Source organism: Coptis chinensis, chromosome 2 (genome assembly GCF_015680905.1).
Source record: "Coptis chinensis isolate HL-2020 chromosome 2, ASM1568090v1, whole genome shotgun sequence".
NCBI lineage: Eukaryota > Viridiplantae > Streptophyta > Magnoliopsida > Ranunculales > Ranunculaceae > Coptis > Coptis chinensis.
The window spans coordinates 97,105,154-97,170,401 of NC_141457.1; the positions used below are offsets into that span (position 1 = coordinate 97,105,154).

Here is a 65,248-nt window from a genome sequence, read left to right on the forward strand (position 1 = left end):
AGGTGTGAATGTCCGCGGATCCGGGAGATCAAAACCCGTGGGACACCCCTTGACGGTAACCCAAAAATGGTCGCCATTAAAGCTCCCATTGCGGTAAAATTTCATCACCAAATCCTTGGAATAAAGCCCGCCATTAGCATATAACAAGTACTCCCATCCTCTAGAGTGAATTTCATTATCAAAGAATGGAGCAAACATCCCATTTTTGAATAAATTTCCAAAATTTTTCTCCACACAAATTCACCTATTTCCGGCCATTACTGCTCTGAGGGAGAGGCTGGCTATTGATTTATGATGAGGGGGAGAAATGGGACTTGCTGACGGAAGGGAATTGGAATCGGAGTTGTAGGAGTCGCGTCGCGAGACCTGGATATAACGTGGGCCTGTCTCGTGCGAGATTTAATTGAGAGGGGACAAGATCCGGATATTGGGGAAGACGAAGTGTGTGATGGTGACGCGTGCGGTCGGGTTTGTTGGGTTTAAATGGCCCGAGATTTGGTTGGGCCAAAAAAAATTTCCAAGCCCAAATCAAGCCTAAAGCTCGATTTAAGCCTAAAAAATCTAAACGCTCACCCACGACTCGTTTGGACTCCGAATTGGATGAACGAGATATCAAAATGATCGGCACGAAAAATGTTATCCAATTATATGAGTCATTCTCAAAGGTCACAAGAGTTTTGAAAAGAAAGTAGGGTGTTTTATTTATAAACAAATGTTTTATTTATATACAAGGGAGATTACGTGAAACACATTAGATGTCCAGAAGAGTCAACATCTAAATTCATAGGCAACTGCCATGTCGGCTCTGGAGTGAACCTAATCCAGCCAGACTATGGCTTTACCTTTATGTATTATGGGGTTAGGGGCAGGACGGTACCATCCTGGATCGTGCGCGCTACGGTCTAATAATATTGCCCTTATTACATACGACTATCCTCAAACCGCCCCAAAAGGAACTCAAAGTAACCAATTCTAGGGGTTGGTCTAGTGGAACCATTGCCCATTTGTGTTCCAAGTATGCAACATCAGAGGTTGAACACGAATCTCTATGTGTACAACTTAAAGCACGGGGAATTTGTTTATAAAAGGCAACAATATACACATATCTACAAGGTGAGTCTTTTAACGTCAGATCCTTAAGACGAATCAAGTCTTTTATTATCAGATTCTCAAGACGTTTGTGAGTTTTTTAACATCAGATTCTCAAGACGATTCCCAACCCGTGGGAGAAACGGCGCGGGGGCGAAGATTATCTTGCACAGCTGGTGTCAGACAAAAGTATACCTTAAACTGGCTAATACCAGATAGGAAGTCAGGACCTGGACAAAAGGGTGTTTGGCAATGCATACACCATCCCATCTTTCACGCACGTCGTTTACGAGCAAAAGTACTACGACCATTCCCTATTCGTGATGAGTGAGACTTACACCAAATGATTAGCTGAAGTTCGCGAGGCAGAGAATAGAAAAGGGAAGAGAAGGAAGGAAGTGAAATTTTAGGTACCCATCGTTTACCAACAGGCACATTTGCTCGTGTTGCAGAAGACATTTATACTCAGTTCTGAAATAGAGTTTCCGTGGACTAAGGTTCCGGTGCTTGCAACCACATACTTCAAAGAACTTTTGAGATCATAAAATAGAAGATGGTCCGGCTACCAAAATGGCGTACCTTCTATAGAAACAAGATTGAGTACACCAAACAAAACATCTAGTCTATGTAGACCGGATCCTGAAGAAGAGTCTGTTCAACATCTGGGGAGCGTAATTCGTGGTAATGTTTTAGGCGCTATCCATTGACTTGAAATTCGCTGTTATCTTGTGAATTAAGCAAAGAGATTGCCCCATAATGTGTCACAGCTGACACAATGAAAAAACCAGACCATCGTGTTTTCAATTTACTAGGAAAAATGTGTAATCTGGAGTTATACAGTAAAACCTTTTGGCCAATTTTAAAATCCTTACGCAAAATGTGCTTGTCGTGCACTCTTTTCATATTAGCTTTGTAGGATTTCGATAGATCATAAGCATCACTCCGAATCTCCTCAAGCTCATTTACTTGCAGTTTTCGCTTCTCGCCTGCCTCGTTGATATTGTAATTGAGGCATTTGATGGCCCAAAGGGCACGATGCTCAAGTTCAACTGGCAGATGACAAGGTTTTCCAAAAACAATGCGGTAAGGATACATCCCTATAGGTGTCTTAAATGTTGTTCGGTATGCCCACAAGGCATCCGATAAGTGGAGAGACCAGTCCTTTCTTGATGGATTGACAGTTTTCTCCATAATGGACTTAATCTATCTGTTGGAGACTTCCACTTGGCCACTCGTTTGTTGGTGATATGGAGTAGCAACTTTGTGAGTAACTCCATATTTCTTCATTAAAAACCCAAAAAATTTATTACAAAAATGTGTACCCCCATCACTGATGATAGCTTTGGGGACACCAAAACGAGAGAAAATATTTTCTTTTACAAAATTCACGACAGTCTTATGGTCATTTGAGCGACATGCGAGTGCCTCAATCCATTTGGACACATAGTCTACAACGACTAGAATGTAGAGAAAACTTTGAGAAATTGGGAAGGGTCTCATAAAATCAATGCCCCAAACATAAAAAATTTCCACAATTAAGATAGGATTTAGGGGCATCATATTGCATTTTGTAATTCGACCTAGGTGCTGACAACGAATGCAGGCTATGCAATGTTTGTGTGCATCGCGAAAAATGGTAGGCCAGTAAAAACCACATTGTAACACCTTAGCCGCAGTTTTCTTTCCACTAAAATGACCTCCGCAAGATTGTTCATGGCAAAAGGATAATACGTCGGTGTGCTCCCAGTCGGGAATGCAACGTTGAATGAGTTGGTCTGAACAATACTTAAAAAGGTAGGGGTCATCCCAGAAATAATATTTTACAGTGGATAAAAACTTTTTACGATCGGGACGTGACCAAGAGGAAGGAACTTCCTCAGTAATTGGCTAGTTAACAATATCCGCGTACCATGGAGATGAGAAAATAGAGTACAAATATTCATTTGGGAAGGAATCACATATGGCTTCAGAATCACTATAAATGTCACCAACTAGCCTTGATAAATGGTCGGCCACGACATTTTCGGTTCCTTTCTTGTTTTGATTTCCAGGGTGAATTCTTGCAAGAGAAGGATCCAACAGAACAATCGCTGTTTCGCGTCATTTTTCGCGAGTAAGCATCAAAGTGCGGCATGTTCAGTATATACGATGGTGGATGATCCCACTAGGTAAGGGTGAAACTTATCCAAAGCATAGACAATAGTTAGGAACTCTTTCTCAGTTGTTGTGTAATTGTGTTGAGCGTCATTAAGAGTTTTACTAGCGTAGTAAATGACAATGGGTTTGTCATCACGTCGTTGGCCTAGTATGGCGCCAATAGCAAAGTCGTTAGCATCACACATCAGTTCGAATGGTTGAGACCAATCAGGGGGTTGAATAATAGGAGCGGTAGTCAGGGCGGTTTTTAGAGTTTCAAAAGCTTGTTTGCAATTGTAATTGAAGTCGAATACTGCATCCTTAAGCAAGAGATTGGTTAAAGGTCGAGCAACTTTAGAAAAATCCTGAATGAATCACCTGTAAAACCCAGCGTGGCCTAAAAAGGCACGGATATCATGAACTGTATGTGGGAAAGGTAGCAAAGCAATTTTAACAATTTTAGCTTTATCAACCTCTATCCCGTCTTTCGAAACAATATGACCTAGAACAAGTCCCTTGGTAACCATGAAATGGCACTTCTCCCAATTAAGTACCAGATTTTTCTTTTCGCAACGCGTTAACACTTTAGAAAGGTTGGATATGCAGTCGTCAAAGGAATTTCCGTAAATGAAAAAATCGTCCATGAAGACTTCCATATAACATTCCACCATATCACTGAAAATGTGAAGCATGCAGCATTGGAAGGTGCCTGGGGCATTGCAAAGACCAAAAGGCATTCGTCTGTATGCAAAGGTTCCAAAGGGGCATGTGAAAGTTGTCTTTTCTTGATCGGCGGGATCGATGACAATTTGGAAATAGTCGGAATAGCCATCAAGAAAATAGTAGTAAGCATGACCGGCTAAACGTTCTAGCATCTGGTCAATGAATGGGAGAGGGAAGTGATCTTTATGTGTTCTGGCATTAAGTTTGCGATAGTCAATGCAAATTCTCCATTTTAATAGAATGCGAGTGGAGATGCATTCACCATTTTCATTATGTACAATTTGAATGCCGGACTTTTTAGGAACAACGCGTGGCAGGACTAATCCAATCACTATCAGAGATAGGGTATATGATACCTACATTAAGTAAATGTAAAACTTCCTCTCTCACCACCTCTTTCATGGCGGGGTTAAGGCGACGTTGTGGTTCTCGCGATATCTTTGAGCCGTCATCGAGATGTATACGATGCGTGCATACGTTAGGGTCTATTCCCTTGATATCATCTAAGGACCAACCGATAGCGGAGTGGTGTTCACGAATGACACGAACAAAACGTACTTTTTCGTCGGTAGTTAAGTGAGCAGAAATTATTATAGGGTGACTACCATCGGGATCGAGATGCACGTACTTCAAATCAGAGGGTAGAAATTTTAAATCTGGAGTTGGATGATTGGGGATTAAGGATTTGTGAGCAACCGTCTCTTCAATGGAAAAGATCGAGTCTGGTTCTTCTGAATCAGTTGTCACCGCAGTAGTAGGATCAAATAGTGGTACTAACTCTAATAATGCATGGACATTCTTGATGTATGTTTCGACCCCCACCTACGTGGCAAACGTTCATTGGTAGGAGTCTCCACTTTATTCATTTAATCGACAGGGCTAAAGCCCAATTCGCAATATCATGGATCAATGTACAGGCCCATTAACTCATGTGTCTAAGGCTGAACCTTAGCCACATGACTTGCCACTAATGTACGTTGATTTATGTCCAGATTCGTTTCTTATCAAAGAGATAATTATCAGTTGAGAGTTATATTCTATCACAATTACTCAAGCTACAAGAATACTTGAGCTACAAGGATTCTCTACTCTACCTATATAAATACCAAACTATTTTTCATACAGAACTACGTTCTTGGGACTTGATCCCATCGATAATTTGGGTACGTAGGCAACCGAAAGGTACAGTCTCATCATTCTCTCAATCACCATCACTTTCCTCACTACTATTCTACGTTATTCGCCTCTTTCTTCATCAGTTAGTGTTTTGATCATATTTGGTCGAAACATAATTGGCGCCGTCTGCGGTTCTTATTCAAAACCGACGATCACGTTCTACAAAAATTATGATGAATACTCGACGAGCCTAAGTTCTCGATGCACTTACTGACGATCATCGCGAATGTGAGGTTCAAAGTCAACCTGGCGGTATAGGACTACTCCCTCCCATTCCTTTTCAACACTCGATTGCATGCGACCCGACTACCGTTGCGGCACAAAATTATTGCCTCTGACGATTCTTCGTCATGTGTTGCGGATAATGTCCGTCATATGTCTCGAGAAACACTTCTTCAAAAGTGCACGAGTGTACGCCAAACATAACAACTACTACAAACGTCATCTAAAACAAACCATTCCTCTCAAAGATGATGTTGTATTTGTCACACCACAATGTAACACACGCCAATGACATCATAGCATGTGAGATCGTTTACGTGGTGAGGATGAAATTCCTATTGTTCCCAACGTACGTCATCCATGAGTTCTCACAAATGCTATTGTATCTGTCACACCACAACGTAACACACGCCAACAACATAGTTGCATGTGGGATCGTTTACATGGTGGTGATTAGATTCTCGCTGTTCACAATGGTTACCCACGAGTTCAAGACGATACATACAAACTTTGCAATGGTTACTTTTTATGAATCTCAGCAAAACATATCCAATTCATATTTGTCCATTGCCGTTTCATAGTGCCGATAGTCGTCTCATATTCTTTGTTAGCAAGACTCTTATATCAACTGAATCGAGGCATTCTTGCATTGAGAAAATTGCATTGGCCTTGTTTCAAGCTTCCAGACGTCTTAAGCTTATTTCCAGGAAGGCATAGTTGAAGTTTATACTCAATATCCGTTGCGCAAGTTTTTTTGCAATATCTACGAATTGAGTCGTAGAATGGAAAAGTTACTTTAGCGCTTATAACATTATCTCTGACACTCGTACAATTAAACAGAGACAAACTTTGATTTCGCTAATGACTGATTTTCTTATTGACGATATTCCTATGTCGAACGCATTACTCGATGAGGAAAACGTCAATCCCTAATTGACATTACCTCCCGGGGGCGATGACTTGAAATATTTATCGGATATATCTGCTGATTGTTAGATTTACACCGATAGTTCGCATAATGAGTCCGCCTCCGGTCTTGTTTTTGTCATCTTGAAGCTGAATGAAGACATAATTGCGAGGTCTCTACGTTTGAGTTTTTAACGCTTCACATTATATGGCCGAGTACGAAACTGTCATTTGCGGTATACGCACAACTCTTCAGTTGGGGGAGACTAAGTTACGATTAATTATTCTAAATTAGTCGCTAGCAACTTTGAATGATAATATGCGGCTCGCAATGATAGAATGGGCGTTTATTTGGACTTCGTTCAACGAATTGCATGAAATTTTACATCTATCAGTATTGTACAGTATCCGCGATTATGATGTAAGGCATCCTGATTCTATCGCATACTTATCCGTAAAAAATCAAGTCATCACTGTAACGACAACACTGGATTAACCACTTATGCTGTCAGATGATTCCAACGAGCTTGGCACTGATAATGTCTCGGTATTTACCGACGATGATCATGCAGCTGATGATGCTCAGGAATTCCCGGGGGTGAAGTCTCGCTCACATAGCAATGACCCAATGGTATTGGTGGCCATACATGCCAAAGGATGTTAAGCGTTTGTCCGAGAAGTGGGTGCCTTGTCAAACACATGATATATGATATGGGTCAACTTCTCGCGATGAAGCGTCATCCAATCTATAAACCTTGGTCATTTGCGAAATGGGGCCTTGACATTTTTGGTTTATTTCCAACAGCCCCTGACAGTGTTCATTTCTTGCTCATCGCAACAAATTATTTTACTAAGTGAGCGGACAAAATTAACAAGTAGAACGAAACACCGACAAAAATTTGTTAGTCTGTTTCCAGTTCAATTGTTTCTTTTCTATTATTATCTTTGCACTTTTCAAGATTTGGTTATCAATAAAGTCTTTCTTTCACTTCAGTTATAATGGTATAATTATGTTTCCATCGCAACATTATTATCGCTACGACATAATCTGACGAAGTTACCGCGTTTAGCTTCATCAGTCTAAGTTGAACGCTGTTACGCTCGCTTAGTTCGTTACTATCGCTACGACAAAATCTTACGAAGTTACCGCGTTTAGCTTCGTCAGTCTAAGTTGAACGCTATTACGCTCGCTTAGTTCGTTACTATCGCTACGACAAAATCTGACAAAATTACCACGTTTAATTTCGTCAATCTAAGTTGAACGTTATTACGCTCGCTTAGTTGTTACTATCGCTACGACAAAATCTGACGAAATTACCACGTTTAATTTGGTCAGTCTAAGTTGAACGCTTTTACGCTCTCTTAGTCGTTACTATTGCTACGACAAAATCGTGAAATTACGCGTTTAATTTAATTTCGGTCTAAGTTGAAGCCGATTTAAACCGCTAGTCGTTACTATCGCTACGACAAAATCTGACGAAATTACCACGTTTAATTTCGTCAGTCTAAGTTGAACATTTTTACGCTCGCTTAGTCGTTATTATCGCAACGATAAAATCTGACGAAGTTACCGCGTTTAGCTTTGTTAGTCTAAGTTTGAACGCTTTTACGCTCGCTTAGTTCGTTACTATCGCTACGACATAATCTGACGAAGTTACCGCGTTTAGCTTCGTCAGTCTAAGTTGAACGTTGTTACGCTCGCTTAGTTCGTTACTATCGCTACGACAAAATCTGACGAAATTACCACGTTTAATTTCGTCAGTCTAAGTTGAACGCTTTTACGCTCGCTTAGTCGTTACTATCGCTACGACAAAATCTGAGGAAGTTATTACGTTTAACTTCGCCAGTCTAAGTTTGAACGCTTTTACTCTCGCTTAGTCCATTACTATTGTTCCGACAAAATCTGACGAGATTACCACGTTTAGTTTCGTCAGCCTAAGTTTGAACGCTTTTATGCTCGCTTAGCCTAATTTTGCAAAGTTAAGTACGCATTGGGGTTTTTTTCACGATGACGCCTCGTTCTATTTCATTTCAACTACATAAATCTATAACATTGTCAGTTTTCCGCAGGTATGTTATCTGACGCAACAACAATATTCAATAGCAAACCCATCTTTATTTTTATTTTTCATCAAAAGAAGTTTTAGCTCTCTGGTATTACATTCACACAATTACCTAATCAATTGTCTCGTCAATTGTCTTATGGTTGTTCGATTAAATCTTCATTTTTTCTTCAAAATCTGCATTAATTCATTTTAGCGCTTCAGTTAACTATTTTTCCATCATTCATTCTTTTTTTTCTAAGGCATTGTGCGATCTTTTCTCTGAAAAATTTTCCGGCGAAAATTTTCAAATTCATCATTATTTTATCTAGGCATTGTGCGATCTTTTTTTCTGAAAAATTTTTCGGCGAAAAAATTTTCATTGTGCCAATTTTTCTCGAAAAATTTTTTTTTTTTTTTTAAGGCATTGTGCCGATTTTTCTCGAAAAATTTTCCGTTTAAAATTTTCTTCGGCTTCATTTTTTTTCTAAGGCCAATTGATCGATCTTTTTGAAAAATTTTCCGGCGAAAATTTTCCGAAAAAAATTTTTATTATTTTTTCTAAGGCATTGTGTCGATCTTTCTATGAAAAATTTTCCGAGCGAAAATTTTCGTCAGCTTCATTATTTTTTCTAATGCATTCTGCCAATCTTTCTACGAGAAATTTACAAAGTGAAATTTTTTGACAGCTTCATTATTTTTTCTAAGGCATTAAGCCAAGCTTTCTGAGCAAAACTTTCCGAGGCTCGTACAACTGTCGGTTCTCCGTGCGGCAAAAATTCGCATTACGTTATCTTTCTAAGCGAAAACTTTATTCAGCTTCTTTATTGTTATTATTATTTTTTTTTTTTTTTTCTATGACATTGTGATCTTTCCGTTCGAAACTTTTCGTCAATATCTTTTGCTCGTAATTCCACTGTTTCAACCTACGACGCAAATACAAATATTTTCGTTAGTTTTTCAGACTTAACCAAAATTTGAAGCTAACTGATAAAAAAGTACTGACATACCTGTTTCATGCTGTCGAATTCTCTTTGACACCGCTTTTTTCATATTCTCCGAACTTTTCTCATTCTTCTTCGGCAGCCCAAATTCAATTTTGATCGAAACCCAACAATTTGAATTTAATATCCTAACAGATCCAATTTGAACCTGATCAATCCTGACCGAGATTATGTCTGTCATCTGAGCGAGTATCTGTCATATATCCTAACATCACCAGCAGTTTCCTAAGCAATGATACTAGCCGCGGCGACCAGGATGCGCTCGAATTTCTTCAACATCTCGTCCAGCCAGACACAAGCTTCCAAGTCAAGATGATTTGTAGGTTCATCAAGGAGAAGTATGGTCGGATTCATGAACAAGGCACGTGCCAATGCAATTCTCATTCATCATCCACCAGAATAATCCCGAGTTTTCTTAGCTTGCATCTTCTTGTCGAACTCAAGTTCAAACAAAATCTCTGCCGCCCGTTTCTCAGCAGTCGCTATATCCAATGCATCTAAACACTCTTAATTACGATCCAAGGCATCTCCACCACCACCATCCTCTGCTGCCAGCGTTTCTGCTTCTTGCACATAGTTACAAGAAGACCTCAATGATAATTCGTTTGGATTTACACCCTGTCTTATGGAAAATATCAGTTTCAATGGTTTCTTATTCTTTCGAGAGTTAAGGTTGAAGTACTTGAACTCGTCCTTGGATTGTTTAACAGTTTCTAAGATAATATCTTCTTTGTCTTCTTCTTCTGGATGTTGATGTGAACTTGCTATGTTCAGACTTCCCACTTCCCACCACTTGCCTTATAACAAAACAAATCCGAGTTTGTACGTTTTTCTTAATGCCAGCCTATATTAGTTTTACAATTTTTCCCAAGATATTCTCGCTTCTTACCTTTTTGGTCTTCTTGAGTTCACTTGTTTGAGATCTGCGACATCCGATTTGAAACTTGAATTCTCTTCAACAGTAGCAATATATACCCCACTTGCCACAAATTTTTGCGTCCACTTATCCCACTTATTGCCCCAAAATAGAAAAGCCAAAAATAGAGGAGCCGACGACCCTTTTTCGAGAGAGAGAGAGTTCTGGTTTTCGTTTTTTATTTTCCTTTGAAGATATGTTGTAGGCAATTCTCATTAAGTTAAAATATTATTCCAAGTCCATCACAAGTCTTGTTTTTGAAATAGGATTCTATATACTAAAGCTAGTTCACGCACACGTGCAGTTGTATACAATTCCAATTCCTATTTTAACTATTACCCTCTTGTTATTACTCTTTTGCCCCTCCCTTTAATTCACATGCGTGTTTTCTCACACAAACAATCCGTCTATGTTTCCATCCATATTAAGAGTTTCTCCTTTACTTCCTACTGTTATTACGTTACTGCCACTCTCTTGAATCACGTTTCTAACCATAAATTAACTTTCTCATATTTATCTTTCTCATGCATATTTATCGTTAATTTTCTCATTAATTTTCTTATCTTATTTAGTCTGAATTCTTATTTACTCCATATTCTTATCTCATCCGAACACTTTGAGTCCGATTAATGTTTAACTTCCTTTTATTACTATTATTACTAAACTGTCCCTACGTTTAATTTCAACGATCTAATCCTCATATCGCTATTCCGCTGGCACACGTCGTCGATATCAACTTTAGTATTGTTACGTGATGCGTTCGGTACATTTTTCGGCAATCAAATTCTTTTGCAATTTTATTTATGTGCATATTTTATTTTTATTTTTATTTTTTTTCTGTGCATTTTTCGGCCATCTTTTATTTAATTACATTGCGTTCCATATATGTTGATTGACATTTTTTCGTTCCCGATCATTCACGATTTTTTCGACAGTCAATTTTCCTATCATTTCCTTTCGCACGACACTTTGTTATACATTCCGCTTAGTTTTCTTTCTTCTTTGCCATATGAACTTTGTTCGCATGCCAAAGAGGGGGCGGTGTTTCGACCCCCACCTACGTGGCAAACGTTCATTGGTAGGAGTCTCCACTTTATTCATTTAATCGATGGGCTAAAGCCCAATCGCGCAATATCATGGATCAATGTATTGGGCCATTAACTCATGTAATGTCTAAGGTCAACCTTAGCCACATGACTTGCCACTAATGTACGTTGATTTATGTCCAGATTCGTTTCTTATCAAAGAGATAATTATCAGTTGAGAGTTATATTCTATCACAATTACTCAAGCTACAAGAATACTTGAGCTACAAGGATTCTCTACTCTACCTATATAAATACCAAACTATTTTTCATACAGAACTACGTTCTTGGGACTTGATCCCATCGATAATTTGGGTACGTAGGCAACCGAAAGGTACAGTCTCATCATTCTCTCAATCTCACTTTCCTCACTACTCTTCTATGTTATTCGCCTCTTTCGTCATCACTTAGTGTTTTAATCATATTTGGTCGAAACAATGTACGAGTCATCATCGAACTCAGGATTATCAAAAGAAAGAAATTGGTGTACCTCATCTTCGAGAAAAGAGTTTGTGAAATAATCGTGTGCCAGGCTATCAACCAAGCTAATCTCACCCTCCATTATAGGATCGGGAAATTGTTTCATTAATTTGAACACGTTGAGTTCGACAGAAAGGTTCCCGAAAATCAACACCATTGAACCGTCCCGACAATTTATGAGAGGGTTAGCAGTTGCAAGAAATGGCCGTCCCAAGATGATAGAAATGGAGTCACGTGCCACTTCGGTATCTAGAATGACAAAATCAACGGGGTAGTAAAAATCTTGGACCTTGACTATGGCGTTTTTACTATGCCCTTTGGGTACTTGATGGAGCGATCCAGCGAAGTTGCAGAGTCATATTGGTAGGTTTTAATTCATGAAGACCTAACTGCATAAATAAGTAGTAGTAGGAAGTAGGTTAACACCGGGCGCCTAGGTCTAAAAGTCGCGGTAGTAGCGGTATACTTGTCGCCTCCAACGTGCATGGTAGTACTGGGTTAATTCGGTCTTTGTATTTAACCACACCATTGGTAGTAGTGATTGAGGGAAACTGCTCAGTGAGGAATGCTTGTTGAGGAACATTTGTACGTCGTTTGGTGGTGCACATGTCCTTTAAAAACTTTGCATGCTTGGGCAAATGCTTAAGCGCATCTAGAAAAGGTAAGTTTATGGTCAATTTTTTGAAAGTTTCACAGATCTCATCGAAATGTTCGTCACGTTTGTTCTTTGCCAAATGGGCAGGGAACGGAGCTTTTAGGGGGAATCGCGCATAAGGATCAGTGGCGTCTTTCCTAGGGACGTGGGTGTAGATTTGGAAGGAACAACTTCGTCTGTTATAGGTTGCGAGGTAGAAGTTGGAAGGACGTCAGTCGTGGCTTCCATCGATTCTTCGTCTGGCATATGTATGTTATTGTTGATGGTTCGGCTAGAACGAAGAGTGGTAATGGCATTTACCTCACCCTAGCTTAGATTACTAGATCCTGGTGCATTGTTGAGTTCAATGGCAGTGTTTGTAGGCTTAGGGTTTGGAATTGCTTGGCCAGGGAACACGCCCTTTTGACTTTTATCTTGTGCTAACAACTGAAGAGACTGTTGGATAGATGCTAAGATTTGATTCTATTAATTCATGTAAGTCAGAAAAGTTTAATTTGTTTTATCAAATGGATTGTACCGATGAAAGAGTAGGAACAAGTTTACGGTTATTGTTTACAGGTTGATTTTGGTAGCCATATCCTTGATTAACGGGAACAAGGTTGCGGTTGTTTTGGTACCCTATATTTGCATTGTTGGGAAAATTATTTTGCCCTTGCTGAAATTGTGGAGGATTTCCTTGACGGTAGGAATTGTAGTTCGCGGGTTGTCGAGCAAAAGCTTTGTTAACACCTGGAAGAGTTTGTTGTTGGGCAAGGGGTGCCCAAGCCAAATTCGGATGTTGTCGCCAAGGTGCATTAAGGATGTTAAAAGCACAAGCCTCTTCAGAAGATTGGGGAGGGCACTCGTATACCAAAGGACAATAAGAATCGGCGTGCTCAGGACTTAAGCAAAGAGGACATGGGGAAGCGTTGGCAGCCATAACCTGTTTCGGTTTCTGATCATTTACTTGAACCGAAAGAGCATCGACCTTTTTGTTTAGGGACTCGATCAGGGTTTTTAATTCCGGATCGGGTTTGACCTCAAACATAGACGTAGCTTTGGTAGGAGTGTCTTTAGAAGATCTGGAAGAATCAGTGTTTCCCCAATAGGTGCTTCGTGAAGCCTGTTTCTCAAGGAAAGTGTATGCTTCAGTAGCACCTTTGTCCATGAAATAACCGCCGTTCATAATATCTAATGTTTCCTTTTGATGGTCAGAGAGACCATTAAAGAATGAACGGACTAATATAGCGGTGTCGAGTTGATGATGGGGACATTCGAGAAGCAGATCAGTAAATCTACTCCATGCTTCTGAAAAGGATTCCTAGGGGTGTTAGCGAAAGAATTGAATCTTCTGAAGCATTTCTGTAATTTTTTCTGAGTATAAAATTTTATCATGAATGCTTGTACGAGTTTGGTCCATGTGTCAATGGATTGCGGCGTTTGTCTAGCTAGCCAAACTGAAGCTTTATCAGCTAAGGTGAAGGGGAACAACCTAAGCAAGACTTGTTCGTTGGTAACGGTTGGATGACGGAAAGTGGTGACTACTTGTTGCATATGACGAAGATTATTGTACGGTTTTTCATGGTCTAAACCATGGTAAACAGGTAACAAACCGAAAATGTTTGGCAGAATGCGAAAATCACCTACAATCGTGATTGAGTTTAATGCGGGGAAGCGTGTCTTTCCTCCCCGTAAAGGCGGTATAGAAATCCGAAAGGGGTTTCTCGATTGTGGGATTTTCCTGGGCCATAATTAAGGGAGATAATGGCAACGGAGATGTTTGACAAGGTTGGTTTACGGAGAAGGAACTATGTCTAGGAGATAGCATAAGCAGTTGTTTATTGTATTTCCGACGACGATATGTAAGTTCTAATTCCTTATGTTTACCAGACCGTAGTCTCATACAAATACAAATTTTAATTCAATGCTCATAAGAAACGAATTATGACTAGAGATTTTAGAATTAAGGGAGGAGGGAGGTGAAGCACGTCTTCCGAATTGCTGTTGCTAACTCGAGGTAAGTTAGGACAACGTGTGAATATTCCAGCAGCCAGGTCACCTGATAGAATTGAGGGAGGTTGTTCGTGCTAACACGTTTCTTAATTAGGCAACATCAATCTTTCGAGTTTCCTAGACTATGATGGAATAGGATAATGATTTATGATGGTGTATTATGCGGGGTATTATTAAGATGATTATGATGAAATTTTAATTATTTTTTTAATTTTTAATTTTTTAATTTTTATTAATTTTTAATTTTTATTTTACGTAATTAATGTATTATGGAGACGTGATTACGAAACATACAATTATCATACGCTAGTGTTACCCAGGAAGTCTACACATACAAATCTATATTACTTATACGTGAATATAAATATGTCATACGTATACAATAATCTATAGCTATCGATATATGTAACTTATATGCGAGCTAGGGGAATGTCGAGAACGAACTCATACAAATGAATTGAGCCACTATTCGACATTCAAATGAATCAAGCCACTATTCGACTACGTCAAAAGGGTCATTCAGATTCACTGAAACGCTAGAAGGGTCAATCACATTACTTACGCCAGAAGGGCCATTCATATTCACTGAAACGCCCGAAGGGCCAATCATATCACATACGCCCATCACAAGGGCCAAATCACATGAGTTGTGGTAGCTAGGTTCTAGGATTTTCGTTACGTAATTTATTCAAGTGTTATACATTTATATCTCATAATCATTTCACTATATCACGTGCATGTCAAATACATTATTGCACTAAGCCACAATATATTTAGAATTATCTCAATACCTCTTATAACAACTTTCATTCTTTCACGTATCAATATATTTTTGCACTAAGCCACAATCCCGTGGGAAAGTATCCACAAATATTATACTACCTCATAGTAGCATCTCACATATATAATAATAGAGTGTTTATATAAATTTCTCAAAGATATTGCATTTAATAGATATCCTAATATATAATATCATTTAATATAACAACACTTTTCACATACCACATAATGTCACAATTTCTCCAAACGTACCATATAACCTTTTTATAGCGTTTTAGGAATATTATGTCTTTTAACATTTCAATCTCGTCACGTGTCAAAAATACACAACATCAACGTCAAATCTTTCGTAGATAATGACTAACCAATTATGCAGGCTTCCGCACCATTTTAGCATTTGATTTGTCCATACAATTTACAACATAAAACGTAGCACAGTCAACAGTCCACAATCAAAGCCCAAAACCAAAACCCAAAAGTCTACATTTTTAAAGACCCCATTTGGATCTATATTAAGTTATATGGACATATCCCAAACAAAATAGAAATTGGCCCAAAGAAAACACTAGTTAGTTTCGGCCCAAGCCCAAAAGTCTAAACCTAACAAATTTATCCAACCTGACCCAATTGGGGACATAAACTGAAACCGGCCCAAAAATTAAACTAAACTGGCCCAACAACTTAAACTAATATGGACCGGGCCAAACAACCAAATAGAGAAACTGTCCCAAGGAAAACTAATTAGTTTTGGCCCAAAACAACTTAAACTAAACCGGGCCCAAACAAAACAATCTAAGTTCCAAAAGGTTATAACCCGGCCCAAAGAAAACAACTAAGGCCCAAGCCTAACTAAGGATAGAACCAGGTGGTCTCCTCCTCCTCCTTCTTCCTCACAGCAACTCTCCTCCACCACCAGCCACCACGAGTTCTCCTCCTCCACTTCCCTTCCAGCGGTTTGACTCATGATGAAAAACCCAACACTTTGGTACCATCAAAACTCAAAACCCTCACTGCTCCAAAACTCCATCGCACCGCCATTAATGCCTGTCGAAGCTTCATCCGCACCACTGCCAACCTCCAACCACCACCAATCGGTGCGGGTTTTGATCTCCACCCAAACACCTAATTCTAATCAAACCCAAACATCTTCACTCCTCACCAATTGATCTCCACACCAATTAATCTCAATGCCATTACAACCCCTTTTTAAAGATTCGATAGCCCCCTCTCCATCACTCAACCAATATACCACAACAACCCAACATTCATCACCTTACTACCACCAATCTTCAATCAACAACAAAACAACAATAACAGTTCACATAAATTTGACTGGCGATTTCTCAGTGCCGCCATTAACAGCCTCGTCCGAGTTCCAACAAATTAAATTCAGAGTTTCAATGATTAAGTAAATAAATATACTAATATCTAACCAGTCCCAAGAATTCCCCAGGATGAGAAAAATAACTCGACATAGGAAAAACAGAAAAATTGAGCGAGAACAAAAACTCTGATAGTAAATGTTTTTTTTTTATTCTAAAACTCTAGTTTTTATGAAAAAGAAAAACATAACTACTCACCTGTATTAAAAACTCCACGAATCCCTCATCGTCTAAATCGTCACACTCCAACTCTCTAGCAATCAAGCCACATCCATTTTATTTTATTTTAATCCCCAAAAACCCTATTTTCTGGAAAAATATGAATATATATTTGGGTTTGAAACTTAAGCCCAACACATACTCAGGCTCAGAAATCAGGCCTACATATCCCAAATCCAATCCAACAAATTTTAAATAAAAATAAATAAATAAATAAATACGGATTACAAATACGGGCGTTACAACCGTGGATTGGATTTGACTGATAATTAGCTTTTGAGTGGTAATTGCAATTGAATCAAGCTTAATCCTAGCGTTGGTGTTAAGTTGATTTGTACGCCTTTTGGAGGAGTTTTTGTTGATAGTTAGCATTTTGGGGGCGTCACTATAGTTGATAGTTAGCCTTTTGGGGGCGTCACTATGGTTATTACTCTTGAATTGACTATATGTTGCTAGGCCCAGTTTTGGAGCTTTGAGCGACCAGGTCAGAGATGGTTGTAGCTAGCCCCCAGTTTGTAGTAGAAGCAACCCTTTGTAGGTGTTAATGTTGTTTAGCCCCAGTGTTGGAGCTTGATTGACATGTTTAGATGGCAATAACTTATCCTAGTTCGGGGATGGCTATGGCTAGCCCCCCAGCTTGATTGGCTTGCAATAAACTGTAAGGGAATGAACTTCTATTTTGCAATTCCAATGACTCATTGGTTTGTAGTATATGCGAACTGTTGAGGAGGAAACTACGTGTTTTGAATTGTTATATCTGATTCGGGAACACTTAGATGCTTCTCGATTTAAAATTGTTGATTCCTTGATTCAACAAAGTATTACTTCCCCTTGATTTGTTATTTCAATTGATGATGGATATACTAGAAACCTTTTGTGTGTGGTATAACTCCATGGCAAGCGAGCTTTTTAGATTGGTTGACATCATCGACGCAAGCTTTTCGGTGCGGTCAGTTTAGGACGACCTGGAATATTGATGTTTGTTCAAGCTCTAGTGAACTAATGACAACCTGTGTACAAGCTGAACTAACAGTGATTCTTGAACTAATAGTTGGAATATTTGTTGCTTCTTCCAAGTTGTAGACCTACTCTGACCTAACTTGAAGATGACTTGATCTGAGGATGACCTGACCTGAGGATTACTTGAGCTGAGGACGACCTGATTAGAGGATGAGCTTATCTGAGGATGACCTGATCTAAGGATGACCTGACTTGAGGATGAGCTGATCTGAGGAAGACCTGCTATGACCGGACTTGAGAATGACTTAATCTGAGGACGACCTTAGCTGAGGATGACCTGATCAGAGGATGAGCTGATCTGAGGACGACTTGACTTGAGGATGAGTTGATCTGAGGATGACCTGACTTGAAGATGAGCTGATCTAAGGATGACTGATAACCCGTAAAAACTCAATTAGATTACTCTAACTTTATTCTTACGGTATCAATTATTTATTTCCTACTCTCACATATATTCATTCAATATATAGAGTACGGAATCGTTCCACTCTTAATCTATCTAAACTTAAACGAATTCAATTAATCAAACACAAGGAAACAATGGTGAGAACAATGAGAGTAGTGTTGTGATTTATTTAAACTAAAACTAGTTATAAATTTAACTAATTTAACTAAGCAATTAAAATATGAATTTAATGAATTGGAAGAACATAGAGGGGGAAATTCCACCATGCAATTCGATTGGCTATTAGTTAGTCATCGAATCGAATATTGATCCCTAGTGAATACCAAGTCCTCTCGAATCAAGGTTTCACTAGCATGAGAGTTTAGCTCCACCATAAATCTCTTTGATGGTGGCTCTAAACTCTAGTTCATCATTATGAGGTTTATCTCTAAACACTCATAATAATGAACTTGAAATTTTATTCTAAATAACAACTATTCTAACAAGCAATCATCCTCACATGTCTTCTTTAACCTCCTCTAATGGAGTTTTTAGCCTAGTTTCATTGGATTCATTGACAATAAACAATAATATGAAGATATAATTAAATTAAACTAAACTTGATTAAACGAATAGAACAAATAGTCTAAGAATCAACATGAATTAAAACTGAAATTACAACTAATGTAGAACTAAGATTATGAATAACTAATTATAAATTTAAGACAAATTAAATCTATGAATTCAATATTGAATTAGAAACTAAAACTTGAAATACAAACTAATTATTGATTCTAAAAACTAAATCTTGTTCTAAACACTAATTTGATGCTAATTAACTAGATCTAAAACTAACTATTGGATCTAACCTAAGTAAAGCTAATTAAAAACTAAGTAACTTAAAAGCTAAGCTTTTGTCTCTTGATATGGAGAAGACAAGATCCACAAATTCGTACATGGAGGAGCCATGTTTTGGGCCGGAAAATCGAGCCCAAAACCTCATTACTTCAATCTACAAAGGGGTTTTCAGCTGGAAATGACTTCAATAGCCTTTTTCGCCCACTTTTACTCCTTTGATTGGGTTAAGGCTTAGAACATTGGAAAGCTCTTTCTGAGCTGGTCGTTTTGACGTAAGGTAGGTCCAATTCCAAGGTCTAAGTCCAAAGATACGGCCTTCGGAAGTTCTGCTAACTTTTGTGCGCTGTTTCTGCACGCGTTGACTTTGACTTTTCAGCTTTAACCGGGCTTTAAAAAGGTTTTTTCTCCTTGAATCTTGGCCTTTTATCATAGAACTTCTTAGCAACTAACCCTTGCTTTTTTATCTCGCAAAAGGGGCACATTTCTGCACATATTCGACTCCAATGCCTGAAATACATAAAAACACGATAACAGTACTAACTCTTACTTATTAATCACATAATTGGTCAAAAGCGATATTGTTAATCTGATAAGGATAATCTGACTTGAGGATGAGCTAATCTAAAGATGACCTGCTCTGACCTGACTCGAGGATGACCTGACCTGAGGATGACCTGACCTGAGGATGACCTAAGCTGAGGACAACCTGATCTGAGGATGACCTGATCTGAGGATGACCTGATCTGAGGACGACCTGACTTGAGGATGACCTAATCTAAGGATGAACTGACTTGAGGACAACTTGACTTGAGGATGAGCTGATCTGAGGATGAGTTGATATAAGGACGACCTGACTTGATGATGTGCTGATCTGATAGATGACCTGGCTGAGTGATGCAGGAGGATCCGAGTCAGATGATGCTGAGTAGTCAGATTACACATTAATGGTACTAAAGTATCATGAGTTGGCGGATTAGCGCAAAGATGGCAATTAATTATGATCTTTAGCTAATTGGAGTAAGTTTGGATGCGTTTTGGTATTGTAGCCATAACTTTGGCTACAATTGTTAGAATCACGTGTGTGACCCCAATTCGAAAAGATCTCGGCGGCGCGCACGTTGTCACCATCCAACTCCATTATGTGGTGGCCATTTTCGAGGTCAAAATCCATTGTTTTCTCTTGCAAATTCACCTTTTTTTTATTTTTGTCCGACCTGAGCTGATAATGCGCTAATTTGATGGATGACCTGGCTGAGGACGACCTGGCTGAGAACGACATGACTGATGACGACTTGGCTGATGGAAGGCTGATGGACGACCTAGCGGAGGTCTTTGCATGAAGATCTGGCTGAGGTTTTGATATAGCTCTGTGATGAGTTATGCTGGTGTGCGCTTCTCCTCATTGATATAGGTCCATAGATTAGCATATTTTGAAATTTCTGTTTGAGATTGGTTGAACCAACACTTTAGTTAACTTGGTGAGCGACCTGTAAGCTGGATTCCTGGATTTGTATTGTCACCGATTTGCCGTCAAAAAACGTGTGACATGGTGGTAGTTGCAACCCTCGGGTCGGTACTGGATCGACTGCAAGTGATCTGTAAGTAAGAAGTATATTTTGCAACATAGAAGTGTGCATAGATTATCCGAACTGGTCTAAAGATTAAAGATTAGTATAACTGAAGGATAGTTGAATGTAGACTTATATCTTAGAACGCTGAATTTTCGCTTGCCGCCATTGATAATCCACACCTTGCCGCTATTGATAATCCACACCAGCGTCATGGAAACTTCAATGACGTGCTTGCCGTAAAAGAATCTTGGAGAGTTTTCATTTGATCGGCTAAAGCTTTGAGCTGTCCTTCCATGGTGGTTTTACCAAGTTTCGTAGGCTTGAGAAAATGGTTTGAATGTTTTTTTCTCAAGAAGACGAACCGATAGACGGCACCAATGTAGAGGTAGTATTTGTTCGACTGAACTCGGTTTTATCGAGCTGCCTACATATCGAGTTCTTTAGTGAACTCGAATCAAGTCGGACGTAGTTCGAGCTTTTGATTGGTTAATTGGAGGGGAGATTGAGATAGATGATCGAGAAGATGGAGAATTGGCCTCCCTTCAGAATGGAGAAGACGCCTCTTTTTATAGGCGTAGATCCCCCTTTTGCGCTGTCTTGATGATTGCTTTTACTCCTTCTGTTACGAAATAATGATCTCTCATTAATGATGTTGTTAACTAATTTGCAGTGGTTACGTTTCCTAGGTCGTTTGGACGACCTGACCTTAGGTCGTATGCACGATCTGTTTGTAGTCTAGATACGTGGTTTGCCACGAGTGTTTGAGAGTGGAGGTTACTAATAATCACTCAAGTGGAAACAGTTGGGGATTATTTTTCACACTCAAACCCAGTATTAAGGCAATGTCTAGTTTCCTAAATGTTATATCTTTGTTCCCAAGGTGTATAGGTGAGTTTACTGACCCTGCGTTTCACCACCTCCGCGACAATCGCTGCATGCACATGCATTTTGTTCTGTATTTTCATAAAACAAGAAAAACATGATTTACTAAACTCTTCTTCCTCATCTTTGTTGAATGTATTGAACAGACCGTAAACTTTCTCAAGTGAAGCACGAGTGATGATGTTAAAGTTTCTCATTTTAATTTCGTTCTGAAATGAACAACTACAGATGAACAAGGGCAGAATATATAGTCCCTGGACAGGTTAAAGAGGTGGGATGGTCAACGATGTTGAATGTTTAAGGAAACAGAAGGAAAATGAACATAAAATTTATTACGGTCTCCCCTAATTTAAACACAAAGACTACGTACGCCGTACAATGTATCCAACCTCCTATTTATTTGCGGTAAGACTTGTATAAACCTTTTTCAGCAAATGAGCAATTGCACGTTTACTCATAGGCTCATGGCATATACGTGTTGGTCGATGCAGGCCGTCCCTGAGTTTTCAATGGCCCTGTGCAAATGGCGAAATGTGGCCCTCTTCCAGTCTTCCATCAACACAAATTGGATCATCGAAATATTTCCCTTCTCGCATTTTTTGTTGCAAAATCATCAATGAAGCTTTCAAAGTTAATTTTATTTAAAAATTCATTTTCAATAGATATTAACGCTATCCCATTTAGACTTTCTTGTGACATAGTCGATCTAAGGTATGATTTCAATAGTTTTAATTTTAAAACTTTTTTTTCGTGATCTGTGACAATAATGGGAACAATCAACAAAATTCTATAAGCTATGAATGCATTAGGAAAACAATCATGTCGTTTCAAAAAAATCAAGTTAGGTGAATAATATTAGACTAGATTACTTTGGAATTAAATTGAGTTATTGAAATAATATTTAAGAAAATTAATCTCTAACTTACTTGAAAAATAATCAAAATTTAGATAAATAAGTAATTGAGATTGATCGAAGTGAAAATTAATATAAATCCACAATTGTAAAGAAAGAAATTATTGAGAATGAGAGGATACTAGATGGTCATAAGGTGAATGAGGGGTTTTTTTTTTACTAATTCTTTTTGTATTTAAGTAATTGAGGACAACTCAAGCAATTAATTAGAGTGATTTTCCAAAAAAAAACGTTATTAATTAGGAAGAGAGATATCTAGTCATTGAAAAGATCTCCTCATCTCCTCATCTATTATATCTATTGTTATTTTCTTTTTTTATGAACATAATTAATGAGAAAAGAGAATATGAGAGAATCGACTGTTTAGTGTGAAATTTTCAGTTTTTTGGGTTTTTTATCGGTATGGGCTTTTGATTTGTGAAATAATTCTTTTCCACTAAAAATTTATTTTTGGGCCTTATATATTGGGGGCCCTGTACGGTCGCCCACATGGCACCTGCTCAGGGCTGGCCCTGGGTCGATGTTGAAAGTGTGAAACCACCACAATTTCCCATTGAGATGCATGTACAACCGATTGTAGATGTTGAGTTGTCCCAGCCAGTTCGTTAATTGAATTGATATCATCAACGTATTACCTTTGATATTAAGGATATATCGCAATGAACCTAAAGTATATTTTCACCCAATTTGATATTTTTTTCCGATATTAAACTTAAATTAATATTTAATGGAACATAGGTAGCAAGTCTACATCCAGCATACACCATATTTGATATAAAGAGTAGAATAAGTTTGTGGACAAGCAACTGTTTGCTGTCCACAAGACCTTAGTTTCTTATTGGTGGAGTGGCTGCCCAAAACAACTATATTACTGCCCAAAAGCACTGTTAAACTGACCGAAAATGGATTTAACCAATAGAAATCTGCTGTCTGTCCACAAATTCGGACTCTATAAAGAGGGTGTTAAGTATCTTAAGAAATGGTGGGTGACAAACAGTAAACACAATGTATTTTTATATGGCACATATATGCAACTTGAATTAATGACTCCATAATCCATACTCCATACATGTGTGCATAGATAACATCCCTATAACCTCCATGAGTGCATGGGGATGGACAATTAACAATTAAGTTGTAGAGTTGTGTTGGATGTGCATCCAAATGCACTACTAGTGTGGTTGTTGACTTGTTGAGCTATAAATTTTTTGATGTTGCACGTATTTTCCAATGAAAGGTATAAATGATGTTGTTGACAGTTAAATTGTCAATTTTTCTATAAACTTGAATGAATGTGAATAATCATTTCTATTTATATATTATAAGAGTTTTTGGAGACATAGGTGGGACCACAACCACACATGATATTTGGAGTCAACATTGATAATAACTCAAACAAAAATAGGCTTATCTTACCAGAGTAAATAAAAATAAAAATAAAAATTTGAAATTTCGTTTGTATTGGAAGGGTGATTTTGGATACACCCATAAAAATACTCCCATATTTCATAACTAACATAAATTTTTGCCATACCCTAATAATGGTCTAAATCCAATAATATCTCCCGTATATTTTTGGGGTATTTCCCGTAAAGGTAAAAGTATTAAACAAAAGAAAAACAAACTTAACCACACGTATATTTTGTACCCTTTTTTATAGTGTAAGTTTCTTTTTCACATTCTTCTTTTGATGGATAATATTTTGCATATCCTTTCAGTTTTTTGTGCTGGCTTTTGTGATTTTTATGCAGTGGCAAACAAACAAGTTTTTTATGCAGAGAAAGAATAAGGTCTTACTTATTTTAAGGGTGATCTTGGACACACCCATAAAAATATTCCCGTACCCCATGACTAACTAAGTTTTTGCCATACCCTAATAACCGTTTCAATCCATTTAATATCTCCCAAATTAATTTCTCGTATTTCCAATAGGGGTAAAGAAAGAGAAAAAACAAAAAAACTTATTCTAAAAGGAAACAACAAATAAAAAAATGTGAAAGTAATACTCTAGAGGGGCGACCTTGAAGAATCTTTTGTGTTCTAAGATATTCTGCTTAAAGACACTGCACTATAATAGAACTTCTAATAAAGGTAAAAGAATACCCAAAAAACAAATTGTCTTTTTCTTTTTCTAGAAATTGCTTCAATTTCGATTTTTTTTTTATTGCAATTACTTCTTCTTTATCATTGTAGAAGGGTTAAAGGAGTTTAGTAGAAATATATCCAATTGGAAATTTCTCAAGCGAAAAATTAGAAAGAAAAAAAATGCATTAATGGCTGATAAGTGAAGGAGGAGGAAGACTTCTTTGTTTTCCCAAATTCTACAATTTTACTCTTTTTAATTCCTTTTCCTAAGGGCGAAAAAAAGTGACAGAAAAAAAAAATAATAAAAAAATAAGTGCGAAGGGTTTGTGTTTGATAGAAGGATAAACACTTATTTGGATATACTTAATAAAAGAAAAGATAATTTAGGAATCTAAATGTGTCTTAAATAATTTTATTTATTTATTTCAAAGTTGGGGTACGGGAGTATTTTTATGGGTGTGTCCAAGATCACCCTATTTTAACTCTCCAAATAGAAAACAATAGTTTCGTAGTTATTTTTACTGTGGTAAGTGTACAAAGCCAAGTACAATGATTATTTGGTCTATACTATAAGCATATTAATAAGGAATTAATGATTAGTGATCATAGCTTAACGAAGTGAAATGCAACTTGCTGAATCTGTTTGTCTGCAGGATCTCAAATTGTTGCTATCTACAACAAAGAGCGAATTTAAAGTCTTACAATCCCAATTGCATGATGATTTACAAGTACTAGGTATGTTCTCATTTGGAAAGAAGGTTTATGTGGAGAAATGGTGTATGTTCCTATTTGTTTGATTACAAATTTAATTTGTTATCTCCTGTTTTGACGCCTCAGACTGTGTCCCTAACTTTATAAGTTTATAAAGTGATCTCAATGCTAACCCTATTAGCAAAAAGGTATCTATGTGATTTTCCTGATATTGAGCTCTAGAGCAACCAGACCTTATATAGCCATTTACAGTATATAGGATGATGAACTTGTAATAATCGCTTATGTTCCTCCTTAGAAAGGCTTCAGTGTTCTCCACTATTGCAGGGGACAAGGTTCAAGAACTGTCAGTTGCTGCTCTTGGATATCAAAGAGTCGTAAAAGAAAATAGGGATCTTTATAATATGGTCCAGGATCTCAAAGGTTAATTTACTTTTGAAATTTTGATTATTGTCATTATTAAACTTTGAAGTAATAGGAATGAAAGGAGATTCTTGAATGTGTGCCTGGACAACAGGAAGGTCTCAAAAACCCCTGTAGTTGAAGAAAAGTTCAGGGTAGAGGACATTCCAAGTCGTCCCCGAAGATTGAGCTTGGAAGGACCAAATTACGGAAAAGATCACTTGCAGATCAGAGGGTCAAAAAATGTAGACTCCTTGTAACTTAAATCATCAAAGTTCTGAAGTACTTCTGAAATTGGCACCATGTTTTTGACCTATTTAATTTGTCTTCAACTAGTTGCAGGTATCTGTGAATGGTGCTTATAAAGCAAGAGTAGATCAGTGTATCTCTCCTTATTCTCAATACAATTGCAACAATAGCAGCAGTGATTTTAGCAAATGTGAAAACACAGAAGCCAGCAACAGCAATAGAAATCACAGTGATGGCAGTTCAGTGGCAACGGTATATGACACTGCTCCTCGTAGTTCTACTTCAGCTTGCCATAGCAGAATAAGAGGAACAGAAAGTAGGATAAGAAGACCCATCCAATTACCGAAGACACCTGAGCCTCCAACACTTCCCACAAAGGTGGTTGGGACAGTAACACCAAGTGAGTTCAGTCTTTCCAGGAAATCACAGACCCCTGGGGTCGCTATGAGCACCACGAAAAAAGGATCAATAAGAAAGTCACTCATGACCATAGGGAAGCTGATAAATGCCCCCAATAAAAGGTGAGCATACTACTGTACTCTTCATGCTCAAAACTAAAAGATCATGCAATGTGGATTTTGGTCATAGAGAAATCTTATAATCTCAAGCATTGCGTACTTTCAGGAACCAGCAGCATCCACAGTAGGGACTCTGTGCCATACCACAGTTAACGTTAATGATAAATCAACGCCCGCTGCTGATGCCAGAACTCTGAGGAGACAATCACTAACTGGTGGGCAAACTTCGGGGCTTTCTCGAAGAAGCTCTCTTGGGGGCAATGACTCTTGTGAGTATTATTTTCTGTTTCTTGTTACGGCTTTACTTCACCTGTATGGAAGCAGCTTTTCATCCTTGGCTTATATTCTTTTATAGGTTCAAAAGATAATCAAAATGCGAGGACACCTCCTCCAGCGATTGAAGCGCGAAGGTGGTTTTAGACAACAAATAACAATGATGATCATGCTCAAATTCTGACTTTTAACTCTAAAACACTTCCAACACTCGCTGGAAAGATTGCTAACTGAGATGACCACAATGAAACGTTCGACCAAGGAAAAATTACGCAACGTGGGAATGTACTGTACGTGAAGGTTTATTTTGGATTTGATCACTTGTCAGATAATCAGCTATGTTTCAATAGATTGAAGGGAGTCATACGTGTATGCCTGATTGTATTCTTTTCAGTATCATCTAATGGAAAGGTAGGGATGTAAAATTTTGAATAATAATTTTTCATTTTCTGTCAATAATAAGTTTGTAAATTTTTTTAAGTGACTTCTTGTTTGTAGGCGTTATACATTGATAACCTTTCTTAAATGAAGAAAAATGACTACGCATTTGGTATTTAATCCAATATATACGAGGTGAACAACCATAATATGGCACAAAATCAGAGACTATAGTACAAGAAGATGACAAGATATTATTTGGTGTCATTTTTCTTTCAGTTCATAAGTTCAAGAACATGATTGGCAGTCCTCACGAAACTTTGTCCACAACAACTCTGAAATATACTTCAAATATACGTGATACATACGAGCACAGAATTCATGTTTTTTGTACTGTAGGCTAAGAAAATGAGTAATCACCGCGGCCATCAAAGCCACCAGACTCTAGAGTGAAGTGTGAACTTAGCTGTGATTGGACTCCACGTGTTTGACACCACAGTGTCTCGATTCTCATGCAAATCCACACGTACAACGTTTATGCAGCATCAGCATCAACATTGTATTCACTCCACAACGTTGTTATATATACGGGTCGCCCAAACTGCAACTCAAATCTTAGCTTGAGAATCCCAAGAACTGCTTCAAAGTTTCTTGAGAGAAAGAGTGAAAAAATGGTGATGGAGAAGAGAGAGAATGGACAAGAAGAGAAAGAGAAAGAGAGCGGACAAGAGAACGAAGAGATCGAGAAAGAGCACCAAATCAAGCAAGAAGTAGGGGAGGAGAAGCAAATGCCTTTAATGTCCCTTTATCATGTATCTAGACTTTGCAGGTCTGTTAAGGATTCGTTGGATTTTTATGCCAAGGTTCTTGGCTTTGTGTTGATTAAACATAAAATGCATGAAGAGGACGGTAGAAGACGAGCTGAGAAGGGTACATCCATTGATCAATTGTTCTTCAATGACCCAGACGGTTTTATGATCGAAATATGTAACTGTGAGAATCTTAAGGTTGTTCCTACTGACTCTGCTGGTCACATGCATAAGAGAAATACTATTCTCCAACAAGAAAAAAATCAAAATTTACAATAATAACACGTTTTATTTTCCTTTCCAAAACCTATTGCATTATTACAAAACACGCTACAAGTGGCAAACCATACCCTTCTAAAAGCAAATTCATTCGCGCTTGTAGTCATCTTGCATCAGTAGAATTTCACCGACAACCTATTCACTTGTGTGAATCACGTTGATTTAGAGTGGAAGAGTTCGGAGAAGAAGAAAAAAAAAAAACCAGTTTTCTGTTTTTTCTATAACTGAATCATGTAGAGTAAACAACTTGTTTTAGTCAATAAATATTTTGGATATGCCTAATAAAAAATAAGGATAATTTAAGAAACTAAATGTATCTAAAATTATTTTATTTATTTATTTTAAAATTGGGGTATGGAGTGTTTTGTTGGATATATCCAAAATCACCTAATTGGAAATCTACAAAATTTTATTAAACATGGTTCGTTTTGAAAGACAAATGTTCGTACATTTTAATGGGCCATTTTAGAATATAGATCCAAGCAAAACATCAAGCCCAAGTAAATCCAATCCAGTCCAGCCCAGTCAAATCATATCCATTCTGGTATGTTTGTGGATGAGAAAAGGAGAAATGAGATAAAAGGGATAGAATCAAAATGAAGAAACAGAGTTGAAGAAAGAGAGCAAAGAAGAAGAGAAAGAAGATGTCAATTTCAGCATTGTTCGGTACAAGAGTGGTTTTGAAACCCAATTTAGCTCAATTTTCTTCTTCAACATTGGGAGAACGTGGAGCAGCAACAGCAGTGATAGAATGCTCATCTCGACCACAGAAAAAGGGTACAAAGCATCACATGAAGACTAGGCCAAAGAAGACTGCCAAGTGGGAATTAAAGCGTCGTCCGACTGTTTATGCCCCTCTTCCTCCTCTCCCTTCTGAATGGTCTTTCGTAACCGACGAAACCAACACTGAAGAAGCTACTGTCCAAGTAGAGAATAATGATAATGTCTAAGTCCCTGTGTTTCTTGTTTATTGTAATGTTTTGTATTTGCTCGGAATTGTGTTTTTCTTCTTAGTTCTACTCTGCTCTCGAGTTGGTATTGCATTTTATTATGTTATAGTTATCCAGTAAGGTGTTTGAGATCTGTTGCCAAAGAAATGCCAATTTCTAGAGCTAGTCACGTTTCGAAATCTGAATACCAAGTTTGAGGCCTCGCCTAACAATAATTGTAGATGAAGTTCAGTGAAAGTACGAAGTGCGTCCCTGCCATACTTTTTACATTTGAGTTTTTTCAGTTCTAAACCAGCAGTTGCCTAGTGTCAAATATGAAATATCAATGGGTCGGGTTCGGGTTTTACATTTACACCTGATGGTGCGGTGCATAAAATTTGCCAAATGCAACAACTCTACCGAAATGGTGGTACCGTTGTAGATGCTCAAACAAAACTTTCAATCACCAGTTCAACTGGAGATGTTCATGAGCTGAGTGCTACCACCAATCGCCAATAGGGAAGGTGAGAAGGATTTCAAACAACGCTTAAAACAGAATATATGCACTCATCCAAACAAAAAAGGGCTCATGTGGTTGCAAAACATTCTTAACTCCAAAGATTATATATTACTAGCCATTCGGCCCGGACTATGGCCGGACTTGCTATATAGATAGCTAAATACTCAAAAGCCTAAAGTTCACTTAAATAAATAATATATTTATATTGATAGAACGAGGTGACGTGGTTTTTTGAGAGCATTATCAACTACTCAGTATTAATGACCAATAAAACAACAGAAAAAAAAATATAATAAATAAATAAACTAACTCTCAAAATAGCACTTCATCTAAAACAAAATCAATCTACCTAGACAAAAAGAGGTGTCTTGTCGCTTCAATAAGGGTCTTGTCCAACCATATCTACCCACTAAATCAGTTTCGAGTTTTTGCCTCCCTAAATTTTCTATAATCTTCACCAAGCAAACGTACTCCACTGAAAACAGATAATTCAAATAGAAAATAACTAAGCAAGAAGAAACTTGTATGAATGGAAACTAACTTGTTAGCGCAGCTAGCTAGCTAATCTGAGAGTGAACCAAATATAGCAAATGAGAGCAATATATATATATATATTGGGGTGTAGTTAAGAAAAAAAAAAGGTTCATCCTTATATAAAGAGGGTTGCCATAGATGGGACAGTTCGAACTACTACTTAGAGTATTCTCAAAAAATCTGAAGGGTTCCTAGATCTAAAAGAATCCACAAAGGATGGAATAGCCGGACTGTGATCAGATATGGTACCATTAAGTAGGAATTATTCCACTGTAGTCTCCTGTGGAACATAGAGCATTATCCTTAATGAGAACCCTCTCAAGTTTTGACCATTTTCTAGGAGGTACATCTCCCATACTTGACCATCAAGTAAACTTGCTTCTTGTGGCTCTATGATCAAAGAGTCCTACTACATTTAAACATGATGAAAAGGGTTGAGTTTCTCTTTGTAAGACAGTCGCTGCACCCACCCTTTCTGAAGACAAAAGTGATTCAAATTATTGAAGTGATCCAAATTACCGATACATTATTTTTTTCAATTGCACACAGTCAATATGTTGATAAATATATTAGCACCATAAATTTGATAACTGAGCTCATCCATAATGAGTCAAGATCTTTATAGTTCTTGAACTTAGGACGATTAGGTTACAAAGTCTGGATATTTGTTACATTCTATTAATCGGATGTGTGTGTATGGAAACACAACAGACCCAATTAGAAATGGGACTTCAACTATTATTAAATGTATTAATACCGGACTGTGACACAACAATGTAAATCAAAGATATCACATTCGCATAAGGGGGAATGTTGGCTCCTAAAACACCCTGACAAAATGTAAGATAAGAAACACAATTGGTGGTGGGCATAGTCTCAACCGTAACACCTAGTAGTATTGGTAAATTAGAGAGTTAAGTTTAGGACCTCTTAGAACCTGATTCCATTCTTCCTTAACCACCTTGTGACTTTCCGCATCCATATAAATTACGGACAAATACCATGGGAAAACACCTAATAGCTCATATCCGTGGCTAAAAATACCGAGAATCCGTGGCATAAAGTCAATTTTTTTTATAGTGTATCATAGACATTTTTTAGAACACTAACCAAAATAGATGACACCAAGTTTCATAGGTAACTGGACATTGCACAGTCTCCCTATACTACAGTATAGAGTCAATGTTGAATAAAGAATCACCTAAGGATCTTTAAGAGTTTCAGTAGCGACCATATGGTTCTTAGCAATAAGGATCAATAATTGAAAACCAATTACATCAATCTAATCCTTGTTAAGTACATAAAGTAGCGAGCCGTCCATATGGCTCTTTAGGAACGATCCACTCTCCACTAACTATAATCCGACTCAATTTTGATTTGCATCATCTACAATTACCCATTGATGCTTGCAACTGATCTCCTTCAGAGCCCCCATGATACACCTTCCTATTTCCCATAATACACCTGTTAGTTAGTTTCTTTAAATCAGTCAATGGGCCAAAGATGATCTTTTACTTCAGCAAAGCAAGAGAACATAATATGCAATGAAGATCCAAAACATATATTAGGCTCCAAAACACCTTGTAGTTGGGTTTTCGATTTTCTGTCGTAGCTCTCAAAATTCAGTATATACTAAGAATTAAATTTTCCAACTCATCATCCCAGTCCTCAATACAGCTATTTCAATGCTCAATGACAAAGAGTACCTATTCAAGCAAATTCCAAAACAATTAATACCTCATTTTCATTGGGAAAGAAAGTTTTAATAGCAGCTTTAACTATCTCAACTAAACAAATAAATGAAAAACAAACTATGAGAAAGAGAATATATAAACAATCTTTCCAGGTTACAAAAGTGAGGAGAGCGGTACCAAAATGGGGTCACATTGTAAGAGCAACCATAAAAGTATGCCCTCAATACAGCATACAAAAAGACAGTAGAAAGAGTACACAACATCATATACAATCATAACTTTCCCATAAACCCCATAAGAAGACCCTAATCACCCTTTCAATGTCAGCGTCCCTTTTGTAAATCGCATTCCTTGAGGAAACTAAATAAATTTTTAACAAATAAATAAAACACAAAAAGAAAAGATTAAGATCTAGATAATGGAACTTGATATCTGTAAATATTGAGCCGACGGACTAACGGAGTTGTTGTTGTTGTCGTTTTCCAGTAACTGATAGTGTTTTCGATCAATATTTATTTGGTTTTTGATTTTGAGATAGAGAAGAAAGATGGGTTGGAGGAGATTTTTATTGTAAATAGATTTTTTTTTCTTTTTTTCTAAAAACAATTCTTAAAAGGTTGGGGATTAAAGGCGACTGAACCTGCATTCTATTGAAATATATCACAAATACTTCCAAGAGAATCCTCCTCCACCATGCATTAAAGGACAAAAAAGCGTCATCAGCCGCATTTGTATACTTTGCTAGCATGTATGCTGCTCAATCTATTTTCCTGAACCCATGATGAATCATGTAATTGCTGAAAAGAATGTAGAGTTTAACAACAAACATCTATTCCATGCATACATGAAGAGCGAGAGTGAGTGAGAAACCCAAATGATGAAGGGGAATATCCATGGGACACAAATGAAAATGAGTGAAACCTAGGAGAGAAAATATTCATAATTTCAGGTGGGGTTGTCGGTAACTTGGCCTGTTCTAGAATATTGTACGTTCGCTTCACAATTGACTCGTCTATCCAGCCAAGACGGTATGACATGTCGACAGCCATAACATGCACATCAAGATACAACGTTCTTCAGCACGAACAAACTAAAATTCAGAATCGATACAGTGAAAGGAACTGCGGTGGAAAATACCGTTCCGCTCAATCTATTTTCCTGAACCCATGACGAATCATGTAATTGCTGAAAAGAATGTAGAGTTTAACAACAAACACTTATTCCATGCATACATGAAAAGCAAGAGTGAGTGAGAAACCCAAATGATGAAGGGAATATCCATGGGACACAAATGAAAATGAGTGAAACCTAGGAGAGGAAATATTCATAATTTCAGGTGGGGTTGTCGGTAACTTGGCCTGTTCTAGAATATTGTACGTTCGCTTCACAATTGACTCGTCTATCCAGCCAAGACGGTATGACATGTCGACAGCCATAACCTGCACATCAAGATACAACGTTTTTCAGCACGAACAAACTAAAATTCAGAATCGATACAGTGAAAGGAACTGCGGTGGAAAATACCGTTCCAGCTGCAACTGCTTCTCCATGAAGCCACTGACCGTAGCCAAACCCAGTCTCTATTGCCTGAAAAAGAAAAATGGTGATATGTTATAGAATTTACTCAATATGATGTGGTTTTTTATTCTGACAATGATGATAGAGTTGCTATTCATACAAGGCTAGAATAAGCTGACAGGGCTTATAAACCTATTGGAATAACAAAGACTATTTTGTCAATTGAAGACGTTTTCTTCCAATGGTAGGGATTTTATCTATCTTTTATGTACTTTGTGCCTAGATCAAAGAAACTGTCTTGAGAGTTTATCTTGGGGAAAATGGCTTGGGCACAGGGAAATTCACTCATTATGTTTTCTTCGAGTTGTATCTCCATTGTACTTGTGGGGCACTCAAGTTACCTTCTTTCTATTCTTGTGAAGCATTCACCCTTTACTGACCAGGGGAGAAAACTTATCATCTGAATTTAAAGAATAGATGATAGGAAATACTTATAGAACGTACAATATTCTAGAACAGGCCAAGTTACCGACAACTTAACGTACAACCTTTCCGATTCTTGAGCTTATCATTCCACACCAAAATAACTAAACAAAGAAGTCTGTGGTCAGCTATTTTCAAAGGCTCAAACTGTATCCAATGCCTACCTCCTACTCTCCTAGCAGTGGTTTCGAGTGACTCTGCTCAGTTTCAAATTTTCGCTCCCTTTGAGAGAACTTGTCTAATCACCTTCTACGATTGAAAGTTTGAAACAACGTTGGACTCTTCTTGATTCGCTTTATGTTGGATGGATATTACATATTCACGATGGTCAGCCATCATGAACACTTCTTTAAACGGCAAATTTGAGGATGTTATGGTATAGATAAAGTTAACTATAAAAAATTTCATCGACAGATATGAGTTCTACTTTTAGGCTATTAGCCGCTACCTTGTGAATAATTAGTTTCGAATCTCGGCTATTCTTCGTTGATCTAGCAGTCTTCTTTGTATCCCAACGCCTGACTATCAACCTCAGTCCACCTTCCGCTCAGTCTTCTTTGTAGATTAAAGAATGATTTTTGTTTCTCTGGGTTTTTTTTTTTCTAGAGAGAGAGAGGCGGAGAATAAACGAAGTGTTTTGTTTTTCTTTTATTTGAGTTTTTTATATTTTGCGTTTTTATCTACTTTTGGCTACGAACAATTGAAATTCGCCAAAAAAAAGCGTAGAATTCTTTTTTTTATGTAAAATCTGATATGTCAGTCTTAGAGAAAAAAAATAGAATTCTTTTTTTTTATGTAAAATCTGATGTTGCAGTCTTAGAAAAAAAAAAGATGGCTGACGTGGGTCACTGGGAGCATTTTCCACTACTCAGTATTAATGGTCTTACAAGCTCAGGCGATAACAAAACATATTTCATTCGATTAGAAAAGGCATTGGTGCAACCATATCAAAAATCAAAGAAAGACATGGAAGAATGCATAGCAATGCTTTCGTCCCACCCAGTAAGACACAAATAAATGAGAAAACAAACAATGAATAAACATTATTCAATTCTACTTGGACGTGTGTTGCCACATCAAGTATCAAGAGTTCCATGAACAGCAATCACTTGAGGACGTGGTAAAAAATCGTGCAAGACTTGAAACACGTGAAGTTTGATCATGTGATCTATGTGCTTGTTCCAAGAAAGGGTAATACAAATCAGTAACTAAAGAAATTAAAAGCTTCTTTCATTTCGTGGCCTGTGTTAAATCCAGCTGCAAGCAGACTGCACATGACTCTGTACATTTAGATCGAGAACGCAACTCTTGAGTGCTTGTTCTAGGGGTTACATGTCAGAACATAAATTAATACTAACTTCCATCTTCCAGGCCCGTTCAAGAATTATCAGCAGGATGGCCAATGTACTTGCTCTGAACAAGGCTCAGCAGAAAATCTGTGAAAATGTGCTCATACTCGGGCACTTTAGCTAACCCTGAAGGAGTTCCAAAAGCTTGTGTGAGAACAAACAATACGCAAAGGTTGCGAATATGAGTATTTTACAGCACGAAATTTAAAGCACCATTTTGAGTTTTTGACACATTCATACAGCCAAAAGGAGTCGTGTTACAATTGGTTTAGATAAAATGTGTATGGTTGTCTGCTGACATCGGTATATTGGTACCCAAGCAAGCAGGCAAACAAATGAACAAAGCGAACAACTCAGAGTAAAACACATCTGGACGAGCCATTATATATAACATAAACATGCTAAAATTGATAAATTTTCCTAGTTGTGTCAGGTTCAAGTACCCCTATGTTATGAACTGAGAAAGACAACCAACAGACTCATTCATTGCCCTCAACATATTATATTTAAAACATGAATAAAATTACAAAACAAATATTGCTCGCACAATAATAATCTGGGATGTTTGATTCACAAGAATAAGTTTACCAGCTACTTAGATAACCAACAGCTTATAGTTGTAATTGATGGCAACTAGACAAATTGTTCTTTCAAACTGAATCTAACAAACACAAATGCTCCACTAGTTTTCCAACCATTTATAACATCGATGCAATCGAGTTTTGACAAATCAAACTTGTAAATGGCATGGAAATCATAAAAAGCAAAATTTTAATGCAGTAGAAGTGTGTAATGAAGTCGACATAAATCACGTTTCTTTATTATTGCTTACGATTCCATTTTTCAGGTATCAAAGATGAACGACAAGTGCATAGCATATATGAATTCATAGATCGAAACTTTCACTCACCAGGGAAGTAGTTGATATCAATGACATAAAATTGGTCTCTGGTGCCATGCTCTCGGATTATGTCTATGTTGAACAACCGGAGTCCCTAGACAATACACGAAAATTTAAAATAATAAATTACATATAGCAGACGCAAGAATTAAATCGATGGTGTAGCGATGAAAAGTACATGACTATTTTTTTAATTTGATAGAGAGATGGGAACAAAAGGGGGAAAATTGAGAATCACCAGACGGCGACGAAGCTCCTTTGCAAGCTTCTCGAGTAAAGGACGAGGAGGAAGCTCTGCAAGAGAATATAGCTGAAAGATTACATATCTGAAAATGTGGAAAGGAAATCAAAAAAATTAAACAATAAGAAGCAGAAAATGCAACCAAGTGTCAAGTTTCAAAGAGCTCACCAGCAACAGCAGGATCCAGATCTGCATTGTCAGCAGAAGCTGCAGCACAGGAAACCCTTGGGAATTGGAGCACGCCAGTACTATTTAAAAGCTCACGTTTACTGACATCGGGCAGAGAGAAACGACGTACAACCTTTATAGCTTCCCCAACAATATATACCTTAAAGAGAACACCTCCTAAACAAAGTATGAAAAGGGTCATCATTAGAAAATGCACTTGTGACTCATAATAAAGGTGACTAGTCCCAAAAATTATTCTAGTAGTATACCATGGTTGACGAACTCCTGCAGAACCAGGGGGGGATCAAGTTTTGACAAACAACAGTTATCAAAAGCAAGAGATAGTTCATGGGACTTTGCACTTCCATCAACAACCAGAGGCTTTGCAACTGAAACAGAAATTCCAAAACATTAAAAACATATAACTTAATTTGGGAGGCAAAAAAACAAATATTTTAACCTAAACCTAAAGATTAGTTTATGGCTATCTCAAGGATTCTAACAAGAGCCAATGCATTTGGGTTGTATGGATGTTTAAGTTATATCCAGTCATTTAGCTTTTCCCTAAGAGCTGGACAGATTGTAACTCTCTCTGCTCACTTCAGATATCTCCAACTAGTAAATCCCGAATCTTTTTTATGTCCAGCTCATACTAAAGCATGTCTGAGAATTACAAAGAAGTCTGTGAAGGGAGGATATACAGTGCAAACGTACCCAAGGGTAGCTTGAGCCCAGAATTTGCAACCACATCAGGAATTGACAGTGGATCTTTTTCATTATAAATAGCTGCCTTGGGACACCAACTTTTCCTGTACAGCAATCAATAATTTATTTAAAGTAGTCTGTAGTCCAACAAACTTAGGCTGCCCCATACAAGAATCGATGTAACAAATATATAACTACAACCAGAAAACCTTCAATGTCTTCAAAAAGTACGTAAAACTCACCATAACTGTTAGACAAGTTCAAATCAGCTACATCCTGAAGCATAGATTGGCGGTTGTATACGTGTTGTATGGCATCTGGAGGATCAAGGACAGTAACTTCGGGATGGTTTTGTCTGTAATCCTACATGAAAGATAAGAAACACAAAGCACAAAAGAGATTTAGAAACCCATTCCAGGTCGATGGACATTTGTAGGTGAACTATAATAAACTGACTAACCTCAAGAACTCGACGCCACTCCTTTCCTGATAACTGAAAAGGAAAGAACTATATATCAGCTTCTACCTTTTTAAGGGATCATATGAAGACACATAATAGCTGTGCAAACATCTACATAGATTCCGCCACAGGTGTGTCTTTTCTGCAGACACCATATACAGGCTTAATAGCCATGTTACAGATAAAGTTTACCAGATATATTCTATGTGGACTGTAGCGGAATTTGTAAATCCTCAAAGTGCCTCTCCTAAAGCACAACCGGCCGTTAAATGACAAGAAAACACACATGAAACAGTGAGAACAACCTCCACTAACCTTATGTAGAACAATATCAAAGGGGCCTTGATCTGAAAGTGGCCGGTTTTGATCAATTGGTACAAATGATATCCCCTTATTCCTGCACCACGAGTAAACACATGTTAAACCTTTGCTGTCATTCCAAAGCTGCACAAACATGAAGACATTTGCAGCTAATTTGATACAGAAAATCAATGTTGGAAGCATCTGTGAAGACAACCATATCCCTTGGCCCACCCTTGGACCACCTTAGATTAACTGAAACCTAAAATGTAAAAAATCCATCTCCCATTTCTGTGCAAAGAAGAATAAACCACAATCTTTTCCATTTCCATATAAATAAATAAAAGAAGTTGAGTGTTTCCCACACTACAGTTCACTAGTTCACTTGTCTAACTTACTCTACAACTCATGTAAATAGTTGACTAATAAAATTTCTCACTGAATTATAATATTATTAAGAGAATATATAGCAGAATATTCCCTCCTAAGATGCAGCAAAGAAATGAATATTCCAGAATCAACAGTAACATCAAACTGAGACACATGGTTGACATGTTTCCTCCACGTAACCAATTCCTCATTCACAGGAAAAATTAAAAAAACAAAAACCAAACCTTTCCAAAGAAATTGACGGTGTAATAATTGAATCATCGAAAAGAATAGATCGGAGGTGTTAGTTAATTTACCTAGCTAAGCCTTCAAGTTTAGGCTGCAAGAAGCTTTTAGTTTTCTTGGATGTCAAAGCATAACCAACTACTAGTTTCCTTCTCTCTTCTTCTTTACTAAACTTTTCATCATCAATATCAATTGAACACAACCTCTCATTCTCTTCCTCCTCATTTCTATACGATATCTCCCCGTTCAACCTCATTATTACCAACACACACAATTTCAATTCAATAAAAATGCCAAATTTTATACAACAATGACTTAAAATTTTAATTTACAAGCAAACCCTAGAAGGGAACAAAAAAAAAATAGATAAGGGAATAAAAAGAGGAACGCTCTGGTTTTTTATATATATATTTTTGAAGGTGTGTGTGGAAACAGTAGAGGATGAGTAGCAGATAAATACGAGCGAAGGTTCAGTGGGAAACAGTTTTATTATTCCGATAATATCCTTTACTCAAAACAGATACTTACGTAATTGCCACTTGATTCTTTTTAAAAAGTTTTATGTCGCATTCCTTGTCTAATATATATGCCAAATTCTAAATAATGTATATTGTCTACCACTGACTTAGGTAAGATTAATTGGCCTTTCCAAGAGTTGGGAGAATGACAGGTCTTTTGGCCAAGCAAAAAAAAATAGGTGGTTGTAAAAGAGTGTGGGAACTGTTGGCAGACATTTTATAAACGTGATGTTGGGGGTGTGGGTTGATGACTTTTGTGTCGTTGACTCAATTCCAGTATCTTTGTTAACGTCGTGGGGTCCTAACATTCACTAGTGGGTGTTCAAAATACTTTCATAGATTCTACTCTGTATATATATTCTACTAAAAAACTATTACGAGCTAATTGTGAGGTAGTTTATTTGTGTAGTTGATGAGTGGATGGATGGGTGTAAAAGTATAAGAAAATTAGTCTCCTACTACATTGGACTAGGTGTGGTCAATAGTCTGGTTTTCGTCCGGTCTCAACTCTCTATAGTGAAGTAGGAATCACGAACCGTTTAATTTTTAAAATTGTGGACCCTTATCCGAATCTCGGGTTCCAATGGGTACCTACCAATTCCGGTTTTTGTGATCTGATCTCATAGTGTGTTTGGTAACTAAAACTAGAAACTAATCAAGAATATAATGGAGTTGGAAATTATTGGAATGGAATCTATTAGAATAGAATTCGATTCCAACATACAAAATGTGTGTTTGGCAAATATTTATAAATCATCGGAATTCAATTCCTACTTAAATTTTTGTATTTGGTTGTCTTATATAATCCTCTAACAAACTCCAACTTTTAGTTTATTTCATTTCATTTTATTTTATTTTCTCCATATTTAGATTAGAAATAAAAAATTAATTCTCGTAGTCTAGAATTCCATTGGATTAATAAAAGGAGTTGTGGTGTGTTTGACAATTAGGATTTTAGAGTGGAATTCAAAATATATTTTTGAAAAATTAAGAATCATTCGTTTTGGCAACCTTTTCAAAGACTTTGGAATGAAAAACCTCAAATCCCAAAATCAAAGAATTGTAAGTTTCTATAGGGGCAAAAACTTGAGATTTTCTATATATTTAGGAATTTTAATTACTTAAAATTATAAGTCTTGAAATTATATTTTAAATTCCAATTTCATAGGAAAACTTCCAAACAGACCCAACACAGGCCATGCCTCCCAAACAGGCAAAAAGTGGGTGGTCCACCAATGATTTCAGTTAATTCCACTCTTCAAGTTTAATTCCTGGTAAACAAACGCACTCTTAATCTAATATACAATTTCTATTACAAGAAAATAGTCTAAAGGACACCAGTTTTTTTAGCAACTCACAAGGACACCGATTTTCGGGCCATATCTATTATCTATATACTAAAGCAGAGACCTTTAAAGGAGGATTTTCTCTCTCCTATGTGGCACTCTAATATGAGAGTTAGCTTTTTTTTCTATCTTATGTGGCACTCTAATATGAAAGATCTTCAAGAGTTTGAGTGTATTTCTAATTCTTATATTTGGAGAGTTTGAGTGTATTTCCAATTCTTATATATTTGATCAAATAAAAAAAATTACTAAAAAAAATAGGTGATTTGTAGAAATATGAATCAAACACTTTTAGTGATCCAATTCTTATATATTTGATCAAAATAAAAAAAAATTAAAAAAAAAAATAGGTGATTAGTAAAAACTAATTTATATTTGATCAAATAAAAAAATTACTAAAAAATAGGTGATTTGTATAAACTAATTTCCTATTACAAATCATACAATTTTAGTATATATGATAAAACACCTAATTTATTTGAATATATCCTTAACATGGCTTCAAAATATAGTTAAAAATAATTATACAAAATATATAATAGAAAATGAAAAAAAAAATAACGGCAAAGCAATAATGACAAATATTTTAAAATATATATAATATTGAATGAAATTAACGACAAAAAACAATTAATGGGAACGGAAAACTGGATGCAAATGCATCGAACTAACCTCAAATAATATTTAACGGGAAATCGGAAACTGGATGCAAATGCAAGCATTAAACTAATCTTAAAAAGTAATTAATAGAAAATCGAATATGGATACAACCGCATTAAACTAATCTCAAAGAATAATTAATGAAAATCAAAACTTGGATACAAATACATCAAACTAACATTAAAAAAATAATTGTCGAAAATCGAACTGGATGTAAATGCATTGAGCTAACCCTCAAAGATTAAATTAACGGGAAATCGAAAACTAGATTTAAATCAGATTGAACTAACCTCAAAGAAAAATTAATTATAAATTGGGAACATAATACAAATCGTGGAACTAATCTTAACAAATAATTAAGGGAAAATCGAAAACCGGATGCAACCGTGATTGAACTAATCTCAAAAATATAATTGGATGCAAAACCTCAAAAAATAATTAACGGGAAATCGGAAACTAGATGCAAACTCATTGAACTAACCTCAAACAATAATTAACGGGAAATCGGAAACTAGATGCAAATGCAACTTTATCAAATAATAAACAAGAGAAATCGAAAACTTGATGCAAATACATCAAACTAATCTCACGTAATAATTAATGTGAAATCGTAAACCTGGATGCAAATGCATTGAACTGACCTCAAAAAACAATTAATAGAAAATTGGGAATTTGATGCAAATGTATTGAACTAATCGAAAAGAATAATTAACAATCAATCAGAAACTGGATGCAACTGCATTAAACTGATCTCAAAAAATAAATAATGGGAATTGGAAATTGGATGCAACTGTATTGAACTAACCTCAAAATATAAATAACGAAAAATCAGAAACTAGATGCAAATCCATTAAACTAACATCAAAACATAGTTGGGTTATATGTTGTGGGAATGTCTCGATAAGTATAGTTTTGCATTTAAAATGATGTTTATCTTATCTCTTTTCGTATGATTGGGAACTCTTTGCTATTCAAATAGCTTCAATATATATGAACTTCGCCTTATTAGGCAATCTCACAAAAATTCAATCAAACTTCTATTATTAAACAAAAAAATGAAGTTGAAGAATTTTATCAAAGGTGAGTTATTTTTTAATGGAGAGTGAGGTTTTCACGTTATAAGAAATTTGGTTGAGTGATCAATATAATATTAATATATAATAGTTATGCATATTTACAAATATTTTTAGAATAATTAATATAACAACACCCGTTAAGTAGATAATCTTTGAAGATTTCACATAGTGAGTCATGCATAATTTAAAGAATAATTAATCTAAATCGGAAACTAGATAATCTTCGATGATCCCACATAGTAAATTAAGTATAATTTACTTTTTTATGTCATGTTTTCAATGACACTACGATGGATTAGTAGAAGTTGGTATTACACACCACATTGGATAATTATAAGGAAATTGGAAACTGGATTCAAATACATAACCGAGCTCAAGGAGTAATTAATGGGAAATCATAACCTTTATTCAAATTGCATTAAACTAATGAGAGAGTAACTAACGGATAATTAGAAATTGAATGCAAATCCTTGAAAAAATATTTATTGGAAAATCGAAATGGTATGCAAATACATCAAACAAACCTCAAATAATAATTAATGAGAAACTGAAACCTGAATGCTAATGCATTGAACTTAACTCAAAAAATAATTAACATAAAATCAAAACCGAAATAACAACCGCATTGAACTAACCTCATAAAATAATTGGTGGGAAATTGGAAACTAAATGCAAAATGCATTGAAATAACCTCCTCAAAGAATAGTTAACGGAAAATAAAAAACTTGATATAATTATATCGAACTAACCTCAAAGCATAAATAATCAGAAACTAGATGCAGATGTATTGAACTAACCTTAAAGAGTTATTAACAGGAAATCGGAAACTGGATCCAAATGCAATGAACTAATCTCAAAGACTAATTAATGAAACATTAAAAAATGGATGAAACTACACTGAATTAACCTAAATTAATAATTAACGGAAAATTATAAATTTGATGTAACTGCATTGAACTAACCTCAAAAAATAATTAACCGGAAATCAGAAACTTGAGGCAAATGCATTGAACTAACCTCAAATAACAATTAACATAAAATCTAAAATTATATGCAACTGCATTGAACTAACTTCAAAGAATAATTAACGGAAAACTAAAAACTGGATGCAACTGCATTAAACTAAAATCAGATATTAACTAACGGGAAATCAAAAATTGGATGCAAATGCATTGAAATAACATAAAAAAATGGTTAACTAGAAATTGGAAGTCGGATGTAACTGCATCGCACTGACCTCAAGGCATAAATATCCACTTTTTTAGCCTTCTCATATGAGTAATTACAAGTAATTATGAACCCAAAACGAAAATGAGTTTATAAAAATAGACTCTTACATGTATGGAAACTGTATAGAAATTGTAAACTATCGAACTAACCTAGAAAAACAATTAATGGGAAATCAGAGAACTGGATGCAAATATATTGAACTAATCTCAAAGAGTAATTAACGGGAGATTGGAACCTGGATGCAAATGCAATGAACTAATCTCAAAGACTAATTAACGAAACATTAAAAACTGGATGCAACTGTACGTACTGAATTAACTTTAATGAATAACTAACGGGAAATCATAAAGTGGATGTAATTGCACTGTACTAACCTCAAATAATAATTAACGGAAAATCGAAAACTTGATGCAACTGCATTGTACTAACTTCAAAGAATAATTAATGAGAAATTAGAAACGGGATGCAACATACTATATTAAACTAACCTCAAAGAATAATTAATGGAAAATCATAAACTTGGTGCAAATGCATTGAACTAATAACCCTAAAACATATTTGTATTTTATGTAGGGGAAATAAATGTCTCGACAAATATAATTTTGCATTTTAAGTATTGTTTATTATAATTCTTTTTATTGTGATTGGGAATACCTTGCTATTCAAGTATCTTCAATATTATCTTCGGCCAAGATTGGGCATTCTCACAAAACTTCAATTATTAAACCTAACAATAATAAAAAAAAAAATCGATTAGTTTTATCAAGATTTGGTGCTTCCTTTTTATAGAGAGTGGTGCAAGAAATTTAAATGAGTAATTAATATAATTTTCATATCTCATAACTATGCATAGTTGCTAATATTTTTAGAATAATTTAATATAACGGCACCCGCTCAGTAGGACACGTTCATATGATAAATCTTTTCAAGTGGGAGTAGTGTATTATTTGAGGATATGGAAACAATCAATCTGTTTTAGTGATTTGTACACATTAGTACGTAAGTTTAACGGTAATGATTTACCGCTAAATCACCATAAATCTAATAAAACTATTATACAAGCTAGATCGAGTTTAAAATAATTTTATTTGAAAATTACAGATTAATATTCTAAACCACAAAGTGAATAGACTATCTCAATTTGATCCCTTAGTTTCCAAGTACTTATGCACCATAATTGCTGTTCATTAATGTATTTCGGTTTATTTTCAATAAAAATATATTCTGATTCAAAAATTTGCCGCTAAATCACCATAAATCTAAGAAAACTATTATACAAGCTAGATCGAGTTTAATATAATTCTATTTGAAAATTATGGATTAATATCCTAAACCACAAAGTGAAAAGGCTATCTCAATTTGATCCCTTAGTTTCCATATACTTATACATCATAATCGCTGCTCATTAACGATATTTCGGTTTTATTTTTAATAAAAATATATTCTCGATTCAAAATTTGCCGCTAAATGACCATAAATATAATAAAACTATTATACAAGATAGATCGAGTTTAAGATAATTCTATTTGAAAATTACGGATTAATATCCTAAACCACAAAGTGATGAGGCTATCTCAATTTGATCTCTTAATTAGTTTCCAAGTACTTATGCACTATAATCGTTGGTCATTAATGTATTTCAGTTTATTTTCAATAAAAATATATTCTGATTCGAAAATGTGTGTGAGACATTTTGTAAAGCATTTTCAGCCCACAAAATATTTAATAGATCCCGGGCGTATGTCCGGGTCTAAAATCTAGTCAACTCTAAAGGAGACCGGTTGTTTTTTAGTAACTCACAAAGACAAATTATAGCATTAATTAACCCACGAATCCAATATTTCAATTTTAGTAACCCTCAAGGACAAAATAAGTTAGCCTGACATTTTTTATTTTTTTTAAATACACGTGTTTACCCCTCCGTGTTATTATAGATATAAAACATAGAAATTTGTACTCTTTTTTTAAAATACCCTTATATATTATATTTATAAAACAGATAAATTTAGTGATTGTTTATACCCAAATAGGTGAATATACCTCATACAATATATATATAAACAATGATTGTTCATAGCTTATGTTGAGATATGAACAATAATTGTTCATACCCCAAATAAATATGAACAATGATTATTCATAGTTCATGTTGAGGTGATTGTTCATACCTATTTGAAGCATGAACAATTATTCATACGAATATTGATTGATCATAGTTCATGTTGAAGTATAAATAGTGTTGATGTATAAACAGTGAATATTCATACCTCAAATATGTATGAACAATCATTGTTTAACTCTAATACGTATTCTTACTGATCATATATTAATTTAAAGTATCAATTATATACTAGTCACTGTGCACGTGCCATTACACGTTTCTTTTTTCTTACAAAACCAATTTAAATGGGACCAACGACTTTAATTTGGTGCGTTAGAAGTCAGTGAATTGGGTGGGGATAGTCAAAAAATTGTTAATGGAGCACAGGGAGACAAAAACGTTTAACATAAATGCCCCTGTGATAGACCCTATTTATGGAATTGCCACCGAGACAGAAACATCTACTATCTATATACTAAAGCAAAGACCTCTAAGAGAGATTTTTCTCTCTCCTAGGTAGCATTATAATATGATAGATAACTTTTTCTCTCTCCTACGTGGCTTTCTACAATGCTTTCTACCATGTCACGTGGACTCTTTAAAGAGTTTGATTCAATTTCCACTTTTCAAAATAGTGCATACTTACAATTAATATAGCTCTACCACATGGTTTTTTTTATTTTAGTACAACTCTCCCAACTTAAGTGGAATTCAAATTAGTCCCCACAAATTCCACAAACATAATTATGTTTAACTAGCCAATTATTTCCCCAAAAATAGGAAAGAAATTACCACACAAATTCCGCACGTATAAAAAATATATCAATTATTTCCTAAAAAAATAGAAAATATGATCTTATTACCCCTACAAATTATGTACGTATAGATTTTTCTTCAATGTTGGAATTAAAGATCAACATAAGAGCATATCTAGGTGGTAGTATAACATGCCTTTTTCTTCATATTTGAAGAAAAAGTTTAGAATTTCTCGGAATTTCATCTTTAGGTGGTCTCATTCACGGTCGCATCACCTGTTTGTTCGCATTCTTGTTTGCAAATTTGGCAATTTGGATGCGGATGCGGATGCGGAGCGACAATAGTAATGTCGCGTGCCATTGCAAATGTTGCCCGACTTTCTTTTGACTTTGACCACTACTACTGCGCGCTACTACTACTGTCGCGAGCCAGTGCCAATGGTGCGTGCTCCAATAGGAAAAAAACCGGCGAATTTCTACCTCCTATATCTATACTCATCTCCTTCTTCATTTTACATACACTCAACTCAAATATTTTTATCAAACAACTTAACCATTTCACATCAATCCTTAACAAACAACACACACACATTGCCAAAAAATGGATCATGAAGTGTATGAGATGTTTCCCCTTCAATCTTCATCTTCATCTTCATCGTCTTCTTCTTCTTCATCTTCTCCAGTGGAAGACTCGGTAGATAGTCTTGATGAAGAATTTGTTAACGTCATTCCCCTTATGAAGCACCATTTGGTTGTACTTGCACAAGCACAAGTACATGCTCCGAAGGCACCACATGGTGGTTCAAAGAAGGGTCGAAAAGTGAAACATATAAACTATGCTCTGACTTTGGAAATCTTGAATGCCAACTACTTTGTCGATCGTCCTGTCTTTCCGAAAAGGGATTTCAAACGGCGCTTTTGTATGAAAAAATATTTATTTCTTCACATCTTTAACGATATTCAAACTCATTTTAAGTACTTTCAGCCTAAATTTAACAATGCTGGTAAACCTGGTATAGATCCTCTGATTAAGGTGGCTGCAGCTTTGCGTATTCTTGGTTATGGTACGGTGGCTGATCAACTTGACGATCAATTATACATTTCCGAGCAAACTGGAAACCAGGCGTTGAGGCATTTCTGTGATGCAATTATCAAATTGTACGGTTTAGTCTATTTGCGAAGGCCAAATATTGCAGATACAGAACGCTTGCTTGCACATTCTGCTATACGTGAATGGTCGGGTATGTTGAGAAACATTGATTGTATGCATTGGGAATGACATAATTGTCCAACTGGATGGCAAGGTGCTTACAGTGGTCATTATGGAAAACCATCTGTTATTCTCGAAGCTGTTGCAACCAAAGACTTGTGGATATGACATTCTTTCTTTGGGATGCCAGGGTCACACAATGACATCAACGTGTTGGACAACTCGCCAGTATTTGAGCACGTGATCAATGGTACTTCTCCACCTGTTTATTTTGATGTAAATCAGCATAGCTATAATATGGGTTATTATTTAGCTGATGGTATCTATCCTGACTATGCGGCGTTTATACAAACAATTTCAAACCCTAATGCTCTAAAGACGAAGTGGTTCGCAACGATGCAAAAAGCTGCAAGAAAAGATATTGAAAGAGCTTTTGGTTTTGCAAGCTAAATTTGGGATTTTGGCAAAACCTTGCAAATTATGGCATGTGGAGACAATGGGTACTGTTATGAGAACATGTTTCATATTGCACAATATGATAATTGGAATTAAGAATAAAAATTATGAAATGAGGAGGTACATTTTTTATCTAGAAGGGCAACCACAGATCCCACCTACTATGGAACACTACATTGAGAGGACTTTGCGAGTTCAATCAAAGACTATGCATGATAGACTTAAAAGCGACCTTGTCGAGCATCTATGGAGCATTAGGGGTGACCGACATTGATTGTTGTAATTTAATTTCGTAGACGCATTTTTATTTTTCATCATCAATAAACAATGTTAATCAATTTCAATTTTATTATTTTTATTTTTATATTAATAAAATTGAAATTGATTAACATTGTTTATTGATGGTGAAAAATAAAAATTACAACACTCTCCATAAAAATAAAAATAAAAATTACAACATTGTAAGTTTATTAAAAATTACATTGTTTAATATATATATATATATATATATATATATATATATATATATATATTAATTTAACCTAATATATATTTATATAAAATTAAATTTTATTCATATTAAAAAAAAATTACATAGTCATAGAAAATAAAATAATTAACATTAGTCACTCATATTACAACACTCTAACCACTTTTAACCTTTTCTATTACAGCACCTAACTACTCACATTTTCCACACACTAAACACTTCAATAGATCAAGACCTTTTTCTTCAAAGTTCACAAATTTTTTCAGCTCTCTAACATCATCACAACCGTTTGGGCATGATACCTGTGTATAGGGGCAATACTTATACCAATGATCATCCTCGCGCACAACACGTGCATATCAACAAACTGTCTCCATATATATATATATATTCCATACCAGGACATATATCATACATGTATTTCAAAAATCTTACTTCTTCGCCATCTTCGTTACAACTTCTATGTATGAGCATATAACCTTGACAATGTGGTGCTTTAGGACACCTTTTGTTCATATACTTGCATGACAACACAAAGTATTTTTTTGAGGTGCAAATTTGGCACCTCTCTTGATCAAGTGTATCAAAATAACAAGACTGTTGAGTTGATTCGGCAACGTCGGTATGTTGGCTAGTTTTTTGTAATGATGAAGAAGAAGTCATAGTTGTGGAGATAGTTTTGGAGTGTTGGATGAGAATGAAGCAATTTCTTGAAATTCCAGACTTTGTATTTGATAGCACGCGCCATTAGTGGCGCTACGACATAATCGGGCGTGCTAGCTAATTACTAATGCGTGTATGGTGGCCCCTACTAATGAATTTTTATGCTTAAATTTTGCGACCACCTAGAGTTGATCGAAATTTGCGACCAATTTCTTCAAAAAATTTCTTCAAATATGAAGAGTATGCTACCACCACCTAGAGATGCTCTAAGCCATTTAACAAGACGCACTATTTTAGTACAACTCTCCCAACTTAAGTGCAATTCAAATTAGTATGTACAATTATTTCCTAAAATATAATTATTTTTAACTAGCTATTATTTTCTCAAAAAATAGGAAATAAATTACCCCACAAATTCCGCCAAAAAATAATTATGTTTAACTAGCAATTATTTTTACCCCATAAGTTATGCAAAAATAATTATGTTTAACTAGCAATTATTTCCTTAAAAATACGTAAATCTGAAGCTCTCATAAAATTCTTAAAAATAATTGGAAGTTTATGAGAGAATAGATAATATGGCAATGAATCCATGAAAGCACAATATAAAAGAATACAAATTGACCGAAAACTAGCATAACACGGTGATCATGGAAATAACAATGTTAAATATGCCTTGATTTTCATTCTCAACAATATAAATGGACTTCATATTATTATTCTAAGACTATCTATTTGTAGCATAAACCACATGTATACAAACATGTCACATACGCATTATCTTACCCCCAATGGTATTAACAATTTAGCTATAGGTAAAAGCATAAAATCTGAGTGAGAGAATGTCGTCATAAAATTGTAGGCATTGACACCACCAAAATAAATGTGCATAATGGGACTTGAAATGAAACACACTCATTAAATTCAAAGTTGTAAAAGAATGATCATTGCATTGAATTAAGCAAGACTTGGCACCAAGACATCTCTGATCCATCCACCTACTGTGAATATATTTTGATCTTTCATGTTGGAATTAAAGAAAAGAAGATCATTATTGTTGTGGCCAAGTAACCTCATTGCCAGTTAAGAAAACACAAAATGGGACTCAATTAGAGAAATTGTGTGTTTGTCAAAAAATCATGAAAAAAGTCTAGAAACTATGTTTTGTACGTGTCTAGGTTCCATCTTAATTAACATAGAAACCATTTAACATAACATCACAAAAACCTTGACTAAAAATGGGGCTTTATCTTAGACTTCAAAGGGGCTTGGGGAATGAGACATATGGGATAGACTGATGATACGCGCATTAGAGCGTAGAACACACTTGGTCCAAATAAATATCTATTTTGAAATATTGACAGGTGGCCAGAATACCGCTAGGGATGAGATCGACCAACTGTAACTTGGAAAAAGACCGTAATTTATTCAAAATATATAAGAAGACAATAAATAAGAAGATAAATTGAGTATGACAAATACACACAGAGACTCTTAATTGTTGAGATGGCTAAAAGTTTTCGAATTAAACTATCAAGTTTAATATTAAGGGGACTGGAGGAGATAAAAGAATTTGAATATTTTGTACTTATAACTTATAAGTTCTTACTAATGTAAGTGTTTGCTATAGTTTGTACCTATATAGATTAATTGTGATGTACTAGTTGGGGTGTTCACATGCGGTGTAAGGAGTTGCTACCAAATACGTAGTTAAAATATTTTGTACATTGAAAGGTTTAACTAAAGCATCACATTTTGTGCTTGAATTAGATCGTAAAAATTTTAAATGTAAAATCTATAAAAATGAAGCATTTCCTATTAGGAAACTCTCGATCTATAGGGAAAGTTTAAATCTTATTAGCCTTAGGGATAAGACGAAAAAAAGAAAAGAAAAAAAGATAGAGAAATTGACCGTTCAAATAATAAAAAATTATAGAGAAAAATGAGAGTAAGAGATGCATATATGTAGTATATATCTATCCATATTGAATTGCGGATACATCGATGATAGAATTATTTTTTATTGGGCTAAATACAAATATAGGTCCTGTAATATATGAAATGCAATAAAATAGAAAATAAGTCAAATAAGAGAGACAGATGACTAAGGATTCGAGCCCATAACACACGGTTTCATAAAATTCGTACAATTTTCCTAATCTAAATCGACTAGGTTTTACATGAAGAAGATTTTGCTCAACATGTTCTATTCTATTCGGGTAGGAGAAGAACCCGACTCGGTAGTCATACAAATTGGTTGATGATTTTGAAGAATTGGTCGGAAACTGAAGAATAGTCAACCGAAAATCGTGGTAGTCGTTCACGAAAAAAGCCAAACTTGTAATCATTTTTAATGATAACTAAGTTATAAAGTCGGTTGTTGAATTGGATTTATGGACATTACCTTGTGTATCAATTCTCAAACCAACCTTTTGCAACACCTTATCAATTCCCAAACCAATCTTTTGTAACACCTTCTCACTCAATGCATCAAAATATTGTCACGCAACCATTTGGTAAGTTTACAATTACTTCGAAACAAAAAAACAGAGTTAATATATAGTGTTTGACCACCACATCAAGACATAAATAGTACTACATACTACGACATACTTAATTTTGATGTCTATAAATTATAGATTAATTTTATGAACACCACCACCAAAAGCACAACTAAATAAGTAGAATACAAGTCAATAAGCACAAGTGAATAACTAACATGTTGGTTACCAACATACTATTCTCAAGAATAGCAAACACACAGAAAATATGACTAGCTAGTATCGGAATGATACATATCAAATCCAGTTCAACCCCCGATCCTATTTTCTAAATAATAAAAAATAACAAATTGCTTCAGATCCATAAGTGGACAACATACAATGATTGATTTGATTAAGTGTAGTCAGAGCACGCAAAGAACAAAATCTACCTGCAATTCCAAAAAAGTATTACAAGATATCAGTTATTGCTTGTTCAATTTCAGAGAACTTCACAAAATAGTCCTTAGGAATTGACCAATCAATTCAAATCAATAAAAATTCTCCATCATCCATGCCTCTTAGGCAGCACACCGTTACCCATTTGGAGTCCCTCCAAAAAAAATATATATATGAACAATCATTGTTCGTATCATACAGTGATTATTCATAGCTCATATTTATGAACTACGAACAATCACTATTCATACTATATAAACCGGGGCATTTTGTTTGGGCTAGGTTGTTTATTATTTTGCGTCAGAAGTATACTTGACATTTTATCTACCTGGTTTTTGTGAGTGATTAAAAAAAAAATTGGTTATGAGAAATACTTTTTCCCCTGATCTATCCTGGAGAGTCACTCCCTTGTAATCGGTATAACACATATCTTGTAATCGAAAGTCAACACGGTTTGCATGATCTCAGGCTCTCAGCAACTCAGGCTTGATGCGTTATCATTTGTGTGAATATTCGTAATAGAAAGCCCTCGACAAGTCCATTTCCCTATAACCCTTGTTGAGTGAATAATCAAAGGGCATTTATTATCTACAAAAAATAAAAATCAAAGGGCACATTTTTCTTTTATAAGGCTAAGTCCAATGGTACGCCATCCCACCAAATATGATTGAAATTATAATCCAATGGTGCCCTAAAACTTCAACCCGTCAACGCCATCGCCATAAATTTACTTATATATAAGTTGATAAATAGCGGAATGGCGTAAGCTCTACACGCCAGTCCAAATGGCGGGTAGAAGAAATTGAGTTGCACGTCTCTCATGGTGGCGGCTAGAATTTGGTTCTAAATTTTTTGAAATTAATAATTTAAAACAATTTAATTTTATACATATTTATCCATACTCTTTTTTGAGGGATAGGTGGGAGAAAGGGGCAAAATGGGGAGGGGATATAAAAACCATTTGACACACGCCTATAGCTATAGCAATGGTGGTTACAAATTTGTTTTGGGTTTTTTCACTAGTTGTGGGGTCTATTAATTTCCTTTGACTTTTATTTCGTTTTTCTGTTTATGGGCTTTGGCTACACGCCTATAATACTAGCGGGTAGTTGAAAAACCATTGGGCCTAACTACGCCATCCCGCTAACTCTATGCACTGTGCTATCTGTTATGGTGTGATGTCACATTAAACCATTGGACTTAGCATAAGAGACTAATTCTATATGACATACACGTTTTTTTTCCTATATATTATTTTGTGGGCAAAAAAATGAATAATTGAAGTTCACTCTGTGACTCTGTCCACATTTTACTATTTGGTCGAGAGCAATTGGAGATATGGAATCTTGATGATACGATTTGGTTTGTGGAGCCTAGTTGGATTGAGGTGATACTCAATTGCTGAAATTTGTTCTGATTCCGCCTAGTGGGCAGGAAATTCCATTATTGAATTTCAAGTTGACAACCTTCCAACTGATGTGATACAACTCCGAGACCAATTGACCTTGCTTTGTATTCGTCACTATATCGATCAATCCCTCCTTTTCAACTGAGACGTCCCAACGGAATCAGATATTGAGCAGTAATAAATAAGATGACGGCCACCATCGCAATCTAGGTGAAGGCAGACCAATGCCATGTCTTATTGCATTTCCTTAGATGAGTAAATCAAATAGTTAACAATATGTTATTGAGTCGTGCGTACGTTTGGTTTTAATTTTAGTATCTCAAATTCTTGAGAATATTGCTGTGAAATACTTTTACATTCGTTAACACCAAAAACATCTCTGCAAAATAAATAAATTTTGATTTTGTTGTTCTATCACAGAGCGCTTCTATTCAGACTCCTGTTTTCGACTCTCTTCAGACTCCCAATGACGTGGCACCAAAAATATTGTTTTCTCTTTCCAAAAATTTTAAAACAAAAATATAGAAACAAATATGCAAACTTAAGAAACCCCTCTTCCTTTCCAACTAAAACTTGGTAGCTTTGACCAATATATGTTCGAGCCAGTTATATGAACTCCAAATGGACTCCACTACTGTGCTGATTTTTGGTGAAAATAATCTTATTATAATAGAGAATCTTTTTACAAAAAAATAAGCCAAAACAAAAATGTTTAACTTTGTCAAAAATTATTTTGAAATTTGAAAAATCTGGACCGTTGGATAATTTTATAACACTGTAAGCAAATTTTGATACATCTAGACATCTTCAAATGTGCTGATTTTTTCTAAGAATAATCTATATTGTGAGAAAAATACTTCTACGAAAAATCAACTTATAATTCATTGTTTTTCATGGTGGAGTTTATTTGGAGCAGGATATACATAAATCACATTTCTAAAAGAGTTTGGATTCAAAGAGGGTAACTGCACAAGACAACTTGTGGGGGTGCACCCAATCTCAATAAATTTTCTTTGGGATTAAGATTAGATAATGTAATAGGTAAAATACACAATAAGTGTAATGGGTAAAATACACAATCAAGAGTGGACCAATGAAATCTTTTTGCAAAATTTGAATAAACAAATGGTGTTGGCTTCCTATTAATTTAAATAAAGATAATGCAAAACTTGTGGAGTCCCATTTTTTAAAGTAATAGGTATTGGGTAGTAGGTATTAGGTACTTTGAGCATGACCAATAGGATTGTATAAACTACTTTTAGTGTAAATTTAAAGATCCAACTCTATAATTTCTCTGCCTATGGAGATGTGTAAAAACACTTTTAGTTTAAAAATGAAAACAATTTTATACATTTTTTTAACTCAATTAGTTCTAACTACTTACTTCTTAAAAAATGGGACTCCATAAGTTTTGTATTATCATTATTTTAAACCAATGGGAAGCCAACATCATTTATTTTTACACATTTTGTAAAAAAAATTCATTGGCTCACTAGTGGATGTGTTTTTTTTTTCCTATTAAATTTGTAAAGGGGCGTTTTGGTATTTCATTTATATACAAAGAGAGGGGGAGAACGGATTAGATTATGGTTGAGACTGAGTTCGTTGAGGAGCGAACTGCCTACGTATCTTATCTGGATTCTAGGGGGAGAGAAGAATCAGGTCTGGCGTAGTTCATATGGAGAGTATTTATAGGTGATTCAAGTGAATCCTCACCCAACACGTGTAAAGAACAACACCAATGTAGGGTCAGGATTGAGGAGGCATGTGAGAACTGTGTTTATATGTCTGCTGTAATGATGGAGATTAGTAGCCTGACTTAGTAGCTTGCGGTAGTGGTCGATGGTGGTGATTGATTTTGCGCGACGTGTAGATTTCTTCATGATTACTTCTAGAAGATAAGATGATTCACGCTGTAGATCGGTCTGTATGATGATACGAACTATTCGGGAGCGATCTCGTAGAGTGGGGATGCAATCTGGTGACATAGGTCGGTGAGGTGTATCAGAGATCGGTGTGGTATTTCCACCATGCTGAGCACGTGCCTGATATTCCTGAAGGAGAATATCACTTACTTACAAAACTCGTTGTGTAAATCTCTTTTAAAAACACATGTGGCTCAACTTATGTGATTGTGTAAATTTTACACAATCCATTGGTAATGCTATTAGAACTAATTGAGTTAAAAAAATGTGTAAAACTATTTTCATTTTTAAACAACCATTTAAACATTTTTAAGTTAAAAATCATTTTACATAATACCATTGGGTAGAGGTTTTTTAGTGAAAATTGTGTAAATTTACACTACAAGTGTTTTACACAATCCCATTAGTCATGCTCTAACACCACTTTTTATTTGCTACCGAAAATATAGCTGTCAAAATATTTATTTTTTGGTAACTAAATCTAAACAAATCCAAAAAAAGAGAGAGAACGTTTGAGCCGCGAAAACTCATGTTTAGGCCGAGTACAATGGTGCGACCACTCTCTATCTGCATTTCTCCAAAACATAGTGTTTTGAAGATAGGGAATAAATTTTAGTGTCCAATAGTTCAGATTATTTTACGCCACTTCAACTGGTGTAGTTTGAGAACATCTAATTCCCAACACGGCCACTTCGAACAGTGAAATAAAATAATAAGAAAACTCATTCTAGGCGCCAAATAATATGTTTTTTTTTTTAGCGCCAAGCCATTTGTGTTTTTCAATTTGACTCTATTTCATCTAGCGTAAAATGCACTCCACGTTCTTAAAAACACTCTCTATATCTCTCTATATATAGAGACTATTATCCAGATTAGATTGGGAGTAAAAATCGCCACTTCATTCAATCATTCCCACTCCACTTTTGTGAGGAAACGGGGCATTGGACTCAGCTTTATAGTTGTGCTTGCTGATTTGATTTGTGCCTTCTGTAGAAGTGTAGATGATAAGTTATCTTGACATGCTTTGGATGCTTGCGTAGCATCTGATTCCCTTGACTTTTCTTTCCATCTTGCATCCTACCTCCTGACGATGCCTATCTGCAGTACTGGATCTATTTGATTGGGGGAACAATTGGATCTATTTGATTGGGGGAACAATTAAGTGACTAGAAGTCTAGAACTGGATGCCGTAATGCCATCCCGAGAATTTTCTGCATGGATTTGCGTATCATAAATATAAAGAATAGTATTTATTGGGAAGTGATTAGACACTTGAACTGATGAATTGGGAGCATATGTAGGAAAATGAAGTTTACGTGGTGGATAAAAATGTGCAGCGAAATTCTGAGCACTAGGAGGAAATAATACATTCAATGGTTACTTGGAGCTAAAGAAGCTAAATTTGAAGACAGACATTTAATTCCCAGGAGGTACTAGTTGTTCATTGAAATTTTCCATACAAAACTCTCAACGCATAAGACAGAAACGATCATCTTCCGTTAGAAACTTTAATTAGTAGCAAGTCCAGCTACGTCAACTATGCATTGCAAAAACTCGTATTAGGCGCGTACCCACATCTGAACAGACACTTAATTTTACTAAACTATTGAAGATCATGAAAGAGCTTTTATAAACATATTTTAAAAAAGTGTGGTGCCCGACATACTTTTATGACTATCAAGACATACTTTTATGACTATCAAAATTATGCATAGTATGTTGAGATCTGTGGACTTGATATAATACACACGTGCATCAAGTTCTTGGACAATTTTGAGTGCTCTTTATTTTTGGGTTAGGAAAGGAAGATGAATTTTCGCGGCTAAAAAAACACGTTCTCTCTCTCTTTTTTGGATTTGTTTGGTTTTGTTAAGATTTGGTTACCAAAATAAATATTTTGACATCTATATTTTCGTAAACAAAGAAAGAAACTGTGCTAATTCCAGATTATCTAATCTCAATCCCAAAGAAAAATTGCCAAGTCTCCCCCAAAAGCAGTTCATGCAACGACAGCCTCACAGCCATACAAGGAATTCTTGAAAATTTTGAGAACAAATAGATGGTCTTGTTGCTGAATACCAATTCAAAGATTCTCAAGTGAAGTTAAGTTTTCTCCTCACTTAAGGAGTACAGTACTTTCGAGCAGTGGTATCCATCTCATATCAACAACAGCCATCCCCTTCATATCCATATTATGCTTTAACTAAACTAGCAGTAGGAAGTAATCACTCAAACATAAATAACGGTGATCAACCAAGCTGGGAGAATCATTTATTATTTTTTGTAAGTGAAATTCTTCTTTTCATTTGGTGCGAAGAAAGGAAGATTACGTTTTTTTTTTCTTGGTTAGTAAGAACGGAAGAGAAGAAATATATTTTTATTTCTTTTTGGAGAAATTTGTCAAACCCTCTACTTTTGTCACCACTTTTGCATAAACCTTCCACATTTGTAAACATCACGATTTATCCCCATTTCGTCTAACTTTCATCCAAATTTAGTTGGTATTTCACCTAATACCAAAAGTATCCCTCAAAAAGAGCCGTTATCAAATTTTGTTTTTGTCCGAAAAAAGACCAGTTATGAAATACTGATTATAACCTTTGGTCCACCCTATACATATCTGACAATTCTTTCATTGATCCTAAATACAACTCGTCTTTCTCATTTTATTTTCTTCCTTATTTTTTTAGAAGCGTTTAATTCTTAGAGTAACAACGTTATTTGTTATGATGGGTGGCGGTAGTGGTGGCTCAAGCAAGGTTTGATAGAGTTTAACTTTTCTTATTGCTTAATCTTCCTAATTTTTTTGGATTTATCTTTGATTCTTTTTTTTTTGGTTCGTCATCTGTCTGAAAATACATTTTTGGTTCGTCGTCTATTGAAAACATTTTTATAGGGTTCTTCTTGCTTAATCTTCCTAAATTTTTGGGGTCCCTAATTTTTTAGTTCTTCGATTCGATTCTTTGGTTCATCGTCTGTCGTCTGTTGAAAACACATTTTGGTTTTTGATGGGGGTAGAGTCAAATAAAAACATTATTTTTTTGGGGTTTAGACAAAATGAAATCCAATTTTGGGGGTTTAGACAAATACTCTTTTGGGGGGTTTAGATAAATGTGTGAAGTTGTTTTAAATTTGATGTTTTCTGCTTTCAGGGACAAATGGTACCATCAAGTAGCACATATGGCCTTTGTTTTAATTGTTGAGAGTGTGACCATTGGAAACCTGACTGTCCTTGGCTACACTATCCTTGTGGCAAAGGTTGTGGACAAACCATGAAAGTTAAGTGAGTGGAGTGGAGCATAGCAAAGGAAAAAGGTTTTTGAGCTGTAATGGTTCCCCTATATGCAGAGGCTTCAAGTGGTTTGACGAAGTTCTAGCAGAGTTGAATGTAGAAAGTGCACATGACAAAATGAACCGGAAAAATATGGAAGAAGGGAAATTGAAGCTTTGTATTGATGGCCCTGTGAAGATGTAAATAGAGGGCAATGTTTATGATGTAACACAACTTATTAAAAACCTATCACTTCTAAATTAATTAATGGCAACATGCACTTCTCTATTTTTTTTCCTGTCAGCACATTCACTTCTCTGTTTTTTTTTTCCTGTCAGCACATTCATTCTCCAATTACTAGTACTAGTAACATACCTAACAAATAAACAAATAACAAAAACAAAACAATATGCACCACGTATATGACAATAACTGCAAACTCATGCACCTAACATGCACTGCAAACTCAATACCATATGACAATAACTGCATAAGAATAGCACTACAACATTCCAAACATGCAACATAAAAATACTTAAAACACTACTGCAGTAGAGTAGTAGAAGAACACAAACAACATAAAAATAGAGTACTAGAATAACATAGGACCATAGGACCCAAAAGTACCTAACAACATCCCATCAAAAAGTAAAAACAACCCATGAACCATACAAAATACCCAATCAAACACTCCAACACTTCAGTCATGGTTTCCAATCTTTAGTAGGTTGTGAAGCTCCACCAGTGCATGATGCTTGAGTTGATGTCATTCCTTGTTGCTTCCTTCTTTTTGGTGGAGGAGGCATGGGTGGCATGCCAGGTATGTTCAAAATAGGTCTTCCTTGCTCTACATCAGTGCATGAGGCTTGAATTTGTGATATTGTAGCATGTGAAGTCTGTGATTGTGAAGCATTTCCCCCTCTTTGACCACCCCTTCATCTGCCTCTACTCTGAGTTGGAACATCCCCACCACTTCCTATTTCTGTCTCACCTTAACTATGATTTTGAACACCCCCACCACTTCCTATTTCTGTCTCACCTTGACTTCGAGTTTGAACACCCCTTTCTCTCCCTCTCCCTCTTCCTCTTCCTCTCCCTCTCCCTCTTCCTGGCTCACCTTCACTCTGCCTTTAAAAAACTTGGTCTTTACTCTGGCATTCACCCCTTCCTCTCCCTCTTTCTCTTCCTCTCCCTCTTCCAGGCTCACCTTCACTATGTCTTTCAAAAACTTGGTCTTCACTCTGGCATTCAACACTCCTTCCCCTTCTCCTTTCTCTTCTACCACCCCTTCCTCTCCCTCTCCCACCTTCACATTCAGGAACTTGAGATCCCGTTTTAGGATTGAATGTTCTTTGAAGAAAAGGATTCTTTTGTACTCTAGTTCTTGGTCTCCCACCTTTTCCTCTTGTTCTTCCAACTTGGGCTCCAGTTTTAGCATTAATGGTATCATTGCCACCAACTGGTCCACCTTGACATCCCCTAATATTGTGGCCATGCTCTCCACACCTAGAACATTTTTTCCTATTTTTATCATCACCCTTTTTCTATTAACTCGAGGCCTCCCTGGTTGTCTGGTTTTGATTGGTGGGTAAACCTAATAAGTTTTTGTAGGCTGTACCAAAAATAAACATATAAAACAATCAAACATTGTAGGGTACAAGTATAAACATTGTAGTAAATATTGTAAAGTACTCACTATCGGCCATTCATCCTCATGCAAGTATGGTGTTATATGTCCACTACAAGCAACTTTGTATGCTTTTGCAGTAAAATAAGGACTACAGAACCTATATGAAGTAGAGCTTCAATTAACCCAATTAAATTGAATAAATTAAATTGAAAACTTGAATTGAAAGTTTAATTAAAACTTACTGAGCTATTGGAAATCTCCTTGGCTTGATCACAACCACAACATGAATGTAAGGAATCCTTGTAACTTGCCATTCATTACAGTCACAAGTCCTATTAATTAAACTTACATTCCACCAAACACCACTTGTAAGTATCACTAGGTAAGTGTTGTTATCTGAAGGACTGACATGATAAGGGCCAATTTGATATTCTCTTTTTCTGAGGATATTCTTAACCCTAGGCACCAACTCATCATCATTCCAACTCTCACATTTCTCCTTTCTATCATACAACAACTTCATCTGCAAGCAGCTTTGTATGCTTTTGCAGTAAAATAAGGACTACAGAACCTATATGAAGTAGAGCTTCAATTAACCCAATTAAATTGAATAAATTAAATTGAAAACTTGAATTGAAAGTTTAATTAAAACTTACTGAGCTATTGGAAATCTCCTTGGCTTGATCACAACCACAACATGAATGCAAGGAATCCCTATAACTTGCCATTCATTACAGTCACAAGTCCTATTAATTAAACTTACATTCCACCAAACACCACTTGTAAGTATCACTAGGTAAGTGTGTTAATTATCTGAAGGACTGACATGATAAGGGCCAATTTGATATTCTCTTTTTCTGAGGATATTCTTAACCCTAGGCACCAACTCATCATCATTCCAACTCTCACATTTCTCCTTTCTATCATACAACAACTTCATCTGTAAGCAGCTTTGTATGCTTTTGCAGTAAAATAGGGACTACAGAACCTATATGAAGTAGAGCTTCAATTAACCCAATTAAATTGAATAAATTAAATTGAAAACTTAAATTGAAAGTTTAATTAAAACTTACTGAGCTATTGGAAATCTCCTTGGCTTGATCACAACCACAACATGAATGCAAGGAATCCCTGTAACTTGCCATTCATTACAGTCACAAGTCCTATTAATTAAACTTACATTCCACCAAACACCACTTGTAAGTATCACTAGGTAAGTGTTGTTATCTGAAGGACTGACATGATAAGGGCCAATTTGATATTCTCTTTTTCTGAGGATATTCTTAACCCTAGGCACCAACTCATCATCACTCCAACTCTCATATTTCTCCTTTCTATCATACAACAACTTCATCTGCAAAACCATAATAGCTGACACCATCTTAACAATTGACTTGTCCCTAGCTTCTAAGATATAACTATTCCAAGCTTCACTGAAGTTGTTTGAAAGGTGATCTGACTTACTAGTTGCATCAAACTGAGATCTTGCCCAAAGAGAAGGGTGTTCACTCATTAAATACTATGTTGCCTTGTCATCTCTTTTAGTAACTTTATCTAGAAGCTTCACAAACTCTGATGGTGAGAAAGTCTTTGCAGCATTCTATGATTCAAGTTCCAAGCCTTTAAATTTGGTTTTCATGTTATTCATCATGTGTCTGAAGCAGAACCTTTGGTTCTAATCAGGGAAATGAGTTGCAACTGCATTAATCAACCCTTTCTGCCTATTAGAAATAATGGTTAATTTTGTAGGGTGTCTGCTGATATGTGGAGCCATAATATCCAAGAAATGTGTCCATGTTTTTGTTAGTAGTATACTAAAAAGCAATGCTTTGAGTATAAGTGGGAGATTGATAGGGTTATATACTAAAAACATTACTTTTGTATTAACTCTAATTCTTTATATTTGAATGAGAATCATATGGGCAAATGTTATGCATATTATATATGTTATTAGTTATATGCATGTGTCTAATACTTTATGTTGTAGATGATATGGTGTGAACACACAGAAGATCATATCATCAGTACCTTATAAAGTATAAGTAATCGTTCACAACCTAGATGGATTTGGACAAACTATTAGTACGGTTGTAGTATAATCTGGTATTAGTCTATCTTGACTATATGATTACACTAGTACACTTTGTGTGTATTGAACAGGACCAAGTGAGGTTGTTTCTCTTTATACTGACTATATAAGAGAACAAACGCCTCTGTTATTATGGATGTTTGTTCTCCTAATCCGGATATAATAACAGCCACTTACATGCATTGTACATTGCTTTAAATCATCAATGAGTGAGATTTATTTATGAATTAACAAACTCGATGGATTGGGTAATGACATTGTATGTAAAGTGTGTTGGTGATTATAGAAGGAATCCATGTCTCGCAAGAAGTCGGGTTGATGATGTCCCCTTGAGGAGCTCAAAAAGATTGTCATGTAAACCCTGCAGGTGGATTTATTCCGACATGACAATGAGGTTGAGTGGTACTACTCAAGGACATAAGAAGTTGATTAATGTAGTTGTTAGTAACTTGACTTAATCAACGAACATTTGATATCTTAAACACGGGGAGATCAACGAGCATATAATATGGAGCCTATAAACGCTGACACGTAATTTGGGATTAGGGCGGTAGTGCAACAATGACCTTTAGTGGAATAAGCCATTTGTTAACGGACTTGGGCCGTGTGTTCTGGGCGAACATGGGAAGCCCAAGCCCGTCAGGAGGCCCAACCCTAATTTCTCCTCATGGTCCTTGTTGTAACCTATAAATAGAATACTCTCTCTCTGGCCAAAATTCACTATTCACTGTATTAGAAAAAGAGACAAGGAAAGATAGATCCAAAATTAGATCTAGCTTTGTGAGAAAAAAGGGGGTTGGTAGATCGTTGTCCACACAACGTCCAATCTATTCTAAAGGAATACAACAGAAGATCAAGGGGTTGATTTATTGATTCGGATTCATAAAGCTTGGATTCTCAGAGTTATCAAAACCGGATCTAAAAGGTATGTTCTCTATCCAAAATCGTGAGAACCCCATTCATTCCGCTGCGCGTAGGTTCTCGCGGTTTGTAGAAATATTCGTTCTGAAATAATGGTTCCTACAGTTTTTGTGTTCTCTAAACCACATATATATAATGCTAAAGGAAATAACCCATTATTACCATCCAGTTCAATAATTGACAGACTAACACCCCCATACCTCCCTTTCAGAAAACACCCATCAAGTATTATGAGAGGTATACACCCTAGTATGAATCCATCTATACATGCCTTGAAAGATATACAACAATATTCAAAACTCTTATAATTTTGATGGAAACTACATTTTGCAATACTTTCAGGGTTAGAAACTAGCAGTTGCCTACACATCTCAGGTACTTTAGCATATGACAAATCATAATTACCATGCTGCCTATGCAACAATAGCCCGAGAATACTCAGGTCACTTGTTCTTTGAATGTTTGTACTCCAAGGAAGTCATATCTAGAGTCAAGCGACTGCTCGGTATCAGCACTGATAACCGCACAGCAAATAGAGAGTGGTCGTCTATCCTTCGCATATGTAAAGAAGAAGAGTTGGGAGAGATCTACAAGGTTTTTTTTCTGCGCATCAGTGGCATACCTATGGAAGGAAAGGAACGATCGTAGATTTCAGCATGTTGCCAAGACAGAGCAAAACCTTTATGAGAAAATGGAATGAGATATAAAGAACTACCGCAAGTCTTAAGGCCGAAGTCCGGATTCGGCAAAGAGTTAGGGATCTGTTTGAGACTTAACATCGAACCCAAATATATGACGCCAAGGCAAGTAGAATGTGTGTGTGGAGGCCTCCAAATGACAAAGTGTGAAGGCCAATACCGATGGAGCGATTGAAGCGCAGGGAGCAGGACAAGGCGAGTTATCGAGACAATGAGGGGTAGGTGTTAGCGGGGTTTAGTGGCAGTGGAGGCTTGGCGTCGTGGCTTTGTTCAGAAATCAAAGCTATCAACATATGCCTACGGATGTATAGCGAAGGCTATAAGGAAGTGGAGGTCGAAGTCGGACTCTCTGCGGTTTGTGAATGCAATCAACAATTTGGAGAAACCCCTTGGTTCTGCATGGACATGCTAAAAGCTATAGATATGAAAAGATCGAATTCACTTTTATATCTTTCTCTCATGTTTATAGAGAAGTGAACCGAAGTGCGGACTATTTAGCTTCTCATCATGATGCGACTAATTTTGTTGTACAATTTGTCCCTCCACTAGATCATAGACTGCAATGTATTGTAAATGATGATGCAAGTGGCCAAATATATGTACGAAATAGTTGAATTAATACAGGTGGGGGTCTGCCTAACCCTAGCTTAATTTTTTTTTAAAAAAATCATAATTACCATGTATCCTCTCCATGGCTAGGTTCCATGCATTCTAAGCCTGCCAGTACTTTATCCTGACCTAAAATCTAGTCAATATTATTGACTTGATGTCCTTATCTTTAAAACTCCCATGATGCATCCTCATATCATTCTCAACATGAGTTGTAATCCATGTAGCATTAGCCATTGGATTCTTATCTTCAGCATCAGCCTCACAACAATGTTCATCTGTTAAACCTATGAGCTTCATGGTGTGGTTATCTATCATTATCCTGACATAAACCCTCCAACCACATGTTTATTTGCCTTTGTTCATACAGACACCTTCAATCTTATTGCTATCATTCCTCTTGAACCAAATCACAAACTTATTTTTAATAGCATACATTCTGAGGTAATCTTTACATTCATATCTATCCTTCCATTTTTTACCCACATATAGGTTAGGCTCATGTTCCTTAGTAGCCACACCCTCATCAATTGGTATCTCAAATGTATTGTGAACTACCTGACTTAGTAAATCATCATTTACAGGCACTTCATTCTCATCTTGTCGTATACTACAATCTTCATTCTCATCTACCAAACCCACATAACCTTCACTATCACTGCCAAAATTCGATCTCATCCCCTGGCTCATATTCCT

At 35.9% G+C, this 65,248-nt stretch overlaps 3 protein-coding genes and 2 long non-coding RNA genes across 5 annotated transcripts; 4 read left to right on the plus strand and 1 right to left on the minus strand.

Annotated features, from left to right (window-relative positions):
• The first annotated feature begins 25,030 nt into the window (after positions 1–25,030).
• LOC147519380 (uncharacterized) lies at positions 25,031–27,154 on the plus strand. The gene is made up of 6 exons (XR_015214220.1): positions 25,031–25,256; positions 25,560–25,655; positions 25,750–25,879; positions 25,971–26,404; positions 26,508–26,670; positions 26,757–27,154. It is a non-coding gene; the product is annotated as an uncharacterized LOC147519380 (long non-coding RNA).
• A 569-nt stretch (positions 27,155–27,723) lies between these two features.
• On the plus strand, positions 27,724–28,140 carry LOC147519381 (glyoxylase I 4-like). The gene has a single exon (XM_086594125.1). It carries the CDS (start codon positions 27,724–27,726, stop codon positions 28,138–28,140), a length of 417 nt encoding a protein of 138 aa, XP_086450251.1.
• Positions 28,141–34,963: 6,823 nt separating this feature from the next.
• On the minus strand, positions 34,964–38,984 carry LOC147519382 (inositol-tetrakisphosphate 1-kinase 3-like). Its single transcript, XM_086590984.1, is given in 11 exon segments — positions 34,964–35,293; positions 36,078–36,162; positions 36,307–36,362; positions 36,478–36,654; positions 36,747–36,866; positions 37,192–37,249; positions 37,252–37,286; positions 37,425–37,545; positions 37,643–37,675; positions 37,958–38,039; positions 38,629–38,984. Coding segments are annotated over 11 exon segments (1,050 nt in total). The 5' UTR covers positions 38,814–38,984; the 3' UTR covers positions 34,964–35,195.
• A 7,995-nt stretch (positions 38,985–46,979) lies between these two features.
• LOC147519383 (uncharacterized) lies at positions 46,980–47,903 on the plus strand. Its single transcript, XM_086594126.1, has 2 exons — positions 46,980–47,484; positions 47,644–47,903. Exons 1-2 carry the CDS (start codon positions 46,980–46,982, stop codon positions 47,901–47,903), a joined length of 765 nt encoding a protein of 254 aa, XP_086450252.1.
• A 9,317-nt stretch (positions 47,904–57,220) lies between these two features.
• Positions 57,221–58,896, plus strand: LOC147519384 (uncharacterized). Its single transcript, XR_015212182.1, has 2 exons — positions 57,221–57,617; positions 58,487–58,896. It is a non-coding gene; the product is annotated as an uncharacterized LOC147519384 (long non-coding RNA).
• Positions 58,897–65,248: the final 6,352 nt, after the last annotated feature.

Bases quoted from the DNA above. Each gene is read 5' to 3' on its own strand.
- LOC147519383 (XM_086594126.1), top strand. From the start codon at position 46,980: ATGAAGCACCATTTGGTTGTACTTGCACAAGCACAAGTACATGCTCCG. The intron at 47,485-47,643 runs GTATGTTGAGAA...TTGGGATGCCAG, and splicing joins TGCTATACGTGAATGGTCGG to GGTCACACAATGACATCAAC.
- LOC147519381 (XM_086594125.1), top strand. From the start codon at position 27,724: ATGGTGATGGAGAAGAGAGAGAATGGACAAGAAGAGAAAGAGAAAGAG.